The sequence below is a fragment of the Oryx dammah genome, unplaced genomic scaffold (assembly GCF_014754425.2).
Source record: "Oryx dammah isolate SB20612 unplaced genomic scaffold, SCBI_Odam_1.1 HiC_scaffold_5, whole genome shotgun sequence".
Taxonomy (NCBI): Eukaryota; Metazoa; Chordata; class Mammalia; order Artiodactyla; family Bovidae; genus Oryx; species Oryx dammah.
Window position 1 is genome coordinate 47,713,201 of NW_024070189.1, and position 69,799 is coordinate 47,782,999.

Consider the following 69,799-nt stretch of genomic DNA (forward strand, 5'->3'; position numbering starts at 1 on the left):
AAACAATTCACCTAATCCTCTGTCAGACATTTAGAAAAACAGCTGAAGTAGTTTGGAAACAAGATGCAAATAATTGGAGACTCTTCATTGTTTAAAGTAAATTTCAGTGTTCATGAGAAGACTTGGGTTGGGCATTTTAGGAAAAGGCAAATTGGGAATTACAGACAAGAGCAGAACAAAAACTAGACTGGGAGATCCTAATGGGTGAGGGGATGCCTGAGAGCTGCAGTATGAATCAGTCCAAGATTGGAATCTCCCAGTACCCTTCCGAATTGGTTTCACTCAATGGTGCGTTGTTTGGTGTTCACATTCCTCTCTCCCTCCCTCTCTTCAATTTATTTTTGCAATTAAGATGAACTAGAATTAATATTGTTTTGAGAATTTGATAACCCCTTTGAAGTAACTAAAAGCATCATAGGATGTCACAAAGCCTGAGAGTACTTGGGTAGGGGTGTGTGTGTGTGTTTTCACTTACAGTCACAGTTAATTTACAGGGCTTTCCTGTAAAATGAGGGCCTATATGGAATTGGTCCTCAGATCCTTTCCAAGGATGAGGGCCTGTCAATCACTAAATTTTCCACAGTTCCAGTGAAATGGATCTTTCAGAATAAGTTTTTCATAAAGCTATATTACCTCAATTTAAAGAGCTGTTCTTTATTCCTGCTATAAAGCTGTTCTTTATCCAAGTTATTCTTTATTAGGCCTTTCCACTTTTTTTTTTAATTTAATTTTACTTAAAAAAATTTTTTTTTGGCCAGTCAGTGTGTGAGATCTCAATTCCCCTACCAGGGATGGAACCTGTGCCCCCTGCAATGGAAGCTCTGAGTCTCAACCATTGGACTGCCAGGGAAGTCCAGGCCCTTCCACTTTTTGAAATTAAAATTTATCCTCTTTTAAATAAAATGATGAGCTGAAAAAAGCAAGTGTTCCCAACCTTTACCATGTTACTGCTCCTGCCAGGTCTGGGGACTCTCACAACCTGTCTGCATGATCTGACCCAGGTATAGGTAGATGGTAGGAGGTGGGCTCCGGATTTGCCCACTTGGGTTTGAATTTTGGTTCAGCCACTTACTGAGGTCTTCTAATCTCCCCGTCCTTTGTATCTTAATTTATGGTTAAAAATAAAAGTAGGGGCTGCGGATAGAAAACCATCTCACTAGGGTGGCTGAGCAAATTAAATAAAGCTTACCAAATCTGGAGCAGTAAGGGCGCAAAAAACGTCAACTGTGACAATAAGATTCTTTAGGGGTACTTTCAGCTCAGAATTTCCGTGAGCTCTGTATAAGTCTCGGGATCGCCCTGGACCGAGCTTTAGAACCCGGAGCTCTAGCTTTAGCTCAGCTACAAATGCTTACTACCTTTTGGCAAATCCCCTCCCCGCGCTCTGGGCCGCGTGCCCCTCGGCCCAAGGAAGGGGTGGGTGGTCTCTGCGGCTCGTCTCTGCTCTGAAATTCCGGCTTTCGGGGTGGCCCCTTTCTGGCGCCCGGAGTTTCCGCAGCTGGGAGTGCCGCGAGGGGTGGCCCGGAGGCTACCTAGGGGCCGGCCTGCGGGACGGGACTCTTGCGGCCAATCTGCAGACTCTCTCCGGCCCTCTGACCTCCGGTGGCTGCTGTTTACTTCGCTGCGTCCCACCCCGGCGGCTGCAGGCCAGCCCAGACGGCGCCGCGTGATTGGGCAAGCGGCCTGTCAATCGCTGGGGACTTTCCCAGGGGTGGTGCGGCCCGGCCCCCAGCACTTCCTAGTCCCTGGCCAGGTCCTCCAGCCAGGAGCTGGGATTCTGCTGAGTGCTGTGAGGCCAGAGCCTGGCGCGGGCCTCTACCCTGTCCCTGGACTCGGGACTGGACGCGGAGAACGGGGCGCTGTCTCTTAGGGCCCCCACCCTCAGGTAAGCCGGTTGGGCGGAGCGGGAATGGAACGGAAGGGAACCCGAGACTGGGCCGTTCCGAGTCTCGGCAGTGACCGGGCGTGGCGCTGGGAGGTCAGGCCCGGCCTGGTGGCCTGGCTTCTTGGCTCAAGGGCTAGCCTCGAGGCACGCGGCGCCTCCTCGGGTGGTGAGGTCCGGCTGAGTGGGGAATCCCTGACCCGCGCGGAGGGTGGTGGGCGCGCGTGCGCACTGAGTGGGCGAGCGCGTCTGGGACCAGCGTGCAGTCGATGTGCAAGGCGTGCAGACCGGCGGGGTGGGGGTGTGTGTGTGTGTGCGGGCATGGATCTGTTTACAGTATGGGAGACCAGTTTTGGAGGCAGTGTGCACACGTAATGAAGAGGAAAATAGCTTATTGGGCGCTTTCCAAGTGCTGATCTTAACTCGTTACGTGTTTTAAACTCATTTGTCACTCTCATCCTCAAAATGAATTTGATTATTATTATCCGTATTTTTCAGTTTAGGAAACTGAGGCATTTGGAGATTGGGGTCATACAGTTAGAGAGTTGCACAATTAGGATTTGAACTCGGTGCATTTGATTCCAGATTTCGTTCTGTACTTACTGTTTCTGTTGAAAATATTTTGCCCTCTGTTGGAGGCAACATTGGGGTGCATTTGCAGGGCAGCTGTAGTGAGTTTAGGGGAGGAATTTTTGGGTGTGGAGTTTCTACGTGTGTGAGTTTTCCACTGTAGAATATTTATCTGCAGGAGAGCGCGAGGTTGTGTGTACATGAAAGTGATTGTATTATACATTCATTAATTGTATGGGAATTTTGTGGGTGGGAATTTTGTGCGACTGGGTGAGACCGTTTTGGTTGGGGGGGGGACTTTTGTGGGTGATGCAGAAGAATCAGCAATGTTTATCCCCACCCCCTTGCAGAATGACAGTACAGAGAAATCTGTGGATTCCTAATGCATCATTTTTATTTCACAGTATTGTCAAAATGTAATTTAATCAGCTCTTACTCATTTTCCAAACAATGTGGTATGGTAGAGGGGAATTCAGCACCTGATGAGAGATCCGGAAAGAGAACTGTCTCTCTCTTTTTTTTTTTTTTCATTCCTGACAATGGATACTGCATTAGGAGGCTGGAATATTTATTAGCACAGGCTCATAGCAATCCTATGATGTTTTAATATTCTTGTTTTACAGCAGGGAGAACTGAGTTAGTGAAAAACCAATAATGGTAATAGTTACAGCTTATGTTTATCAGCACTTATCATGTGCCAGGCACAGTGCTTTACATTTAGTATCTCTTTTAAACTTTCAACAACCCTAGGAGAGAGTCACTATTAGTAGCCTCAATTTTCAGATGAGGAAACGGAGTACCAAAAAGGTTAAGACTTGCCCAAGACTAGTAAGCCTTGAATCGTGAGCACTATTTCCTTTCCACTATTCTGGCTATGTCCTGGAAAAATAATGTGATCAGGGTCTGGCACTTCACGGAAGCACCTGATCATGTCCCTCTGGAGACAGCAGCCCTGAGTGTCCTGTGTTCTACATACTTAGGTGAATCTGTTTTCCCCCACCCGTGGGCATCCGTGGGTATGGCATGGCACTCCTGCTGAGGGTTGCTGCCTGCCCCTATTCCCACACCAGGGCCTTTGGGGCCCCAGGAAGCCGTGGGGTCTGACTCATACCCTTACCCCCCAGTCCTGCCTGTGACTTGGGCCCGGATGTCCTGGGTTGGGTTGGCCGACCTGATTTGAACACCTCAGAATTGTAAGAGGTTGGCTATTGGCCTCCCTCTCTGGGTACTCCTGGGTTCTGTTTTACTCTCACACTCACTGTGATTTAACCACAGCAGCCTGCTTTTTTCTCCGTGTTCAGTACGGCAAGTTTATTCTTGCTTGAGGCCCTTGTGGATATTGCTTCTGCCTGGAACACCTTTCCCCAGCTCTTACCACGCTGGTTCTTCCTTATCTGTCAGGTCTCAGATCAAATGTCACCTCCTCGGAGGGGCCTTCCCTGACCTTTCTATGCAAAGTAACTCATTTTTTCACTTTCTGTCATATTACTATTATATATATATTTAATACATTCATCATGCCTTGAAATGACCGTGCTTATTTGCAAATGAGAAAGTGTGTGTAGAGATACTGTATATGTCTGGGAAACAGTAATTTTTAGTGTTTGCTTGTTTGTTGTCTTTCTCTTTTCCTGGAGTGAAAGGGTGTGAGCCACGACCTCTTTAGTCTTCACATGTGCATTCCCGTTACTAGATAAGAGTGTCTGGGGTAAGATTGCTGGGTTTGTTCAAACGATGAGTAGAGTAGTAGAAACTAGAATAATGGTGCATTTCACAGATAAGGAAATTGAGACCTAGAGATGGGAAGGCCCTTGTCCCAGAGAATTAGTGGCAGAGTTGGGGTGAGAGCCAGAAGTTGCTTCCCACGACATTATTTTCCCTCCTGATAGTCAGCAAACAGGTCCTGACAGTCCTCTGGCATGGTGCTGTGTGGAGTGGCATCGTTCTCATGGTTCTCCGTCCTCCAGGAACATGTGGTAGACTGGGCAGAAATGTGCCCTGAGTGCTAGCTGGAAGGCATAGTGTGCCAGCAGTTGCCTGGCACTGAGTCTGAGTGGGGTGTGATGCAATTTTAGGGGTGCCAGGTGGTCAGGGGGCTTCTGTAGGGAAGTGACTTCAAGGCCAGGCCCAGCCAAGATGAGGAGGTACAGAGCTAGGCCTGAGCTCCTTCTGGAACTTAGGAAACTGGGCAGAGGATTTGGGGTAAGGCTCTCCTGGGTTGGGGGAGCTGACCAGCTGGGCTAGGAAAAGCCCTAAAGTCTTGACTGCCAGGCAGAGAGGTGTCAGTTTTTCCCTGCTCTGTCGGCAGCACTGGGAAGTGATCAGAGCAGCTGGTTGGTAAACCTGAGCATGCATCAGAATCCCCTGGGTGGCTTGTTAGACAGACTGCAGGGCTGCGTCCCCAGAGTGGCTCAGCCAGCTGGTGGCAGTGGTGCTGGGGCCGCCAGACCAGCTGCTCTTTGAGAACCCGTGGTGTGGCGTGCCTGATTTAGAGTTAGCACACCTGGACGGAGGCTGCGCCTGCTTCCTCATCTGTAAGATTCTGTGACGTATGTGTGCCTCCAGAGGGGCGCCATGAAGGAGACAGTGCCTGTCAAGCACTCAGCGCAGGGCTGGCGTGGGGCTGCTATGGTGTAAGTGACCTGTCGCTGCCGGCTGCTGAACACCATTCAGTCTTATTAACGATGCCAATCTTGAGGATGTTGAAGGGATTTCAGGAGGAGATGATGAGGAAGGTCAGATGTTCCAGGCTTTGGCATAACTTGCCCTTCATCCTCTGCCACCTCTGGACCATTCTGTGTCCTCTGTGGATGGATCGTCCACTGTGGTATCTCAGACGTCCTTCCATTCCTGTTTGGAACAGTGGAAGTATATATGTGGGAGGGCCACAGAGGGCATCTGGCCCAGATTTCCTCAGCAGCACCCAGCACCCCACAGGTGATGAGCCAGCCTCCCCTGGACCCCAGCACAGCATCAGGGAGCACTCTGTGGGCAGCCCTTCCAGTGCTGTTACAGGTGGCTCGCTGTGGTGGGCCCACCTCCTCTCTTGCCCCTTTGTTTACCCCTCTGCTCATGGCTCACTTGACCCCTTGGAGGGAAGGGAGGGAGGGAGGGAGAGGGAGGAGTAGGAGGTATGGTAAAAAGAGTGGACAGCTGGCCAACAGAGGATCTGGGTTCCCTCGCCTCTCTGTCTCCACTGTCCCCTGCAGCCATGGGCGAGTCTCCCTCCCTTGGCCAACTTTGGTGTCCCAGCTGGAGAACGAGGGAACTGCACTGACAGGTGTCTCAGGGCCGTAGCCCAGTGACGGGGCTGCCTTCTCTGCCGGGAGGTTTCTGAGTCTGCTGCTGGGCCAGGCCTTTCTGGGCTCCACCTCCTGGCTTCTTGCTGCTGCCCCCTGCCTGCCCCTCCTTTACCCTGCTCCTCTTTGGAGAGTGTCGGCAGCTCCGTGAAGCGTTGCTGGAAGGAAGGTAGAGCCAGCATGGCCTGGCCGCTGGCAGGAAGTTTTTATCTGTGCCCGCGCTATGACCAGCCCAGGACAGTCAGTCACTCCTCTGATAGGAACGGATGACTGGGCTGAGGAGCGGTGGCTCTTTGTCCAAGGGCTGTCTTGTCTCCCCAGGGACCTCACCCTGAGGCTGTTCCTTGTGTCCTTGAGCACCTGCTGGTGGACAGGCCGGTGGCCCAGGCAGGGGTGTGTGTGGCGGGGATGGGGTAGTGGGGGAGGGCTGGGGATGCTATGGGAGTCATGTCACCAAGGCGTCCTACTCAGCGGTCAGAGCTGGTATTTTTAGGGCGGGTGTGGGGGTGTCCCATGAGTCAGGGGCCCTTGGTTTGGTCTCCACCCACAGTGGAGGAGGCTTACACCACTCTCGGCTGGCCAGCAGACCATGATCTTGGTCAGCTTCATCTCTGTGGTCTGAGGAACCCTGGTCTTGCCACAGCCCCACTTCTGCCTCTGGGGTGTAGCCCCCCCCAATCCCAATCTCTGGGAAGAGGAACAGGGGTCTGAAGATGGCAGCATTAACTTTTAAAAAATGCACAGAAATCTTTCAGACACAGAAAGTAACATGCAGACACTTGGGAGAGCCACCATTCAGCTTAAGAAATAACATATTCTGTTCATTTGAAATTTCTCCCTGATCATCTCCTTCCCCACTCTTCCAGAAGTAACAAGGGTTCTAAATTTAGAGTTTATTCTCTTGTATTTCTCTACAGTTTTATGGATATTATAAATATATACATCCCTAAACAATATGTAATATTGTTTTATATGTTTTAAGATGTTACTTAAATGCTTCCAACTGTGTTCTTCTGCAGCTTGCTTGTTTTACTTTTTATTATGTTTAGAGAGATTCATTTCTGTTTGGATCTCTAGCTCTGGCCTATTTGTTTTTCACAACTATGTAGTATTAATAGGGGCTTCGCTAGTACCTCCGTGGTAAAGAATCTGCCTGTCAAACAGGAGATGTGGATTTGATCCCTGGGTTGGGAAGATACCCAGGAGAAGGAAATGGCGCCCCACTCCATCATTCTTGCCTGAACAGTCTCATGGACAGAGGAGCCTGGAAGACTAGAGTCCATGGGGTCACAAAGAGTCGGACACGACTTAGTGCCTAAACAGCATAGTACCAACATTCGCTGGTATGAAATGGCCCCGGCGTCTTTATTCATTTTCTTCTTCGTTAGCTTATTTCCAGTCTTCACTGTTGAAACAGGACATCTGTGGCTTTTATCTGGTTGGTGGTCCCTGGAAGCTATTCTCTTCCCAGCCACTGTGGCCCCTGTTGGGTTAGCGCTTCAAGGTCTACAGGGAGTCCTGCGGGTCTGTCCTCACAGCATTTCCTTGGGGAGAGGAAACCGGGAAAGTGAGGTCTGCTCAGGGTCACTTGGTGAGGGAGCGGAACCAGGATCTGAGCCCTGGTTTCCCAGAAACCCTCTTTTCACCGTATTTGGAATGAGGGGAATTCTCAAAAGTTGTCATCTTCCCCCATGGAGAAAAGTTACAGGGTTGGAGAAAGCCTTTGTTGGGCATTTTGGGCACAAGTACACAGGAGGACAGTTGAGTCTCCCTTCCCTTTAGGTCCAGGGTTGGCCTAGTGCCCTTTGACCCTATAGCTGATAGGCGAGGGGCTCCTCCTGGGTCAACAGTGCCAGCTGCTGGGTTGGGGGTGGGTGGGTGGGAAAGCCAGGCTTCTAGGCACGGCGGTAGGTGCACCAGTGGATCCCAGGAGCTGTGAGGAGGCGAAGGCTCGCAGGCTGGAGTTGCTTGGGCTGCCTTCTCAGCCCTTCTTAGGGGGCTGTTGGCAGTGGTGAGTACAGGCTGGGGACTGATGATCAAGAGGGGGGCATTCTGCTTGGTCCTTGGGAACTGGGCCACCTTGAGCCCAGCTCTGCACCCGTCTGGACTCGGCTTCCTCTCCAGCAAAGCAGGCATAAGGCCCCATGTGAGGGCCCACGGGCAGTGGATGGGAAGCTTCACCTTTGTTCCTACACCAAAGTCTGGTGCTTTTCTTCCCACCTTTGTTGCCTCTGACCCAGCCTTGACATTCCTGAAGGTAGATCCTTTCTGGAAGGTTCCAGGTTGAAACAATCTACAGTTACCAACTCTCCATTTGCCAAATTCCTTGACTAGAAAACTCGACCCTGGACTTTACCTCTTGATTTTTTTTTTTTAAACATTCTGTTCGCTGCTTTTTAAGTCTTTATATGATAACTAGTCATCTACATTTTTTTCTCTATTAATTTCACTTTGGTCAAATATTTCCCAGAATGAAATTAGAGTACAGGAATTTCCTGCATATATGTAAATTATTTATCATGAAACAATATACATCACAGACTGTTAGAATTGAGAAAGACCATAGAAATATTGATTTTACTAATGAATAAGTTCTTTGGTTCAGGTGATGAAGTCCCTCCTGATTTGTGAACTAGTCCCTATAACCTGTCTGTGCATAGGAGGCAGATTCATAATAAGGAGGCTCTCGTCCCTGCCCTCTGCCAACCAGCCTCATTTGGTGCCAGAACAATAGCCCTTCCTTATTGTTCTGACTTGGTCAAGCAACTTAAAAACAAAGTGAACTCTCCCTTTAGAAGAGTTACAAAATAACATGTGCTCATTGGAGGAAAAAAACTCCCAAAACTCAAGGGATGCTAAAGGTATAAAGTAGAAAATGAAAGTTGTCTTTTTTTCTCCTTCTTCTCTTCTACCTGTTTTTTAAAATCAATTTTAAAAATAGAACAGGCTAGATTTCTCTTGTAAAGAGTTAAAAAATCTAAGTTTTAAAATAAAGGTTTCCTTTGATTCCAGTCCCCTAGCCCAAGTCCTTCTCTAGAGCTGACTACTAGCCGCGGTTTGGTGTGTATCTTTCCAGACCTTTTCTTATGCATATGTAAGATTTTATAGTATATGTATATGTTTATGCACACATACAGGGCTTCCCTTGGTGGCTGAAATGGTGACGCTCTCTGGCTGCGATGCAGGAGACGTGATTTTGATCTCTGGGTCGGGAAGATCCCCCGGAGAAGGGAATAGCTCCACGCCCACTCCATTATTCTTGCCTGGGAAATCCCATAGACAGAGGAGCCTGGTGGGCTACAGTCCATGGGTTTGCAAAGAGTCGGACACGACTGAGCAACTAACACTAACACACACACACACGCATACACGCATACACTCACACACATAGTTGTGTGTGTATGAATGTGTGTAACAGGATAAATAATATCTCATTATACATCAATGCTTTGCTTTTTTCCTTAACAGTATTTTATGGGCACCTTTCTGTCATTGCAAAGCAGTCTGCCCATTCTTTTCGATGTCCATGTACTATTCCATTGAATGAATGCACCACAGTTTATTAAACTAGCCCCCTCTTGATGAACATTCAGGACATTTTTGCTATTAGAAGCCGTGTGTCAGTGTGCATCTTTGTCCAGTCTCTGTACAGTGAGACAGAGATTTCTAGCTTCTTAAATAGGTGGTCACTGAATGACTTACCTCTGGCCCTTTAAATAATTGAAACTTCCTCAAGCATACTTTTTTATAAGATAACTTTCATCTCAGCCATACAAACCTGATTTTTTTTAAAATTAATTTTTATTGAAGTATAGTTGCTTTACCGAGCCTGATTGTTGACATAATTGAGAAAGGACATTGTTTACCGTGGGTGACCCAGGTATAAGAAAAGCAAATGCCCACACAGCTACATCAGTAGAAACATAACACCTAAAAGGTGGGGATGAAAGTTCCTCTGTTTGGTCAGGCAAGCCACATCTGGAGTGTTGTCCATTTTCAAGGTCAGATACAGATAGGGTGGGAGTGGAGGGGACGGGATGTAGAGGGGTCCAGGAGCCTGTCCCTGTGAACAGCGCAGGGAACAAGGGCTAGTCTGCTTCTTGAGTGCTACAGGTTCCGAATCTGCTCAGGGCTGAGATGGAGAAGAGGGGCATCTTGGTCCTTATTCTCAGGGACCCCAGAGGGCAGAGCGGGGGCAGTGGAACCAGAGCTGGGAGTAGCTTCACTGCAGTTAGCACTGGCTGCCCGGGGGTGCTCCTTGGGGAGGAAGTTGGTCTGGGTCACTAAAGATGGTCAACCAGAGTCCCCTGGCTCCCCTGGGGACTGGTTAAGCATGGGTCTGAATCTCCCCTGAGCTTCCTTTCAACATGAGACTCTGAGCCCTGGGGACTGTTGGTAGTCCAGGGCAGACCGACACCTGATCTCATGCAAGGTGAGTGACACATAGAGGCAGCGGCTGGGAACCTGGGGCATTTCAGGCAGTGGAACAACAGAACTGGTGTCCTCCCCCTGAGCTTCAGCCTGTGCCTCTCCACCAGCGCAGGCCAGTGGAAAGGGCACTGGTGTGGAGTCTGATAGAATGAGGCTGGGTTCTTTGTTCTGCCAGCAACCAGCTGTGTTTCCTCAGGCAAGTGACTTGACTTGTCTGAGTCTGCCTCCTCATCTGAAAAATAGAGATGATGCCATCCAGCCAAGAGGATTGGTTTCCTTGCTGGAAAATAGGGATAAGAATGTTCATCTCTGTGTGGTAAGAAGAAAATGAGGGAATACTGTGCATAATGACACAGTGCAGTGCCTGGCATATGGGAGCACAGGGCTGTCAGGGCCCATCCCAGCTTCAGTTAGATGCTCCTTGGTCCTCTTATGCAGAGTTTTCAGCCAACTAATGGCCCGGTCCTCCCCACTGTGCCTAGGCGGGTAGTGTAGAGCTTGGATCTTGGAGGCTAAGTAGGGCCAGTGGGGCTCTCTCTGTGGGTGAATCAGTGGTGTGGGGAGGAAGGACATGGGAGATGCCAGCTGTGCTTGAGAGACATGACACTCAGGCTGACCTGGAGCCTGGATGCAGCCCAGGGAGGACGGCAGGACCCGGGGAAGGGCTGCAGACATCGTCTGGGGGTTTCCAACTGCTCTTGGGAAGGCGACACACCCCTGAGAGCACTGCAGGAGGGTTCATGAGGCAGGACATCCACTTGGGCGTTGGGAGGGATGGGAGCTAGGGTGTGCGTGCTCAGTCATGCCCTACTCTTTGCAACCCCGTGGACTGTAACCCATCAGGCTCCTCTGTCCATGAGATTTTCCGGGCAAGAATACTGAAATGGGTTGCCATTTCCTCCTCCAGGGATCGAATCCCTGTCTCCTGCATCTCTTGCACTCAGGTGAGTTCTTTACCACAGAACCACCTGGGAAGGTTCTGAGCTGGGGAGAGTAGCCTTTTTAAGATCAGAAGATTTTAGAAATGGATGGCAATATATTGCAAGTTTTGGAATGTTAGAACTAGAAAAGGCCTTAAAAATTGTCTAGTCTGCCCCCTTATATTGTATTATTGCTATCATCAACAACTCCTCCTTTTAGAAAACTGAGGCCAGGTGATGGAAAATGTTTGCCATGGTGTATCTAGACTAGAGGGCTTCCCTGGTGGGTCAGTGGTAAAGAATCTGCCTGCCAATGCAGGAGACCTGGGTTCGATCCCTGGGTCGGGAAGATCCGTTGGAGGAGGAAATGACAACCCACTCCAGTATTCTTGCCTGGGAAATCCCATGGACAGAGGAGCCTGGCGGGCTATAGTCCATGGGGTCACAAAGAGTCAGACATGACTTAGCAACTACAACAACAGCCTCCGCTAGATCCCATGATTCCTGAGCCCCGCCCATTCCTCATACTACACTCTGTGCCTGTAGCCTCTTTCTTACTGAATTGTTTGGAAAGACTGATTACATCCTAGGCTTCTCACTAGTCAGATGCCGGGGTGGGCTCCTTGGGTACACACGGTCTAAGGTAGGTGCAGTGTCTCTGCTGACAGTCATCAGAGGACTCCGCACGCTCTCTGATGGATGGACCTGGAGCCACAGTTTCCCTGATTGTGAAATGGGTGGAGTGGTCTGGAGGTCATCGTGAAGTGTGGAAGTGGGAAGATTTTTGTTTTAGCTTGCGAGATGTTTCATAATGCCTCACTTCCCGTCAGCCCCTGGGGGACTTGCAGAATATTCCCATTTACTGTTGAGGAAATTGAGGCTCAGATGATTCCTGATCTTTCCTGAACGTGGCCTTGGTCCAAGGGCTTCTCATAGCTTCAGTTTCACCAGCTGTGGTGTTGTCCCAGCGCTCCTGCTTACAGTTATTTGCAATTCACAGGAACTAAGTGGATGCTACCACCCATCAGCTGGGCTGTTAGGGGCTGCCTCAGCCTCTAGGTAAGAACGTACTAAGTGCCAAGTACTTCGTGAGGTATTATAATTATTATCATTTAGGAAATCTTATTACAAAATGAATACGTTTCGTTATTAAATCAAATAATCGGGAAATAAGTGAGAACTCCCTTCTAGTTGTACACATATTGTTTCATTTAGTTTCTTTAATCTGACATCCATGGCTTCTGTTATTTTCCTCTGTTTTGCAGATGAGGCTCAGAAAAGGTGAGGGGACGATCAGTGTCATCCAGCTTGCAGGGGTGGGCAGAGCTGGGACCAGGGCGAAGCCTTGGGGCAACGTGTGAGGAGGGTTCCGGCTCAGGGTCTCATTGTGCACCTGGGCTCCCCCTTCTTTGCTGCACCCTGCGTGTCCCGTCCGCTTCCGTCTCTGGTCCTGCCCTGTTGGGACCCTTTCTTCCTGATCCAGGAGCATACTATCTTCTGTGTGTGTCCTGGGTCCCCTCGTCTTTCTTGCCCTGTGGCTGGCTCCCAAAGTTTGGGTCTCCATGGATCCTTAGGCCAGCATGAAGACATCACCCAGTTTGTCTCTAGTCCAGGCTCCTCTCTCTGTGCCTATGAGGGAGTTGAGGTACACAGCATGGACAGCTTGCCCATGGCCGTCAGAGTGTGCAGGAGAGTAGATGCCACGACTTACGACTTTCTGTCCTTGCCTTCTTTCTGGAGACCCTTCCCTTCGCCACACTGTCCCCCGCACCCACCAGCTTCCGTGGCAGCCCCTGCCGTTCCCTGGGGAGGTCACTTGTGGCCGCTGTGTCCTCCCAGTTCCCAGTGCCAGAGACCTATTCAGGCTGTCCTCCCCGGGCTAGCGAGAACTTCACTTCCCCCAGAGCCACAGGGTCTGGCTGGCCTCAGGTTGCAGCCAGTGCCCAGTGGCATTAGATCAGGCTAAGCCCCCAAGTGGGCCTTAGTTTCCTCACCTGTGGAACAGATGTCAGCCCTGCCTCCTTCCCACGGCTCTTGTGATAATCCAGTGGAAAAACATGCTTGAGGAATCGTAGCGATTTTGCAAATGTTACTAACTAAGCAAATTCATATCATTTGGGAACCCTGGGAGCCCCTACTGCTAGCAGCAGCACACAGCTAATTGAAAGACAGCCTCTAATGGGCTGAAGTGTCTCAGTGCAGAGGCTTCATTTTGAATCTAGCCTTTTTCAACCTTCGTCTTGGGTGGAGGTTGCGATCTGGGCCCATGCCCCCCCACCTCTCCTCACTGCGCCCCCCACCCCGACTCCTTCCCATCTTCCCATCCCCACCCTCTGACCCCTACCCACCCCCCCTCCTCACCCCACCTCCATCCCCCCAGCTGCTGTCTCCTCCTCCTCTTCTGGCTCCTTCAGTTTCAATAGCATCATCTCCATCTTTACACTGCCTGACTTGCCATCTATCTGGGCCCAAACCAGGCCTTTCTGGTTCCAGTGAGTGCCCCCAGGTTTTTCAGGGTGGGCTGTGGGGAACCCCCTCAACCTTAAACCAGGATCTTGTTTTGGAAGAAGGTCTGAGCTGCCTGTATCTTCACCCCCAGCTGTTTCTGTTTTTGCACAGTGGGTTGGTGTCTCCTGCTGGTGGGTCACCTGATCTGTAGCTGCTAGACCCAGGCCCAGGTGGACACAGAGTTCATGCTGGACTTGGCAAGAACCCGGAGAGGGGGCTCTGCAGTGCAGTGAGTGAGTGCAGGAGCAGAAAGGGAGATGGGGCAGTGGCAGACTGGAGAGAGAGCAGGGGCCCTTCTAGCTCCACCCTGACATTGTGTCTTGGTCTTCATGCTCCGGGGCCTGCCTGCTGCCCTCACACCCTGAGTGAGGGTCAAATGAGCTGGTGTCCCGGGATGCCTAGGGGCTGAGCTCCAGTACTGCCCCCAGCGAGGTATGGGGTGGGGTCAGTACCTCCTTTCCCCGTCCACATCCATCCCTCTGTCTTTGATGGAGGGAAATGTACCGTCAGTGTGGAAGACAGGATGATGACACAGGCCCTCATTCCAGGAGCCTTGGGGCGCCTGGTAATGGACTTGGCCTTGTTGTCCTTGGAAATTCCTGTCCAGCTCTGTCATCCTGGGAATGAGTCCCCTCTCTAGGAAAGATCTCAGAACCACACAGACCAGAAGCAGAGTTCCCATCTGCCCAGAAGTCATCCTGAAACTGCCGCTGACCATCTGGGCATGAGGTCAGCAGGATGTGGAAATTCCCTGTTCCCCTCTTTGTGTTTCTTGCCTCCAGAAGTCCAAGCCGTCCTTTGGGTAGCTCTTCTGGTCTCCAGAGAGGACTTTCTCACAGTAAGCTATTTGGTCTGGGCTCCCTCTGCCTGCAGCCTGTACTCTCCCCCTGCCCCCAGTTCTGCCCACCCAGGCTGGAGTCGAAAGAATAGCCTGCCAGCCCCTCAGCTGCTTCCCCTGAGCCCCCTTCCCTGGAGGCTCCCCAGTGCTGAGGGAGAGCTTGCATGGTTTCGAGAATGGGAAGGTGGGGTTTCAATTCCTGGGTCCTGCATCCTGCTCTGTTGCTTGGTGTGACATCTGGGCATCTCCAAGGGAGCTTAGTTGTGCCAGGCTCAATTCTAGAAGTATATGGCTGTCCCGGTGTCTCTGGTCAGTGGATCACAGTTAGGCTCTCAGGATGTTTGCACATGGCTTCTCAGGAAGCAGGTGTAGGATCAAGGGCTCCTTTGGTCCTTTCTGTCTCTGCTCTAATTAGAGATTTCCTGGGGCTCTGTTTTGGACCACTCTGATGACACCTTGGTAGACCAGATGGACTCGGCACCTGCTTTCCTGGAGCTTCTAATCTATTGGGCAAGCCAGATGTGGAGTAAAGATATTCCCATATTATCACATATTGTCAACTGTGAGTTCCATTTAGGGTGAGTATGGAGTGGTGAGCAGGAACCCAGACGCCTGCTGTCACTTATCACCAGAGGTGCTTAGGGTTCCTTTCAGGTCTCGGTCTTTCCATCTGTGGACTCCATGTAACTGTCAGTCACCTCTCGCTTTCCAAGTGCCAGACCTGCACTGGCACCACAGATGAGGAGAGCATGCTCCTGCCTCCAGGAGATTTTCAGTCAGATACATAAAGACTTACCCAGTCATACACATCCCATTCTGGGCATAAGGGCCTGCTGGAGAGGCACACAGGAGAAAGGGGAGTGCAGAGGTAGGAACCCCCCAACATCTACCAACGTTTGGGGCTCCTTGCTCCATGCCAGTCACTGCCCGGTGCCTCACCCACACTGCCTTCTAACTCAGTGAACACTTCAGAGCTGTCTTTGCTGTGCTGTGTAATGTTGATCTTTTGAGTTAAAAATAAGTCCCCCATAAGCTGGTGACTTTTGTGTTGGGTGTGTGGGCAGCTGTCCTGTGCCCCTGGGGCTCAGTGAGGGTGTGGGTGGCTTGCAAGTGTGTGTTTCTCTTGGCAGTCTTTGGGGGACGGGGGTCTCACTCACCAGAACTTTTTCTTTCTGGCTCATGGCATCCCAGGGTAATGGGGACCCTGTGGCCAAAATCCTTGTTATCTCTTGTGCTATAGGGCAAGGGAAACAGCCCAGAGTGACTGGATGTTATCTTGCAAACAGGCTTGAACTTGCCTGTTGCCCCCTCTGGCCTGAGTCTTGTTGGAGCTGTGTGAGAATAGCAGGCGATCGACTCAGCTTTCTCAGGTGGACCTGGATCTGCATCTTGCCTCGCTTGCTGGCTGTGTAATCCTGGCTGAATTTCCTAACCTCACTGAGCCTCCATTATAAAGTGAGGATAATACTATGTTTTTTCGGGCTGTTGTACAGCTTAACTGAGATAATGCAGCCAAACGATTTAATGCAGTGCCTGGCAAGTAGGTTAATGAATGAGTTATTATTATTAGTCTTTTTTTTTGTACTCTTTTAGCAAAACACTTGTGGGTGCTCAAAGGATCTTTGAGGACTTGTGACTGGAATCATTTTGGCCCTGGCGGTGGTGATCTTGGGAGGGAGGTATCGGGGCTCCAAGTCTTTCTGGAGCCCCTGGTGGTGGAAACCTTTGGAGCTCTTCTGTGGTTGGTAAGCTCTTTGTAGGGCTGGAGGCTGAATCAGTTTTTCAGCCTCAGGGCCTTTGCCCTTACTGTTCTCTCTGCCTGAAATGATATTCCCCCATATATCTGCATGGCTAGTTCCCTTACCTCCTTCAGGTGAGCCCTGAAGGTGAGCCCTCCTTCCCTGTGAGCCCTTTCCTGACACCTTCATTTAAAATTAAGGCCCTACCTCATACTTCCTGCTTAATTTCTGTCCGTAGATATTTCCATTACCCCTAATACTGTGCTCATCTCTCTCGCTGTCTGTCTTCTTCCACCACTACCATGTAAGCTCCAAAAGGATTTTTTTTTGGTCTGTTTTGTTTGCTGATAGTTACCTAGCACCTAGACTAGCATCCAGCACAGAACAGATGCTCAGTCAATAACTGTTGAATGAATGAATGCAAGAAAGAAGCTTCTCTACTAAGTCACAAAAGTTGGAATTCTGAAATCACTTTGCAGAGGGGTTTCAGATGAAAGAAAGCCAGTGAAATTGAACAGAGTAATGCAGAGCACCTGCTGCGCAAGCAGATGGTGCTTTGATGGAAAGTACATCTGTTCATTAGAACTGGAAGGAGGAGGGTGACAGTGTCAATTCGTATATTAAATATTAGTCAGGGGGTTTTCTTTTTCTTCTTTCTTTTAGAAAAGCTAGCGTACATATAAATGGAACTTCGGATTGGATGACTTGCTTATCCCTTTGGGCACAACATTTCACTTTAAAGATCACTGATTTAGTGTAAGACTTTCATTTCCCCTCCGCAGGGAGGGGAAGGGACTGCCCACGATCCCACAGTGAGTTAATAGTTAGACTATTTATTCATTCGATAAGTGTTTGCTGGACATTCCCATCAGAGCTGATACCATGCTGGGCACTAGGGATGCAATGATTCAGGGTCCCGCTTCTTCTGGACCCCATCAGTAGGACATGAAGCTCATGTGTTTTGACTCCCAGGCCAATGCTTTTTCTTATACTCCACATTGCACCTCACAGTTGACTGCTGTTCCAAGTGAACTGGCGGTGCAGCGAGGCTGCTAAAAGAAACTGATGGTGTTCTTAGGTCACATGAATAGAGGCAGAGTGTCCAGATCAAAGGAAGTGACTGTCCTGCCCTGCTGTACCCCTGGCAGACCAGCCTGTGGTGCTGTGTTCTCTTCTGGGCTCTGGGGACTGCCTTCCAGGGCTTTGATTGTTTAGGACGCTTCAGTGGCTCGGCCAGCCCCCTGACCTACTGCTGTTGTCCTTCCAGCCAGGCGGGTACCACGGCAGGGGCTGAGCCACCCTCATGGAAGGGAGAGGACCATACCGGATCTACGACCCTGGGGGCGGCGTGCCTCTGGGAGAGGCATCCTCAGCTTTTGAGCGCCTAGTGGAGGAGAATTCCCGACTGAAGGAAAAAATGCAAGGGATAAAGATGTTAGGTAAAACAGACCCTCCTCTCCCTGCAGAGCTCCTCCCTCAGCCTGCAGTGCTGACTGGCGCATGCTTCTGCCCAGGCCTCCTCTCTCCCTCCCGGCCCAGCATGGGCTCCTGCCTTACAGCTGTGTCTCTGTGCACTCCTCTAGCAAGGTGGCAGTCTTCCCAGCCCTGCGTCCCCAGCACCCCAGCACCCTGATGACCAGACTCAGGACACTGTGAGGGACTGAGAAGGAGGCGTGGGGTGGCGGAGAGGGAGCCAGCAGGCTCAGTTGGCAGACATGGGGAATAGCCATTTATAGGCCGTCTAAAAATGGGGAGAACGGGCATCACCAGGGCAACCACAGTCCAGTCCCCAAGTGTTAGAGCAGGGAGTCCGGCTTGGCTTGAAGCAGGGCAGGAGGAGACTCCTTGATTCCTGGCTCTCACCCAAGCTGTCACCACTGCCCAGGACCAGCCCGCTTCTCTCCACATGGCTGACCAGTCCCCGTCTGTCAGCACCCAGCTCAGATGCTGACTCTTCCTCCATGCGAGGTGTTCACTGATTTCCCCGTGCAGAGGGGACCCTTTCCTCCAGAATCCTAAAGCTCTTCCTTCACCTCACTGCCCCCTTCTCTGGCCTTGGGCTTTGGGAGTTTAGTATAGCTCCCAATTTCCCAAATGCTTTCTCCCTGCTTGGCAGATCTCTCCTAGGAATGGCAGATTGGCGAAGGAGGGATGGTGTTTCCCTGTCTCCACTTATACAAGAAGGCAAACAAGGCCCAGAGGGGTGGCGGGTGGTTGGTGTTATGGAAGGTCTCCTCTCTTCAGGGAGCCCCTGACTGCAGTCTGTAGGCTGTGGGTAGCCCCCCTTGGGACCATGATGGTGGGCCTGAAAGAGCCCCTGGCTTTGTGGAGTCCTCAGTCAGGTGTGGCAGGAATGGGGCAGGAAGAAGGTCCTGGAGGTCAGAAGTTTGTTCCCGATTCCCCTCTGCTCCTTTCCCCCTGGTTGCAGGGCCTCTTCCTTAATCACGCTGTTTCTGGCCATGAGCTGGAATGATATGTGTCCCACTGAGCCCACAAGGTGATGCAGGGAGCGAAGCCCAGGACCTGGAGCACCAAACCCAGGCAGAAGCAGGCATATGGGATCAGGGTGGGAGAGCCAGCATGCTTAACTGAGTAATTTTGCTCCTCCTTCGCCCGTTGTCTCCCCAGGGGAACTTTTGGAAGAGTCCCAGATGGAAGCGTCCAGGCTGCGGCAGAAGGCAGAGGAGCTGGTCAAGGACAGTGAGCCACTGCCACCACCATCTCCCTCTTTGGCCTCCTTCAATGACCTGGCTGAGCTCGCAGGTATGAGGGGAGCCCAGGCGGTCCTCTGCCCATACCCTCACTCTCTAGGCCCTTAACCGAGGACTCCCTTCTAAGTCAGAAATCCACCTCTCCTTCCTTTATCCTTAGGCTGCAGGCTGTCCTCCCAATCATGTTCTGGCTACAGCATCCCCCAGAAGGTCAGATTTGGAAAGGACCTCAAAATAATCTTGTCCAAAAATGGCTGGTGACTCAGCAGTCCTGAGACCCTGGCAGACATTAGAAATGGATTGCAACAATCTGCTCCTTCCAGGATGTGGGCTCAGGATCTTTATCAATATAACTTACTCAGCGCATATTTGATGAGCAGTTACTATATGCCAGGCATCGTGCTCCAGGCAACACGTTCGGGTCACTAGAATTGGCATCTGAGTCAGAAGCTTTCTGGTCTACCTTGCCCCGCTTCCATTTTACGGGTGGAGAGGCTGAGGCAGAGCTGGGTTTGCCTCTCAGCCTGCAGCAGCGCATTTCAGATGTCAGGTCCACAGACCACCTGTTAAGGGAAAGTGCCGACTGTGACTTAGGGTTAAAATCCTGTGTGTGATCACGTGCATTCCTCTGGCATGTCTCTACATCCAGGGCAAGGTCTGAAACTAGGGAAGAAAAGGACTCAGATGGTTCCTGCTGCAGCCCAACCTGTGGCCTCAGCCCAGGCCAGTATGCCAACCTTCCATTCGGCTGCTGGTGACATTTACTGAACGGACACATGGAGGAGATGATGATCTCAGAGTCTGCTGTGCTGCAGGCAGCGGGCATTGCCAGCTTCCACTTGTCCATTCAGTAGTATTTTCTTTTTAAAAAAAATTATGAAAGTATGATAATACATTTACAGGAGACTAGGAAAATACAAAACAAGTTTACATATAATTTTACTGTATTCAGTAGTATTTTCTGAGTCCTGGATGGATGCCAGGCTCACCTCAGGAAGGAACCATGCAGCTACCCTCAAGGGGCTCCTTGAGGGTAGCAAGAGCCCCAGGAATTCAGGGAGGGAGAGCTCAGTTCTGCTGTTGCCAGCAGGGTCAATGGACCTTTCTGTGTCTGTTTTCTTACCTTTAAAATGGGGATACAAAGCTGTCTTAAGAATTGGCCAGGATAATAAATATAAAAACACTTTGTTAATTGTAAATTGTCATCCGTGTCATTATTGAGATAGGTCCAAAGTAGCAAGGAGCAATGATCACCATGGGATTTTCCCAGTGAGAGCAGGGAAGATGGTCTCTGCCCAGGTTCTGCCCTGTTGTTCCAGGGCCATCATCCTGGGACCCCCTCCTATTTCCCCAGACTCGTGGAAGGAACTCTGAGAACTCTCTGTGCCAAGGCCATTCTTAAGGGGGTGGCATCTGGGCTTTTCCTCTTTCTGCTTCTCACACACATTTTCTCAATGCTCCAGGAAAAGACACAGCTGTCCCAGCAACCCCTGCTGACCCGGCACCCCCAAGCGACAAGCCAGAGCCAGTCCCCAAGCCTCCATCCAGTGTAAGTTGCATTTGGAGTTATGACAGAAAGTTGCCTAGATCTCAGGCTCCCACTGGCAGAATAGGAAGGGACATTTGGGGTCAGGAAACTGCTAACTTGCTGGGTGATACTGGCGGGTTGATTTCTCTGGGGCCTTGGTTTCCTCATTTGCAAATGAAGGTCAGAGTTCAGTCTGACCAGGAAAACCCTGATATGCACAAGGAGTTCTTCCCATCTGCCAGGTTGTGTAATGTTAAGCACATATCGACTGCACAGTGCTTGGAAAGTAGGCAGATGTGACAGGCAGCTCACCTTCTCAGCAGGGGCTCCAAAACTGTCTTCTGCAGATTTGCCTTGAGAAGGTCGACTTGGTATCCTAGGACTGGAAGGGACTCAGGGTGGTCATTATCATTTAGAGTCTCTATCCCACAGATGAGACTCAAAGAGAGAAGAATGTTTTCTGAGGTCATATAGGACAGCTGAGAAAGAGTAGAGGGGAAAGGGAAACTTTCTGGGGCAGTGCCAAGGCCTAGAAAGTTGGGGGCCGGGGGGCTCAGCAGAAGCTGAGCACAGAGATCCCTCAATCCCTGCCCTTTCCTGGGACAAGGGAAGGCTGAATTAACCTTTGTTCAGCCAGGTTCAGCAGCAATCCCAGAGCCAGTTGTTGGTCCAGCGGCCCATCGATTGGTTGCACAACCAGTATCTGCTCCTTGGAGTGACTGGGAGACATGGCAAAGTCTGGAGTCCTGGTTCACCCTAGATTTGCGTGTGTCCTGAAAGTCTCTCTAAGTTTGCCAGTTTCTCACTGAGACTTAGCCCAGATCAGTCCACTCCCCTGGGATCTCTGGGACTGGGTTGGCAAGGCAGGTACAGGACCGCTGTGGCCGCGGCCACACTGACTGCTGCCTGTGTTTCCCAGATGACCAGTCGGAGACTCCCGGGTCTGGGACATGGCTCAGGTGCCATCATAGGGATGTTGGATTTGTGGTCCTTGAAATGCAGCCCTACTTTTACATTTATTAGTGAGAGGCCCTCAGTTTCCTCCTCTGTCCAATGGGCATATAACCTTCTGACCACTCACACAGGTTGCTTGGAGAAAAAATGGAGTTCATGAAAACATTTTATTTTTATTCTTTTTTTGGCTGTGCTGCACAGCATGTGGGATGTTAGTTCCCAAGAACCTGTGCCCCCTGCACAGAGTCCTGCCACTGGACCCCCAGGGAAGTCCTCATGAAAACACTTTATAAGTGCAGGGCCGTTAAAAAAAGATAAGATCCTAAAATGCTAAGTACTTTGAAGGTCAGCTAGCCTAGTATCCCTGTTTCACAGATAAGGAAACTGGCCACAGAGGATGTGACCTCGAGTCACACAGTGGGTTGCCCAGCAGACTTGTTGGGATTTATTCCTGCTTCATGTTTGTGAGCTCAGCCTGGGCTGGCTCCTCCCACACGGAGGGGCTGCCCAGAGGATTTGGACGTAAGAAGGGCTTTTTGTCCCTCCATTCTCTGCCCCCTCCATACTCTCAGCTATAGGGTCCATAGAGGAGGGGCAAGGGGTTTTCTCCCAGGCGTCCCCTGACTCCCTTTTTCTGCACAGAACACCTCCTCTGAATTTGAAGTGGTCCCTGCCGAGGGGCCTTCTTCACCGGAGAGCGGCGGCCACACCAGAAATACGATGGTGAGTGGACGGCTGGTCCCTGGGCACATCCCGCATCTCCTCTCTGTTTCAGTCACCTGGCCCCTGGTGAGAGGCACAGGACACGCTCACATCCCCTGGGCACCTCGGAGTCACTTGGGATAGGCTCGAGGGGCCAGCGCCGGGGGGTGTTTCTCGCTCACATATGCAAATCCATGACTGGTGACTTCCCCGTGGGCCACACGAGTACCAGCCATTGTGAAAGTCCAGGCACGTTGCCAGCCCCACTGCCTCCGCCAAGCGCTCAGCACCTCTGCACACTATGACTCAGCCTTTGGGCCTGTGGGCTTGTAGCCCGAGTAGAGTAGAAAGGGTCAGAGGAACCCAGAGCAGCTTGAGGCGGGTGATTGGCATTTTGTGCAGGCTCTTGGGTCCCCCCAGGCTCCCCTTTTGGGCATGTAGGTAGGAGGTTAAACCTTGCGCTCACATACACACAAACATACACAGTCCACCAGCTCTGAGGTGTCTACCTGGTCCCCACTTTACCCTATTTTGCTGCCTTTATTCCAACTATGTCGCCCTGCTCTCTCTTAAAATGGCAGACTTACTGGAGAACCATTGAGGAAGGCATGGAACATTCTTCAGAAATCTTCCACTTCTTACCCTCTCCTCCTTCTCCCTCCCTCCTCCCTTGGAGATTTTTTTTATTGTTATACAGGCAGCAGGTCATCTAACCCTTCACTGATGTCTTATTTTCCACTGTCTTATTTGGGGCACGAATGTTGCTCTTTAAAGTGAAAGGCTTTGGGAAGTGGGAACTGGGGAGTGGAGGGAAGTGAGGCAGAAACTGCTGGTTCCCATTACAAACCTTGGAGGACAATGTGACTCTTAAAGCTATGAGCAGTTGATTAAAATGTTAAAATTTCAACTTAAATGCCGAAAAATACATTAACATATAAAAATTAAAAATATTGAATCAGCAAGGCAAGATACAAAAAGGTTGCTCTTTGGTTCACTGATTATCTCTTGTGTGTGTCAGTCCCCGGGGTAAGGTCTCCATCAGGCTGCCACACTGCTTACACTAGCAAGGACACAGCTTACACTAGCGAGGCTTTGGGGACACAGGGCAGCTCTGGGTATCGGGAAGGTTCTGTGTTTCATCCCCTGGGAATGTCAGCCCCTGGTCCTGTTGTGTCCCTGAGGGTTCTAAGAAGCTGGCCAAGGAGGCACGATTCCCCCCCACACCCCGCCCCCTACTGCCTGCTCTGAAAGCATTTCACTCTGTGACTCTGAACTTCATCTCGTGAGTAGGTTCATCCTTCGCCCCACCGAGAGCTTAGTCTGTGCCGAGCAAAGACAAGACAGCCTCCCTGTCCTCTGGGAGCTTGCAGGCTAGTTGGAGAGGTCTGAGAGATGACACAGGTCACCGGCTGTGAAAAGAGTACCATTGGCCGCCTCAGACCCTGTGTGGAAAGAGGCAGTGTGGGAATGAAGGCAGAATTGAAGCAGCAGCAGCCCCTGTTAGAATGAGGTGCTGACAGTATTAGGGAGCCATTCACTGGACACCGTGCTGTGGCCCTCGGGGCATTTCCACTGCTGCAGAGTTCAGATGAGGGAAGTTACCGCAGATGGAGCCTCGGGAAGCCCAAGGTCTGGCCCTGGCTCTGCCACTGACTCATGGGGCAACTTTGGGCAGCCTTCTTCTCCCCACACTTTGGTTTCTAGACCCGAACCTTGAGGCTTCATGTAGTTCTGACGTCCTGTGACTAGCATCAGTGTGATGGAGGGCTTGTTAGAGCCTCTCACAGGCGGGCAGGGCCAGGAAGGATGAACAGAGGGGACACCAGGGGAATGAAGGCTAAGGAAATGTGGGGCCTAGGGCCTCAGGCAGGGGAAGGTGGGCACTCAGGTGCCTGGCTGGGGAGCTGGGGGATTAAGGCGGTCAGCTGTCAGGTACCCTTGTGGATCCTTGGACATGGTGTTGGCATAGCTAAGGCACTGTCTGTATTCTAGACAGAGGAGAGAGAGTGACAGGTTCCAAATCTGGACTATCTTGCCCATGGTTTGCTTCCTATCTTAATTCTCTACTAGACTGGGTATCTTTGAACTATATAGAGCTGTCATTCTTTCTTTTTTAAATTAATTAATTATTTTTGGCTGTGCTGGGTCTTCATGGCTGCGCACAGGCTTCTCTAGCTGTGGTTAGCAGGAACTAAGTGCTGGTTGTGGTGCACATACTTCTTATTGCTGTAGCTTCTTGTTGCAGAGCATGAGCTCTCAGCATGCAGTCTTCAATAGATGCGGCTCCTGGGTTCTAGAGCGCGGGCTCAGTACTTGTGGAACATGGATTTAGTTGCCCTGCAACATGTGGGATCTTCCCGGACCAGGGACCAAACCTGAGTCCTCTGAATTGGCAGTCGGACTCTTAGCCACTGGACCACCAGGGAAGTTCTAGAGCTATGCTTCTTAGTGTGTTTTGAGTCTCGGGTCCTTTGAGAAGTTGATGACTGCTTGGACCATTCCCCAGAAGACACTGGTACAGATATGACGGACAGCCGCGATGCCTGCTGGCCGAGCCTTGCTGAGTGGCAACAGCAGTGCTGTGGACAGAGTGATATTGTTCCCTGGGCTTGCTGCTTTCATTTGTCAGTCACTTCACCTGCAGGGAACCCTGTGGGGGGGGAGAGAAGAAAGGGGGTGTGTGCGTGCAGGAAATGAGGATTCTGAGGCCCACATAAACACATGACTGACCCAGAGGCCCTCGGCGAGGCCCGGAGTGTGGGAGGAAGGCGGCTCCATTACTGGTGAGACAGCCAGTGGCCCGGGAGTCCTGGGGCCTGCCCTGTGAGTCAGCCCCAGACAGGGAACCTGGGTAACTGGAGAATTTCCCCAGGCTGAGCTGGGATCAGAGGGGGAAACTGAGTCATGAGGAATGGGGAAGCAGAGGGAGAAAGGCTGGAGAGGCCTGCTCAGACCATGGTGAAGAGCGGTCCGCCCCCATCCTGCACCCCCAGCAGCTGGGCCCCCTGCCCCAGGAGGACAGCACCCTGATGCTACACCTGCAGCGCCTGGAGACCACCCTGAGTGTGTGCGCCGAGGAGCCCGACCACAGCCAGCTCTTCACGCACCTGGGCCGCATGGCCCTCGAGTTCAACCGGCTGGCCTCCAAGGTGCACAAGAACGAGCAGCGTACCTCCATCCTACAGGTGAGGCCGGGCCCGGGGCGGGTGTCCCTGGATTGGCCGTGTGGTTCCCCCTCCACTTCCTCCAGCTTTTCTGGGGCATCTAGGGGACCACAGGGACTTCCAAGGGCGTTGCTGGGGACTGGTCTCAGGCTTCTTGTTCAAGGTGGTGAGTGGGGTAAGGAACTTGTGTGAGGGGACGAGGAAGGAAATTGGGAAATGGTGGGGTGGGTGATGCAAATTTCATGGTTGGGGTGACTGTGGAGGAAGTGGATGCGGCAGGCTGGCAGCATCCTTGCCTTTGTTCTTCACATACAGGTGTGGACAGGGAGGGGACAGGCCCCTTGTATGTTACTGCCCTGCCCTCTGAAGCAGGAGCATCATTATCCCCACTTCACAGGGGGGCGCTGCAGCCCTTGAGAGGTGATTTTTTTTTTTGCCTAAGGTCCCCCAGTTAGTAGATGGTGCAGCTAGACTTTGAACCTCTATGTCTTATTCCAAAGTCCATGCTCTTAACTACCGTCCCAGCCTGCCTCCCCAGTGGAGGAGGCTTCCCGTTCATAACCCTCCCTGTGCTGTGAGAATGAAGTTAGATTTCCTTCCTAGGCCAGGCATACAGCAGAGTGATTGTCACACACACAGACACACACATATATTCTTTTTCAGATTTTTTTGGGGCCATGCTGTCAGGATCTTAGTTCCCCGACCAGTTATCGAACCCATGCCCCTGCGTTGGAAGCACAGAGTCTTACTCACTAGGCTTCCAGGAAGTCCCATCCCTTATTTTCCTATCAGATTTCTATTTGTTTCCTTCTTAGTTCTTACCATAGTTTGTAATAATTTTATTAAGTGGTTTCTTTGTATTTGTTTTTTTCCTTATGCTCCCTGCTAGAATGTAGGCCTCACAAAAGGGGCAGGAGCTTGTCTGATATGTCCACCACTGCCAGCATCTGGCACTTCATAGGTACGGAATGCACATTTGGTAAATGAATGAATGAATGAGCAAATGGACTCACACATGAGCTCTCTTAGCCACTTTGATGGAAGATAGTGACCTTTGTGATGACCTCTCTCGATCTGCCTTGTGCCCAGGGTATTTGCCTCTTGCCCAGAAGGATAGCACGTGAAGCCTCGTCCTGACCTCCTCTTAGTGCCCAAAGCAGGACGTTCTGTTCCCTGGAGGCCCCACCCAGGGCCGAGGCATCCTGTGTATTTTCCCAGCATGTGGGTGGAGGTAGATTAATCCGGTCCCTCCTCATTCTTTCATTGATTTGTTTCTTGGTTCCTTTAGCATTTCCAAGGCCAGGCATGGTATGAGGCCTCTGCTGGACATTGCAGTCAGGCATAATGGTTTTCTGCTCCTTCACATCTGATCGCCCTAGAGTGCCAGGCTGTCTCAGGGGGCTGGATTTTGCTGTGGAAACAAGCAGCTCTGAAATCTCCCTGCATTCTGTAAACATTTTCCCTCCTGTTTTGTGTGGCAGGGGCTTGTTTTTGCTTTGTGGCAGAAACAAGGCCCCCACTGTCTTGTGCCCTTTGGAATATGAGGCAGCCAGAGGGAAAAAGAGACCAGAGAATTGTGCATGAGCCAGCCCAGAGGTGACACTTGTCACTTCCACTCAGCTTTCATTGGCTATAACTGGTCATACGATCATGACAAGCCTGGGAAACAGGAGGGAGTGGGTGAAAGGTCCAGTGAATATCACTCACTGTTTCTGCCTCCAGCCCAATTCACAGAGTGCCACCTGCCTTCTCTGCTCTTTCATCACAGGGGAAAGGCACCATTTAGGGTCTGCCAGATGGCGTTTAGTCCCAGTGGTGATTCTTAAGAGCTATGCAACCTTATGCACTTTTTTTTTTAATCTGTACTAGCCTACTACGTTTTGGAGAAAGAAATGGCAACCCACTCTAGTGTTCTTGCCTAGAGAATCCCATGCACAGAAGAGCCTGTCAGGCTTCAGTCCATGGGGTCGCAAGAGTCGGACATGACTTAGGGACTAAAGAGAGAGAATGAGCACCTACATTTGGCTATACCTCTCAACTTGCAGGATTTTAATTCCCCAACCAGGGATTGAGCCTTGGGCCATGGCAGTGGAAGCACCGACTCCTAACCACTGGGCCACCAGGGAATTCCCTGGCCAGCATTTAAAACTGAACTGAATTGTGTAGCTTTGGGAAAGCTGTGAGGCTCCACTGAGGCGGTGAGTGGCAGAGCACCCCACTGTGTATGGGCTACAGGTGGGGTGCTCACTAGATAGCTGTTGAAAGATTGAGTCATTTAGTCCTGACCTGGTGCATCACCGTTACTAGTTAGCCATTCCTTTCCTTCCATCTGTGAGGCCCTGAATCTGGCTCCCCGTCTTCCACGTCCCCCACCTCACGGCACTTCACGCATCCTCAAAGGTTATCGAGGGCCTGGCAGCTGATGAGGCCCTTGTGTTCTCACGGTTTTGTAGGTCCTCATAGCAGCCCTGTAAGGGAGGCAGGAGAGGTATAGTTTTTCCACTTTGTAAGGGAAGGAAATGTGCCTCAAAAGTGAGGGAATCCTGAGCCACACTGGAAATTGGTGAGGTCTTGACCCAATACCCTGTCTTCCCACTTGCCAGCTGACAGCCTCACAACCACCCCTCCTCCGATGCCTCATTCATGCTCCAAATCGCCTAAGCTCTAGGCCTCTTAGGACTCAGGTCTTCACGGTCCTTCATTAATTTGGCAGTTCAGTCATGCGGTTGTATGTTCCTTCAGCGGGATTAAGTGTTGAGCTGTGCTGGACCCTGGGCTAGGTGGGGGTCCTGCAGGGGACGAGAGAGTGGCGAGGGGATCCCAGCCTTCTGGAAGCTTGTGGACTAGTAGGGGTGGGGTGGGTGGACACAAAGAAGGTAATGACACTGATGATTCTGTAGCTGTAATTGCCACAGGTACCGGGAGGGTGAGAGCAGGGGACGTGGGCAAGGATAACGGAGGTGACCTGGCTTACCTGCATGTGGGAGTCAGGGAGGACTTCTCGGAGGAGGTTTGACATTTAGGCCAAGACCAGAAGCAGGAGTAGAAGTCAGCCAGGGGACAGCTGGTGTGGAAGAGCACTTTAGGCGGTGGGAACAGAGGAGGAGCGATGACCTTGGAGGACCAGGAGGCCTTGTGGCTGACTCTTGGTCAGGCCTCCTTATGGCTGGCTCCTGAGGGGGCTGATGCTGAGAGGAGCCTGGGTGGGACTTTGGCTTGAGTCCTGCTGTCCCAGGAGGAATTGGGTGAGGCCATGCAATGGGGATATCGTGTTGGGACGTAGTGTGGTTATAGTGCCTCCCCCACCTCCAGCATCATTCTGCATTTGGAGTGCACTCCTTCCCTTACTTTGCCCCCATCTCCCTCTCTGCCTTGCAGACGCTCTGTGAGCAGCTTCGGAAAGAGAACGAGGCCCTGAAGTCCAAGCTGGATAAGGGCCTGGAACAGCGGGATCAGGCTGCTGAGAGGCTGCGGTAAGTCCAGGCTCCGCCCAGAAGGCGTGAGGAGCCGGCTGGGCAAGAGGCGGGCAGTGGTGTGTGGCACTGATTTCTGGGTTGAGAGCGCCGAGCCCTGTGCCCAGCTCTGCTTTGGGTGTCAGGTCTCTTGGTCCTTCTCCTCAAGTATTTCCTCTCTGGTCCATTTAATGCCGTGAGGAGTGTTTGTGTATAAAGTGCCTTCAGAGCTTCAGAAGGTCTGGACGAAAGTGCACTCCTTCCTTGGCAACCTGCCTGTTAACAACAGCTTGCTGGCTGTTGGAGACGGAGCTCTGGACTTTGCTGCCCTCTGCTGGTCACCATCCTGTCCTGCTCTGTTTCCTGAGAACTGTCAGGGAACGCTCTTCTGGGCTGGCTCCTGGTCCCAGACTTAGTTGTGCATCAGAATCGCCGAGGGTCAGGAAAAGCATTGCAGGTTTGCACTCTGCACCCTCTCTCCTGTGCTGAGATTCTGATTCAGTGGGTCTGGGGTGAGACCTAGGTGTCTGCATTTTCCAGTGGGCCCATAAGCACGTTTTCTGTAGTTACAGTATAAGTAGGTCCACGATCACCCCAGAGAAACACTGGTCTTGACCATCAGAGCTCAGCCCTTTGAGATCACGTGGGCCAAACCCCTCACCCTGCAGAAGGAAACTGAGGCTATTTTCATGTGGAACCCAGCTGGCAAAAGAATATGAAGAAATCCATATTTCAGTCGTACGTGAATCCACATCACCATTTGTCTTGTACCTTTTATCACCTAATTAGTATTTACTTAAGAATTTAATTTGCATCATGTTTTTACTGAAGATTATTATAAAGAAAACTTACACTAGAGTAACTGGAAAACAGCATTACTTGGAATAAATAGAAGATGCCTCCAACAATAAATACAGCAAAAATGGAAAGATGATTAATTCTGGCGAATTGCCCACTGAAGGCTCTGAACCTTGAAGGCTGCTTTCTCAGTCAACGTGGGACACTTGCCAGCACTAGAGAGGCGCTCAGGACCTGTGAGCACCAAACTGAGACTTACCCCGTGCAGGATGTCTGAGGATAATTGGAAAGGGTGGAACTTTCTCAGAGTGTGATCCAGGGTTATTTGTTTATTTGGCTGCACCATGCAGCATGGAGGATCTTAAGTTCCCTGACCAGGAATCAAGCCTGCACCCTGCAGTGGAAGCCTGGAGTCTTAAGCACTAGACCACCAAGACGTCCCAATCCAGGGTTATTTAATGCAGTGTGGATGTATCCTGAAGATCTCACGTATACAGACATCCCATGGTTGGGGATGGATTGTTGGTGAAGATCAGAGAATTCCAGAGAGGTCATGCAGAGTGGCGTGAGGATGCCATTTGTAGCTCCACCTGAGGGCAGGTCTCAGGGACTCCCTTACTCCCCAGGACTCAGCTGCAATTCAGACGAGTAAGATGCCTGAGACCCCCGTCTCCTCTACCCGGGGCCTGCAGTATGACCTTTCTGTTTGCCTCCAACCCAGGGAGGAAAACCTGGAACTTAGGAAGTTGTTGATGAGCAGCAGTAAAGACGGTGCCTCCGGGCGGCCAGGCTCACCAAAGATGGAAGGCACGGGCAAGAAGGGGGCGGCGGCACTGCAGCAGGTATGTGGTCAGAAACTCCTTCCCCAGATCCTGATGGCCAGTGCCCAGCCTCCAGGGCAGTGAGCCAGTCCCACTGCTGGAAGGTTCTGGTTGTTAGACAGCATTTCCTTGGCTTGTTCTGACAGTCCACCTCCCTGGAGCTTCCGCTTCTCAGCGCATGTTCTGCTGCCAGCCACAGGGAGCGTCCCATTCCCTGGAACACACGCTTAGCCTGTGGGGTCCGCATAGCTTCTTCAGGCTGAATAGCTGCAGCTCCTTTAGTCATTGCTCATAAAGGCGGTGTCGAGTCACTTGTGCTGTCTGGGCATCTCCCCTAAACTCATTCCAGTTTGTCAGTCTCTCTTGTAGAGTGGCTCCCAGAATCAGTTTAATGTCTCAGATACTCCTAGTGGAATTAGGATGTTAGCTTGAGAGAGCCCCCAAGGGGACTGTGTTAAGCTCCTGTGGTCGTGCTCCGGGAGCCTCTGACATGCGAAGAGGGTGTGGGCTGACTCAGCAAGGCCTGCAAATGCCCTGGGCCCACTTGCCTCCTCCCCACTGCTGCTCCCAGTGCTGGCTCACTTCCAGTTCCTGCATGGGAGTTGGCTGGCCCCTCGCCTGGTCTGTGTCTTCCTGCAGAGCTGAGTACCAGCTTTTTACTGACATATTTTTCTTCTCTAATGAGGTTTAATGGCTGCACAGCCATCAGTGTCTTTAACAATCCCCACACTTGTGTAATAGCAATAATTATCCTAATAACTTAATTCCTTATTACTATGTGACAAGGTAGAATTTACCCAGGATTTGCCAATTCATTATCTGGTTTGGACTTCCTCTCTACACGTCAGGGAGGCAGGGCAGGGACTTTTACTCCATGAGACTGCCATGGCTGTTTATGGCAGGAGGTTTGGAGAGGCCGTGTGACATCACACTGTCCAGATTCCTGTATCCACCTGCTGCTGTCAGGCAGACATGGGGTAACAGGCCGACATGCTGATGAATGGCCTTCTGATTCACAGCTCGTGAAGCCCCTCTCTTCTTCTGTTTACGCCTCACATCAGGGCCTGCCTTGTCTGCCTTCTTGTGGAAGTGCCTTATGGATTCTCCTGATCTCTGGATTCACGGTGGTGTGTGGGCAGCCCTCTTCGCTTTTGCAAAGCCCTTGACATCACTGGTGTCTAGAAAGGCCAGATGCTCTTACTGCCTTGCCAGGGAGGAAGATCCCATAAGAGGCTTGCATTGCAGGTGATTGTGAAGCCTGTGCCTTGCAGTTACATGTGGGTTAAATGCAGGCTCAACCCACCTCTTGTCCACGCTGCCACCTTGGACAGGTTACATGAACTTTCTGACCTGTTTCCTCTTCTGTGAGATGGAGATAATAGCACTTACCTCAGAGGATGATTGGAGAGTTCAGTGATGTGATGCCTGTGAAGTAGATTTAGCACTTGGCAAATGGTAAACTGAACACTGACTGTCACTTTTAATGACAGATTTGGTCTCTCTTCTCTGTGGACAGGGGCTTCCCTGGTGGCTCAGCTAGTAAAGAATCCACCTGCAATGCTGGAGACCTGGGTTTGATCGCTGGGTTGGGAAGATCCCCTGGAGAAGGGGACCCACACAGTATTCTGGCCTGGAGTCCAGTCCATGGGGTCACAAAGAGTCGGACACGACGGAGCGACTTTCATTCACACTCACTCATTCTCTGTGTAGCTTAAGGGTGCACCTCCAGGAGCAACCCCCTCTTCCTCCTTCCCCAGTAATATTAAGCACAGCTCCCCTCCAGGAGGCATCAGGCTTCTAGGGGCAGGCCCATCTCTCACTTTTCTTAATGGAGGTGGCACCCCTGGAGGACTCCCCTAGCCCTCTCTCCTTACTTCTGGGTATGTGGACAGTGACTCCAGGATAAATGCTGTCAGGCCTACAGGATGTCAGAGGTTGGGCCTGTCCTGTTTGATCTTGTACTGAGAGTGTGGACCTTGGCCTACATCATGCAGGGCCTTAGAGGTAGAACTGCTGTTCGGTTTCTTTTCATTCCTTTTTTTGCTGTTCAGTTTCTGAATTGATGACCTCCTCCTGTTCTTTCACCTCAATGCTTCATATTTAAAAAACATTTTTTTTTAAACTTTTTATTTTGGTATAACTGTAGATGTGCAGAAGAGTAGTGAATAGTACAGAGAGTGCCCATCTCCCAGTCGCCTTGACATCTTACGTAACCATGGTTCAATGATCAACACCAGGAAATGACCATTGCCACAATACTGTTAACTAAACTGCAGACTTGGTTCGGATTTCACCTGTCTCTCATTCGTGCCCCTTTTCTGTGCCAGGATCAAATCCAGGATGCCACATTGCATCTGGTTGTACCATCTCTTTAGTCCCCTCTGCCTGTGTCAGCTCCAGTGATTCTTGAGGCTTTCAGCTATTGTGTAGAATGTCCCTCAATTTGGGTTCCTCTGGTGTTTTCTTATAATTAGATTGATGTTGTGGATTTGGACAAGAAGACCACAGGAGTGACATCTTGTAACACGTCAAGGGTATGAGACGTCAGTATGTCCATTTACACCCAATCTTGATCATTTGGCTAACGGTCTGTCTGTCAGGTTTCTCCATAATAAAGGGACTAATTTTTCTTTTGTAATTAATATTTATTTTCGAGGATATACTTGAGACTGCAGATGTGCTGTTTCTCTTTATACTTATTTTGGTAAACACTGGCAGATCTTGACTGCCATGATTATCACTACAGCCTTCTAATGGTGATTTTGGCTTTCCCTCATTCCTCGTCTGTTTACTAATTGGAATTCTTCTTGTCCCTTCTCCCCCATTTATTTTTTTATTCATCTGTTTCTATTAATATGGACTCAAGGATGTTTTATCCTTTGGCTTATAACCCAACACCGTCGTGATTTATTTTCTTGTTCAAATTCTTCCTGCTTTGGTCATGGGAAGTTCTTCCAAGTTGCCTCCTGTGCCCATTTGACATGCCTTTCTTCTGATGATGATGATTGAACACTTCCTTACTTTCTGTGGTGTCACAAGTTGCTCCATACTCACCTTATATTTTCTCTGCCCCAGCCATGAAATTAACCACTTCTCCAAGGAGTCCTGTTTCTTTTTGTTGGAGAGTGCTATTTAGAAACCAAGATCTGTGCTCACTGTTACCTGAGTGACACTGCTTTAGGCCCTCTCAGAGGCCAGAGCAACGAAATACTTGTACTGGTCACACATGTACACATGTCTTTATTTGTATATTTGTTAATAAAACATTTAGAAAATAAACACTTTATAAAGTATTTTTAAAAATAGTTAACTCTTGCCTTCAGAGGACTTTTGGCTGATGTGTGGAGGAAGGGAGGGCAGCTGGCAGTGCCATAGAGATAGAGCCTGAACAGGGAAAGAAGTGTCTATGGGGAGGGGGTGGGGTAAGAAGGGCCTCAGAGCCACTGAGGATCAGGGAAGGGGAATGATGGTCTGTGTGGATGTAAGAGGCTCAGTTATGGCTGGGACTGGTGGGTGAGAGGTTAGAGAGGCAGGAGACAGGGGCCTGGGTCTTGGGGGTGAGTAGCCTTGGAGGAGCATTGAGTGGGCGAGAGAAGTGCTGTTTGAGGCTCTGCTGCAGGCCCCTCTGTGTTCCTCCTAGGCTGGTGTGACGGCAAGTAAAACTCCAGAGGTGGGGGCCCTAGGTGCGGCTGAGAAGAAGGTGAGGATGCTGGAGCAGCAGCGCACAGAGGTAGGTGGCTGGAGAGGGTGGTGGGGGTCAGGGAAGATCCTTCCCCACTTCCGGGGCCCGCAGGACAAAGGCCCTTCCTGGCCCCTGGCTCTGACTGGTCTCTGTGATGAGCTGTCATGGTGACCACTGAACCATCTGCCAAGGATGAGACACGCTGCCTTGCCCTGGGCTCTTGTCTCCTGATCAGTCCCCTTGCCCATAGGAGTCACTCGAGGACATGGCCTTCAGGGCGTGGCCCATCATTGTTGAGGGGGGTTTAGTTTAGAAAGGCTCCCATGGTGAACCCTGAGTGGTGGCGAGAGGTGGTGATAGGAGGCAAGTGCAGCATCAGGAATGGGGAGCCTGTCACCTGTCACCACGCAGCTGGTTCAGGAAGGGTCTGTCACAGAAGGAGAGACCCCTCACCTGCTTGTAGCACTGCTCCCAATCAGCCGAGAGTCTCCAGAAATTGAGGCTCTTCCCTCGTGTCTCATGCGTATTCCGTCCCTGATGTTTCTGGACCAGAGGTGGGAAGCCTAATCTTCTCCGTTGACTGAGCCGCTCCTCTCCACGCAGCTCAGGCTCTTGTCCAATCCCTGGGCCTCTCTGCCCTCCCTCATCCTCCAGCACATTTGAAAGTTAGGCTCCACTGGTCTTTTGTTTAGGTGCATATTCATTTAGTTTTCTTTCTGTATTGCTGTAAGGTATATATATGTTTTTATTACAAAGATAATATTAAAAAATACTCTTTATGAAAAGATGGAGCATCTCACCTCCTGGAAATGACCACAGTTTATAACAGTTCTTTGCATATTCCTGAATTTTGTCTGTATACCTACTAATGTGTGATGTTTGTAAAAATGATGTCAAAATACCACATTGCAGATTGCTTTTTTCCTTTCTTAAAATTGGCTATATCTTTGAGGGTATTTATTATATTTATATATAAAAGCATACTCTGTGATTCTTTAATTCTGAGTACTTTTTATCATATTTTAATGTTTTTGGAATTGGAAAGGATCCCCTTTCCATTGTTTTATTAATTTAACGATGTTGGGTGGTTTTCCCTCACTGAAGAATTGTTGATATATCAAAACTATGGCAAGTAACTAGTGTCATCTCAGAACACAGGCGATGTGTCAGGCGCCCAGCTTTCTGAGTAGCTGTGCAGTGCTCCAGTTTCTGTTTAATTCTATCATTTCCGTAACCTACTTCCGATGCTCAGGTTTGCCTCGATCCTTTTTTTTGCAATATAAACGTTGTTGAGATGATCACTAATACACATATTTTTTACACACTTGTGCAAGTGCTTCTTTTGGCTACATCTTTCAGAGTGGAATTATTTGGTTAAAGAGAACTTGAAGTCAATACCTAGTCCCGAATTGCCCTCTGCATGCATGTGGGTCCCATAATTCTATACCAGAATTATGTACGGTTTCTGTGTCTTGGTGTTAGTCTTGCTTTCCTGGTGAGGGTAAAAGGTGGCAGTTGATAAAGCTGACTCACTCTGAGGAAAGGTTGTGAGAAGCTCGGGATCAAGGCAGCGTGTGGACCCACCACCCACACATGCTGCATGACATACCCATGAAGCTGGTGGTGGTGGCGTTGGCTCTCTTTGGTCCTCCTCTGCGTGTCTCCTGCTAACCCCAGTCTCTCCCCCGCAGCTGCTGGAAGTGAACAAGCAATGGGACCAGCATTTCCGGTCCATGAAGCAGCAGTACGAGCAGAAGGTATTGTGAGGGTGATGGGAACTCCAGGCCGTGCCCCTGCTTCTCTGCTAGGCTCTCAGGGCATCCTCAGCGCTGTGCATGCTGCTTCTCTCACTGTAGCGTTGGACTGTGGGGGTCCACCCCGGCCCTCACACGCTCCCTCTCCCTGCCTCTGCTCCCAGATCACGGAGCTGCGACAGAAGCTGGCAGACCTGCAGAAGCAGGTGACCGACCTGGAGGCCGAGCGGGAGCAGAAGCAGCGTGACTTTGACCGCAAGCTGCTCCTGGCCAAGTCCAAGATAGAAATGGAGGAGGTAAGTATGACTGTGGGTCTCGCAAACTCAGCTCCAGAGGCCTGCTCTCTTCTCCCCATCAGCCAGGAGCTGGGGGTGGGAGTCGGGAGACCCGGTTCCCTCTCTGACTCCGGTACTCAAGGGCTGTGTGGCCTGAGGCAAAAGCGCTTTCCTGAGCTCTCCCTCAGTTTCCCACCTGAAAATCGAGATTGGATTAGGTATGTTTTTCATTTTTTTCTTTTTTCATACGGAGAGCTTTTTGTTAAAGTCTCAGGGTCTAGGGAACTGTACAGGGAAGCACAGAATGTGACAAGATTCCCCAGGCCTGCTGCAGTACACCTGATGGGGGTGGGAGCTGTGGAACCTGCACAGTGGTGATGGCTGCTGTCGGGGAGGGGCTCCAGCATTAGAGCTTCCTCTCGTCCTTCATCCGGTCACTGTTCAACAGCGACGCACCAGGCACAGCGCGGGGTACACGGAGTCAGCAGTGAACGGCCAACCCCGCCCCTGGGGGAAGAGACATAGAACGTCTCATTACAGAAGTAAATGAGTAGATGTGTGTTAAGTACATCACAGAAGGTACAAGGGGAGAACGTGAAGGGAGATCAGGTTCATTCTGAGGGTGTGTGTGGAGGGGAGCAGGGACAGGTCCCCTGAAGAAGGAGCATCTGACCAGCGTGTGTGTGACTGACACCAGCCACGGCCCTGATCCTGGGGCAGCTTCAGGAGGAGAGGCCATTTGACCCCCAGGTTCCCTGGAGATTTTATATCACCATGTTTTCACCTTCATGAGAACTAGGCAGAGGCTGCTTTTGCCTGACTTAGAAATGGCCATTTCCAACATGGTTTGCATTTCAGAGTTCCCTCCCGTCAGCAGGGGCCTTCTCCAAGCAGTCAGCCTGCCCTGGTGACTGCCCCATCCCTGGGGATGTGTGTTACGGGGGACACTGCCAGTCTTTTCTCGTGAGAGCACAGTCACAGCTGGGGCAGGCAGCCTGGTCCTGGCTCCCGTCAGTGGGTGGGCTAGGTTCCTGGCATCTGACACTCTTCCCAGTCAGCTGGGGGAAAGGTGGAATTTTCAGAACAAAGCTTCTGTGGCCCTGTGGATAGGGACATGGGGCCATAGAGGCCGTGCGGACCCAGAACCTCTTACACGAGAGCCTGTAACAATTCCCACAAGATCCAGCCAAGGCTGCTCTCTGTCATCGCCGGCTGAAAGCATCTCACCAGCTAGTTTGTAGAATATTGACATGTTCACACAACAGTTACAGTTGGGAGCTTCCCCAGACCATCTCTCCTTACCACCCCACCCCCCAGTTCCAGGCCCTCCCCTGTGGTCATCACTGTTTCCATTTGGATGTATTTTTTCCAGGCCTCCAGCACACATAAACACACAGAAATAGTTTCATGTGGGTATGCCTGGCCTTTGCACCATACTGCCCTCTTCTATTTTAAACCCTCCCCTTGGCTTGCAAGAGGACAAAAAACACCAGAATTAGGAGACCTGGATTCTTGTTTAGCTCTAGCTCACTGTGTAGTCTTGGATAAGTCACCTCTGGATAGTCCTATAAAGGGGCTAGGACTTGATGCTTTCTGAGGGCCTTTCCAGCTGTGACAGTTTGTGGTAAAGAACCTGGATTGTTCCATAGTATGTATGGAAGCAGGGTTCCACCTTAAAGCCTTCCCTGGTTTCTTTCTGGTTTCGGCAGGAGTGTTCTTTCTTTAACCTCACAGAACTTTTATTTCTCTGTGGAGGACCCCTTTCCGCCTCATGCTGTGTTTATCTCTTTGAGGGTCTTTTCTCTGCTAGACTTAGAGACTGTAAGAGCTGAGAGGTCCTTTGGAGACTGTCAATCACATCACTTTCTGTGCATCGTAGCAGACCCCTGTGTGAGCCTGGTAGAAACTGTGGCTTTTCTCTCTATAAATTGCAGTCAAAATTTTGCACTCGGTGTGGGGGCTCACGGACCTCCTGAAGCCCATCTGTGACTCCTGTTACGAACCCCTTATCCATGATGGACAGATGAGCTTAGACCAGAGAAGGCTCTGTCAGTGCCGAGGGCTCACCTCGCTGTTGGAGGAGGTGGCGATGGAACCTGGGGCCTTCCACTCAGCTGGGCTGCCCTATCCTTGAGGGCAGGACCATGTGGACATTACTACTCTCACGGGGATGCCTTGCACAGGGCCTTGTGCTTGAGCATCATGGGGCTGTGGAGTGAGAGCGAGGGAGGGCGGTGCGGTCACCCGGGGACGAGGCAGGCGGTCAGGGGGTCCAGCTCCCTGCTCACCAGCCCTGTGTCCACTGCAGACCGACAGGGAGCATCTGACAGCAGAGGCCAAGGAGCTGCGCCAGAAGGTCAAGTATCTACAGGACCAGCTGAGCCCACTCACCCGGCAGCGGGAGTACCAGGAGAAGGAGATCCAGCGGCTCAACAAGGTGGGTGCAGTCAAGGTCTGGGGTGGGCGGGGCTTCCCGGAGCCCTGCGGCAGAGCCCACCCCATGGCCTGTGCCCTCACCCTCAGCTCAGGAGGGGTGACTCCTGGGTCAGGGTCAGGGTGCTGAGGGCCTGGGTGCTGCCCCAGGGTTTCTACTGCCTCTGCCCTGCTCCCCGCACGCTGAGTGCCCGGCTGGATGAGCTGGGAAGGCCCTGGGATGTGCTGTCTGCTCACGCAGTGCCACCCACTCATCGTTCAGGTTTAGCTCTAACACCGTTTCCCAGGAAGGCCTTCCCGAGTCTCCTTCGAGTTTCCCTGTTCTATAGCTAAAGCACCAGCAGCTTCTTTCAAACCCTTCTGGCATTTTCTTGTGATTACTTACTGACAGCCATCCTCCCATCCAATGTTGGAAGGTGTGCGTCTTCACCAGGGCACATACCCCCAGCGCCTGGCACCAAGCATGTGTTCAGGAAAAACTGAAGGGAATGGATGAGCTCTGGCCTGAGTTCCTACCCTCGAGAAGGGGGATCCAGGGAAACATGGCCTGGGGCAGGGGTGGAGCTAGGGCTAGGGGAGCCCAGGTAAAGGGATCCCTCTGCTCTGAGCCAATGTGAGGGGCAGTGGGCTGGGCTGGGGGATGGTTCTAGTCCCAGTTATAGCCCCTGTAACCTATCCGGGTCTCAGTTTTGCCACCTGAACCCTGGCTGGAACCATGCTAGCCCTGCCCACCTTGTAGTGCAGGGGTTAAAGGAGTGAGCTGATGGAGAGGCTTTGAAAGGAATCTTTCTTGAAGGCTCAGATTTTCTTCCTCTTTTGTCTGCTTGCTCTTTCTGCTCACAGCAAACTCTGTTGTGAGTTTGTATTCACTGGGTCCCAGCCCTGCTGGGGTGACTCTGCTTGGTTTTGGTGTTGGATAAGCATTGATGATGCCAAGTGTGGGGCTTTGGGACTTGTTCTCATTGAAAAGAATGATCTATCCCAAGCTAGGGGACTTGGGGCTCTAAATCCAGGCAGAATGTTCTGTGTACTGCTGGTTGTAGAGATGACCCAGGCAGGATCACTGCCCTCCAGGTTTCTGCGCTGTAGCTGGGGACAGAAACTTGTAAGGATGACTAATGCAAGGCTCTCCCTGTCCCTGGACCTCAGTCTGCTCATCAGAAAAATGGGACAGATGGAGGGGGAGGTGCAGTCATAGCCTTCCCTCGAGCATTCTGAATTTACGCTTTAAATATATGTACATAAATTTGATTTTCTTTGCCTGCACCATGTCTTAGTTGCAGCATGCAGGATCTGTAGTTGTGGCATATGAACTCTGAGTTGCAGCATGTGGGATCTAGTTTCCTGACTAGGGATCGAACCCAGGCCCCCTGCACTGGGAGCGTGGAGTCTTAGCTGATGGACCAGGAAAGCCCCTTGAATTCACTCTCAGCCCTGCAGTCTCCTCTTGTTTCTGGGGGAGTCCAGGAGACAAGGAGGGGCCTGAGTCCCAGCTGGGCAAGGTTTCCCCAGGGTCCAGGGAGGCACTGTGAGCAGTGCTGTCACAGGGCCAGCAGACGCCCTGCCGCCCAGGTTCTGATGAGGATGGCCAGTCTTGAGGGGTGTTCCAAAGTTCTCAAGCAACATGTTAACAGGGTGCAAGGAGAAAACCAGCTAATGAATAACTTTCAAGAGAATGTGAGCACACTATTTATTCAAGGAAAAGTATTCTGTGAAGGTAGTAAAACAGAGCTTTTACAAAAAATCTCAAAATATTATTTGGTGATGTTTCAGCCCATTTTCAGGGTTGGAAAGGTAAAAATTAATTACATCAAAATTAAAATCCAGGCTAATCTAACTACAGAAGATCTGGGGTTGGAGAGGTTGGCTTGGTGGGAATGGGTTATGGAAGCTGGAGAATCTCTGGGCAGGTCCAGGAGATTTAGCTTCTTCCTCCAAAGGACTTCATATTCTTTCTAGGTCTGGGTGCTAAGAATTGAGCCACTTATCCTCAGGGAAGGGAGATTTCTCCCTTCTACATAGAGACCACAGTTTAGGCTGCTGGTTAAGAGCACGTACTGGCTTTGAATACCTGCTTTGCCACTTACTAGCTGTCTGACTTTGGACAAATCCCTTCAGGTCTCTGAACCTCAGTTTTCACATCCATGAAATGAGTGAAGGTCATAGTTTTTCTTCATAGGACTATGGAGAGGATTCAGTAAACTGATATGCATATAGTGTTCATCTATAAGATGGCATTTATTAAATAGTGGTGGTTATTATTATTATCCTTATCATGATCGGGGTCTTTCAGTGGGCCTGACCCTTTCAATGGGACCTGACTTCCCAGGGCTTCTGCTGACAGGCCCATCTCCTTTCTTCCTGATTCTAGGCCCTGGAGGAAGCACTGAGCATTCAGGCCTCCCCGTCCTCTCCAACAGCATTCGGGAGCCCAGAAGGAGCTGGAGGCCTGCTAAGGAAACAGGAGCTGCTCACGCAGAACGAATTGCTGAAACAGCAGGTGAGTTTGAGGGGAACGGGTTAGGTAGGTGGTGCCCAGTGGGAGTTGGAGCAACCCTGAGGGCCTAGGACGGACCGTGAGTCATGCAAGCTGTAATCTGCAGTCCACTGGCCATCGGCCAGGACTCCTGTCTGGTATAGGTTTATCCTTGCCAGCAGTATGTCCCTATCTAGGTCATTCCTCTACCACTGTCATGGTTTAAACATTTCTATGCCCCAGCTCTGCTATTATTTCCCTAATATTTCAAAAGCAAAATTTTTTAAATTTATGTTTTAAAAATGAACTGTTACTGGAGTTTATTTGATTTACTATGTCCTGTTAATTTCTGTTGTACGGAAAAGTGAATCAGTTATACATATACATATATCCACTCTTTTTTAGGCTCTTTTCCCATATAGGTCATTGTGTAGTATTGTGTAGAGTTCCCTGTGCTATATAGTAGATCCTTATTAGTTATCTATATGTTTAAATAAACTCAATAAATATATTTAAAAGGGAACTTTAGATTTCTCCTGCAAATGGGAAAACCATTTATTATTTGTCATAATTAGAAAGTAACTATAAGCAATAAATACAGTAAAGGCAAAACTGTGTTGTTAAAGTCTAGCTAGATACTTCTGCCTGATCATGGCTTTGTGCTTGAGTCCTCTGTCCCTTTATTTAAGGGAAATTAAATACTAAAGAGGTGCTTAAACAGTAGCATAAAATGCAGACCTTCTCGTTGAGTGGCACAGAGTGAAGAAAGTTGAGAAGGCTTTGGTTCTCGCACGTGCTTCCGTGCTATTTGCTCCCGTGCTTCGGATCCTTCTAAATCGTCCCGAGCCTGGTCAGCTTCTCACTGATCTGCAGTGAGGATGTGAAACTGCAGACAGGGCCCCGCCCGCCCCTTCCCTGCCAGGGCACCAGCCCCCACTCCAGAGCCTCGGGCAGAGTTTTGTAGGCCCCCTGCTCTTGGCACCAGGAGGCCTGAACTCCAGTCCTCCACTCAGACTGTTTCTGTGGCCTCCACCTCTCTGTGGGTCTTGGCAGAATGGAAGAATGGGACTAGTTTTGATGGCTGTTGACCAGTTTTGTGTTTTTTAGTCATGGATCCTTTTTTCCAATAAAGCCCTAGGTTGAAGCCCAAAATATAAGATCAAAGGACCAGAACTACTCTGTTTGTAGTTGGGGTTGGGGCCAGAGGTACACCTATTCCTCTCCCCATGGGCATTTTCAAGACAGGGTAAAACCAGCTCTGCTGTCTGACTCCTATCAGAGGCCCAAGATTCTGGGTCTGAGCAGGTCTGAGCCCCCACTCAGAGCTGTCCCTCCTCCCTCACCCCCTTCTCCCTTCCCCTCCACCTCCCCTTTAGGTGAAGATCTTTGAGGAGGACTTCCAGAGGGAGCGTAGCGACCGGGAGCGCATGAATGAAGAGAAGGAAGAGCTGAAGAAGCAGGTGGAGAAACTGCAAGCCCAGGTCACCCTGTCCCACGCCCAGGTGAGAAGAGCAGGACCCAGGAGCGGGCAGCTGGCTGTGCCCAGGGGGAGGGCGCATGAGTTGGAGGGCCCTGGCGACACTGGCTGGCAGGACACTCACCGATTCTCCTTCCAGCTCTGCTGATACATTTCTGTGGCCCTCAGAAAGTCCTCTCCCTTCTCTACTTCTCCTAGCCCTGCTTTTCCACAATCAGTTTTGATGCCTTTAAAGAGCATAAGTAGGAATTAGCTCTGAGCCATCCGCTCTTTTCCACACTGAAGCTAAAAGGTATGAATGCTGAAGCACGGCGTCAGTGAGGCTCCTGCAGCCGTCCTGACCTGTGTTCAGACTGCCCATGGTGAGCAGGCCTTACCCGCAGTCCCCGGCCTGGGCCGTGCTCTGCCCCCTAGGGCCCTTTCCCACCGCTGGGCCAGGCAGGACAGCCCAGAGTGGTGGCCTCGTGCGTTGGCCAGTCCACCCTGCTTAGGCCCTGGATCCAGGCCTGGCCAGGAAGTGCCTCTGCTGACAGACTTCTCTCCCTCCCTCTTCCTCTCAGCTAAAAGCCTTCAAAGATGAGGAAAAGGCGAAAGATGCTCTGAGGCAGCAGAAGAGGAAAGCAAAGGTGAGGCGGCTTGAGGGAGGAGGCAGTACTTACTGCATTTTACCTCCTCCAGGGAGCCGCAGTCTGATGCCGGAGGCACTGGTTGCTCAGGTGTCCAGCTAACTAGTGAGGCCCCAGGTGGCACAGTAGGGAAGAATCCGGCTGCCAGTGCAGGAGACACAAGAGACTCGGGTTCGATCCCTGGGTCGGGAAGATCCCCTGGAGAAGGAAATGGCAACCTGATCCAGTATTCTTGCCTGGAAAATTCCATGGACAGAGGAGCCTGGGCCACAGTCCACGGGGTCACAAAGAGTTGGACACGATTGAGTGACTGAACACACACACGCCCAGCAGATGACAGAATGAATTATGAGCTTGACTACACGTCAGGCCCTCTGTCCCTTTATTCAAGGTGTGATGCTAAGTGCTTGACAGACAAAACAAAAAGCACAGCTGGAGCATTTAGAACACTACATGGTAAAGAACCAGCGCCCAAGGCATACCAGCTGTCCTCATAGTTGGTATTCTGGGCCCATGTGCAGCCTTCCATGGCCACTGCCAGCCTTCGGAGAACTGAGGCTCTAAGAGGAGAATGGGAGACGGGATGAATGTCACTGGGGTGGCCCATGCAGCCTGTCACAGACCAGAGCCAGATGCCGCCTTTCTTGCAGACCTCGGCAGACCGCTACCACCTGGAGCCCCACCCGGAGCACCTCTGCGGGGCCTGCCCCTACGCCTACCCGCCCATGCCCCCCATTGGGCCGCACCCCGGCTTTGAGGACTGGTCCCAGATCCGCTACCCCCCACCCCCCACGGCCATGGAGCACCCGCCCCCACTTCCCAACTCACGCCTCTTCCGTCTGGTGAGTCCATGCCCCCTCCCTCACTCCAGGACATACACACAGGCCAGCCAGACACATGCCAAGGGCAAGGTCAACGGAGAGAGTCAGAAGCTGCATCCTTGGCCCCTTGGGAACAGACTGGTGTGCAGCTTGCCATCCCCGGGGCAGGACCTTCCAGCTCAGGGCTGCTCAAGGGCCCTGGTATGGGACAGAAAAGGCTGGGTAAGGGAGCAGGGCCAGTAGGAGGGCTCTCTCCGGCCAGCCAGGCCAGGAGTTTGACCTTTTTCATGACCTCCGCATGTCACCAGGTATAAGGTCTTCACCATGCATTCTCTCCCTTTGCTTTTTCTTCTCTTTTCCTTCTCAGTTTCCTTTTTCTGTTTTCCTACCCTTTTTTCCTTATCATTCTGTCTCCAGAGTTTCTGACCCCTTTCTCATTCTCTTCAGTGCCCCTGCCACAGCCCCTCAGGCATCTCTCAACCTGGTCAGTGCCAGCTGCTCCCCATCCCGTCCGCTTCTCCCCCATCTTCTCCCCCATAACCATTCCTTACATGCATCTTTAAACCCTGGGGTGTACTGTGGGACTATAGTGCCTTGGATTCAAATCAAAGCTTGACCACTTGCCAAGCTGGATGATCTTTGACAAGTTACTCCATCCCCTTGGAGCCTCAGTTTGCCAACCTGTAAAATGGGGTTGGTAACCTGGGTTGTTGTAAGGATTCAGTTATAGTTGATTAATATGAACTTAATACTGTTCTGGCACAGTAGCTGCTACTATGGTTATTGATTACTAAACACCAGTTTTGTTGCAGCCAGAATACACCTGGCGGATGCCCTTTGGAGGGGTACGTAATCAGAGCTCCCAAGTGATGGACTTACCTACGGCCAGGCCTACAGAACCAGGTGAGTGTGACCCCTGGTAATGGGCCTTGGTTTATAAAAAGATAATTTTTTAATCTGCCAGGATTGTCCCAGTTTGGGGGCAGTCTTGCTACCTTCTGATCTCAGTGGAGGAGAGGCGCAGGTTTCTCAAATAGTGTTGAGAAGAAAGGGATGGTGACTGCATCATGAAGGAGTTGAAACCATTCCTTCCACTGATTATAGTTTGATGTTCTAAGTGCCATGCTCTGTGTAAGATGCTGGGGAGGAGGCCAAGACAAGTGCAAAGGTCTTGGTGGGAGGGAGTGAAGAACAATGGCTGACTTGAGGATCGACAGAAGTCTGGCTTGGCTGGAGCCAGGAACAAGATGGAGAAGGAAGGCAGGCAAGGCAAGGTCAGAGAGGTTGGTAGGTCCCACCACAAGGGCCTTGTAAGCCCCAGCAGGAGGGCTGGTCTTTATCCTAAGGATAGCCTGCAGGCCTTGGACATTTTAAAATGGTCTGTTTGCTGGTTGCGAAAGGACTCTGGGCCCTTAGTCTCTCCCTTGCTTTCTGTGAGGCTTTTATGGGGCCTTGCCTGTGGGGGCTTCTGGAAACAGAATTGCAACTAGTGGGAGCCATGGGGAGGCCAAGTCCGTCTCAGCACGAAGAGGAGTTTTCTAAAGGTTGCAGCTGTGCAGAAATGGAGCCTGCCATGCCTGGTGGTCGAGGGCCCCTCTGTAATAGTGTGGGCAGAGGCTGCAGGGCAACTCGGAGGGGGTGTGGTTTGGAGGATCTCGTGGTTGGGAGGAGGAGGCATTGAGCTGGTCAGGCACTTTCTCGTGTTTCCCCGTGGAGCCCTAAGGGTTCTGTGGAGCCATAGGAATCTGCTTTGATGAGGGCAGAGGGTGGCCTAATGGGCAGGACTGTCCCTTCTCCCAGAACTACTCCATTTCTGGAATCTGGAACCAGACTGACTGGGTGCCAACACTTCTAGACCTGGGACCTTGAGCAAGTTTTTAAAAACTCCCCTGTGCCCCATTTCTCTCCCCCATAAAGTGGTAATAATCTGCCTGCTTCCTAGGTTTGGGCAAGGATTGAATGACAAATGTACCTAAGGTGCTTCGACCAGGGCCTGGCACTCATTAACACCCAACAACCCTGGTTTTTCCCCCCACTCTTACTGTATTTGTTTCCATAGGACTTTGAAAGCTACTGTACCACCTCATCTTTAAGTCCTAAATTTGTTTATTTAGAGTCCACCAAAAATGACCGTGAAGGACCTCAGTGAAACCAGTCCCCTGCTCCACCTTCGTCTCATAGAGCCAGCTGACTTCAGATTACTGGCAACTGGAGGCCACAGGCTCTGTGTGGCCAGAGCTGCAGCCACTCGGGATGCTGAGATGGATGGCCAGCTTGGGCCCTGGCCCCAACCTGGACGGTCTGCAGACTGGAGAGGCTCCATCCAGAAGGCGTCCATCTGGGCCTCTCCTTTGGAGTGACTGGGAAAAGCCTACCACTGTGCCCCCGAGTGGAGAGAGGTGCCGTCGGCCTGGACCTGCTGTTCTCTGTGGACACTGCTGGCGGATGCTGATCTCCAGTCGAGAGACCCCCGTTGGCCGAGGGGCCCCAGCCTGGAGCCGCCAGGCCCTCAGCTGGAGCCTTGTGGTGTGGAGGCCTAGACTCGGGTGGTTCTTGATCCCTGGACAGCTGTTTGCACAAATCTTGGACATAAATCCAAGCTGAAAATGAGCATTTTGTGACCGGATTTCTTTTATGCCCTGGCTAATGTGCTCCTTGTCAACCAGCGTGCTGCTTTCCTGGCCCCCCTTCCCTCTGTGCCCTTTTCCTCCCAGATGCATCCCCCCATCCACCCCCATAAGAGCACCACCCTTACTCTTGGCAGGCATCCCCTGGGATCCTGCTCAGAGCTTCTGTGAGGGTGGAGCATCCAGGGGCTGGGGGTCAGGCGACCTGAGTTTACACTCCAGTCCTGCCCCTCACTTGTCAGGAGACATTGGGCAAGGTCTGGCCCTTCTGTGAGCCTTAGTTTCCTCATCTGTCAAATCTAGCTACCTGAGAGAGAACTGTGGGGTGACAGTAGATGTGAGCTGGTTTTATAGACTCCAAATGCTGAGTGAGGAAGCAGAGCGGGCCTAGGTGGAAACCAAAAAGCAAGGCCCTGAAGCCCTCCGTTCATTCCTTCCCGCCACCTCCAGCTTTCCTGCCCCCGCGCTGGGGCAGCCCCATGGAAGAAGCACGACAGTAGGCTCAGCTGCTGCAGAAAGGCCTTTACTAGGCAGACAGGGGTGAGCCTCATGCCAGCAGGTCAGGGTGAGGGGAGAGGACACACCCCCCGAAGGAGTGGGGTGGCATCCCTGGCCGGGGGCCTCAGCCTGAATGCACTAAAGGCTGGCCCCTCAGACAGGCTCAAGGGAGGTCCGCCCATGCGGGCTTCGGGCCCCTCCTTCATGGCGATGCCGCCCCCTGACACGGGGAGCGTGGCCCCTGCTCTCACATCTGCCTTGGTGACTCTCAGGGAACGCTGTGGGGGTGGTGGGGTGGGGGGCGGGGGAGGGCCCTCAGGAAGGAGCGAGGCTGTGTGGTGGAGAAGGAGGGGGTCAGGCAGTGCGGCAGACCCAGAAACTTCCGGGCATTTCTGGGTGGTGTTTGGAGGCAGTGAGAGATGCCAGCCCGGTAGGGTGAGGTCCTGGTTAAAGAACAATTGAATCTAGAGCTGGGTTTTCAGTTTGGACTCAGCTGAAAGTGGATGGTTATCACTGGAACAGAGAACTGGAAGGAAAGGGAAGTTCCTCTCTGGCATTCTTCACGGCACACAGCTGTTGCCACGTGTGCACTTGTGCAGGTTGACACATGTGGCCCTGTACTCGTGTGTGCACACGCCTTTAGGCATGTGTGCAAACGCCCATGTGCAGAGCAATACAGACACAACGTTCATCTCAGGCTGGGGCCTTGTGTAACAGTAAAGGGTCTAGCATGGGAGTGTGGCATAGTTGGAGAAGTGGGTTCCTTCCTGAACAGAGCCCTCCCTAGCCCGTGTGGTGGACATGGGGGCGGGGGTGGGCCTCAGTTACTTCCCCTTGGCCTCCAGGATTGCCCGCCGCCGCATGTAGGTCAGGATGTCCATCTTGACAGAGTTGACCGTGGTGCGATGGTACCAGCGCATGATGGGGATGCCATCTGGGCCCACCAGGAACTTCTCAAAGTTCCACCGGATGTCATGGACCTTCATGGGTTCCCAGAAAAGGCGGCCAGGTGAGCCCAGGAGCTCCGAGGTAGGAGGACAGGAGTTCTGGAGCAGAGACGAGAGAAGTGTTAACTCTGCTTGGGGCCCTTCCCACTCTGTAATCCCTCCTCCTTCCCAGGACTTTTCAGGGGAAGGAGAATAGCCCGGCATTGAGAAAAGAGTACCAGGTTGGGAGTTAGAAAACTGAATCCCAGCACCAGCTTTGGTTCTAGCAGATTGTGAGACCCTAAGCTTGTCCCTTCTGGGGCCTATCTGTAAAATGAGTTGATGAGCCCCTAGGGTCTACAAAGCCCTCTAGTTGGAATAATAATCAGATGCCAGGAAACTCCCCAAGAGCCCAGGAACAAAGGAGGGTGGCACAGGCCTTGTCTACTTGGCCTGGGGCCAGGAGCAGCTGCAGCCCCGTCCAGAGCCAGCATCAGCCAGGCAGAGAGGCTCTTCAGCAATGTGGCTTGGCTGTGTACTCACCTTCAGGAATGTGTAGAACTTCTGCTCTTTCTCCCCGTTCACATCGCCTTTCTCAAACAGCTGGAAGTTGGGGGTGAAGCCCCCACCTGGTCGAACATACCTAAGAGGAATATTTTTGTGTGGATCCCAGGGACATGGGCTCAGAAATAAGAGGAGGGGACAGAACTGGGGAAGGGGGGTTGGGAATCTGGATTTTATGCTATAATGGGCAGTGGCAGCCAGTGACTGTTAAATGGGCACAGGTATAATGTGGGTCAGCAGTCTTCCTTCAATTTGGTAACTGCTCAATAACCCCTGCCCTCAACCTGTCCTCCTTTCCCCAACGTGGCTGACCGCCATCATCCCTGACCCTGTCTCTCCTGGTACCTCTTCCACTTGTTCCACTAAACAAAGTTCCTGGAAGGAGAGAGTAGTTCTTGGTGGCTGATAAATATCTCTTGTGAGTAGGGGCCAGCATAAAAGTTGACTGGAGCCTGGGCCGGGGCGCGGTGGGAGGGACGTGCTGGAGGAGCTTTCTCAGGACACTGAGTCAGCACTCACTTGAGGGTGGCTAGGATCTCCGAGTTCTCTCCTGGTTCTTGTTTTCCAAATTGGTTGCAGGGGAAGCCCAGAATGACCAGACCAAATGGTTCAAGCTCTTCCTGCAGTGCATTCAGTTCTGGAATGGAGAGAGCAGAGATGGGGATAGCCTGGTGAGGAGTCCCACCTCCTGTGTACCATCCACCTGCCCATCCCATTGTATAGCTGAAATCACTGAGGCCTGGTGGGAAGGGACTTGCCCAAGATAATCCATTGAGTGTGGCATTGCTGGCATTCAAGCCCCATCCTATGGAGTCCAACCTGGATGGGTTGGAGGTCTGGGGGAGAAGACAGCAATGTGCTTCCTCAAATTAATAATCAGATACCCACTGCCTAAACCCACCACCTGGGCCTGTAGGCTGCAGGCTCCTTCAGGACAATCAGGACTGAGTGTCCTGGAATGAGAACCATCCATCCCTGGGCAGAAGGCAGATGACATCCTTGGGGTGGGATGGACCCCTCACACCCCTCCTATACTTTGGGTATTCAGGGGCCCAGGGGAGAGCCTGGCCCAGCTCTCACCCCGCTCAGTGCTTCCTGGCCTCTTGTGCAGCATCCATGGTCAGCCCACCTCTTGCCCAAATGCACTCTGCTCTATTCCAAGGGCTACATGGAAGCATTCTAGACAGAGCGCTCACTACCCACTGGGCCATCCAGTTCACTGTCATTGTACTTCCAGGAATCTGCCCATGACTCTCAGGCAGAACATTCTAAGTTAGATTGCCCTTGCCTCCCTCCCATACCCCCAAAGCATTTTCTGGTGGGTGCTGTCAGATGCCTTTGGCTTGCCTGTCCCCTGGCTTTTGACTCTGACCCAGCTAAGGAGAGAGAAGTAGGGGGTACCAGGGATCATGAAACCTGGTTCTGTCACTAACACACAAACTCTGGGAACTCAGGCCAGGGGCCAAGAGAAGCACTGAGGCAGATGGGCTGAGGACAGGGGAGAATTTCTCAGCAAGAGGAAGCTACTGTTCTTACTTCAATGAAAGGAAGTTCCAGGCACAAACCCAATTCCTCCATCCTTCTTTTAGGGCAATTGAGATACTCAGGGATGAAGGATAACTGAGAATCTTCTAGAACATATTTGTAGGGGATCAGACCTCAGGTTATATAATTATTTTCACAGAACCACGGAACACAGTAGGATTCAGGTACAGGGTTTAAAATGTCATGATGACCATCACCCCCATTCTCCTTGCACCAGAAAAGCTCCTGTGATTGGAATGTGCCCAACTAGCAGAAGCAGCCCCAAACACAGCAGGGGAAGAGCAAGTGGCTCTTACCAACATACTGGCCTGTCAGGCCTCAGTAGCTGGCCACGTTGACGAAGAGGATGTATTTGCCAGCATACCGCTTAAAGGGGATGTACTCCTCCCCATCGATGGTGAGGGCCCCATACTCATAGATGGTGCCGCCCACACCAGCATGGCAGTCCATCTGCAAGAGAACACCAGCACCAGGGAGCGGTTAGAGCCTGAAGGGAACTCGGACACCACCATTTTCAAGATACCAGGAGTGGCGGAACACTTTTGCCCACGTGGTCTTGACTTGCTCAGGAATTCAAACTGGACTAGAACTGAAGTCTCCTAATTCATTGTACAAGATAATATTAAAAGCATTGAATAAGCTGGTGAGTGCTATGGAAACTTGGAGAAATAACTATGGCCATTACTTCTGCATCACTTGTCAGTTTAGACAGCCACCAGGCAGGCTGTGAGGGAGACTGCCCCCATGCCGGTGTCACTGGATGGGCTGGTGGAGACTGGAAGCTGTTAGAATAACGCAGGCAAGTGGTGATGAGAGCCCGAAGTAGATCGCGTGAAGGAAGAGCTGCACAGAAATGAGGAAACATCAGTGTGGAAAATGGTGATTCCGACGTTTCCAATCTGGAGAACTGGAAAGCTAAGGCTGTTGTTCAGAAATAGGGAAGTAGGATGGGGGCCAGGAATGGGGCCAGGCCTGCTGGGAGGATTAAATGGGATGGTCATATAAAGCCCAGTGCCTGGCACAGATCCGATGTTCCCTGCGTTGAGCAGTGTGGCAATGACCTTAAGGCCTTACTCTTTGCCCAGTTGCCTCTCCACAGTCCGCCTCCAGACTAGCAGAGTCAGTGAGCAACGGGCTGTGAGTTGGGGAATCAGCTCTGCCTCTAACTCCCTGTGTGGTCTTGGATTTGCCCTTTTTCTTCTCTGGGCCTCAGTTTCCTCATTTATAAAGTGAGAACCTTGAACTGGACCAGCTGTTCTGAATCACAGTGGCTTGACAGCATTGCTTTCGGTGGGAGAAGAGGGAAAGGATTCCTGCCAGCAAGTGGGATGCTGAATTTACATCCACCCCACCCCCTACCCTATCCTCATCTCATCTCTACCATTTTTTGATGCAGAATACACAAATCTGGGTTTACTCTTGAGAGAGCATCATGGCAATACTACCACAATCAGCAGGTGGGCTGGCAGCCCTGGCCTGGACATCTGAGGAGAGGCGGGAAGACAATAGAACTGAATGCAAGCTAGCATTATAGACCAGAGACAGGTGGTTGGAGTTAAGAGAAGCAAATTCATGCACTCTGTTCTGGCCAGTCCTGGAAGACTGGCTGTTAAGGTGAGGTGCACCTGGGCCCAACCTAGTGAAGACAGCCATCTGGGCTGGTAGGGTGTAGCCCTGGGCGGGTGTAAGAAAGCCACTCTGTTTTGGAGACTCCGTAGGGCTGCTGAGCTGGGGGAGCTGGACTCCTTCCACATGGCCATTCCCTGACTGCTGCAAGCGATCTTCTTGGCTCGGGTACGAATTCCCTGCTTTAGGTGAGTCTAATATTCCATGCCCCGTGACTTCTGGTGGGTGCCAGAGGCAGGCCTGAGACCTAAGCTTGACATTCCTCCAGCCCCTGGGCCTCTTGGGCCCCAGCTGGGGTCAGTTCCAGCTCCAAATGTAAACAGCCAGGACACAACAAACACACCCTAGCCAGGCCTCCTGCCTGCCTCTCCACTCTGCCCTGGCCCAAAAACACACTGTGAAATGGGGAGGGAAAAAAAAAAAGCCAAGAAGTTGTCCAAATAAGAGAAGCTTGAAAACAGCGGGAGGATCAGCCTTTAAGCCCATTTTCAGGGTGGGGTGGGGCAAGGGGAATCTCCTCTCATTAGAGTTGAGTCTTGCTGGCTGTGTGTCCCTGAGCAAGTCACTTTCAATCTGAGTTTCCATCTGTTGATGGGTGTGGGAAAAACCACCTGTCTCCCCAAATGGCTGTGGGAATTTGCTAGTAGATTAAAACCATCTTGAAAGCCTCTTGGAAAGAAACCCAGCCCCCGTCCCCTCATCAAGCGGTAGGGTAAAGGGTCCTGACGTTGCTGTGTTACTGTGAAGAAGACTTGGGTGTTCCCCAGTCGGTATGAGGAAGCTGATGCACTGGGCAGAGTATTTCCAGGAAACGGGACCTGTGACAAAGCCTCCTGCTTTCTACTGGGCCTGCAATGCTGGTACTGTGGGTTCAGACCGAGAGGGGTCGGAGAGTGACAATGGTAGGGGAAAGAGTTACAGCCCGCTCTCAGTACTGAGCATGCGCCCCACCTCCTTATAGGCCCCGCCCCTCCTCTGTGGGTCCCTGGAGTCCCAGAACCCTGCACCTTAACCAGGAGGTCAGAGGAGATGGAGGTGGGGGTGGGGAGGTTACCTCAATCCTCCCACTATTGCATAAGACAGGAGAGTTCAGACGGCTTGAGAGTGGGAGGGGAGACCCTGCCAGGACCCCGGCTGGCTTGCATTGCTGGTCTTGTGTCTCTCTCCTCACTCATCTTACCACTCCCAACAGTGTGAAGGTATGAGAGGAGAGCTGGACTCGGGGCAGGAGACCTGAGTTCTAGGCCTGGCCGGGCCTCCCATGCGACTACATGTGACTACTCCTGTCCCTTCTCTGGGGCTCTGGCTCCTTGATTATGAGATGGGGTCAGATTCAAGGCTGTCTAGAGGGCTCTTCAGCTCTGACTGTCAGCCAGTGGTTCCTTCATTCTATCTGCCTGATTTAGTCACCTAGAAACCAGCGGTTACTAGGAGCCCACACACGTCAGCAGCTGTTATTCTCTTTAGCCTCTGTGAAGTCCTTTTGTAGGGGAAGGACAGGGAGCCTGGGCAGCCTTAAGATGGACTGGAGAGGGGACAGAGAGGAAAGGCTTTGTTCCCCAGCCCCTCCCTTTGAAATGGGTGGAGGCAAATATTCCTGTGGGGCTGTTGCCTTTTGTCCATCCTTTCCTCCACTTGCCCCTGGGCCCCTGCCTTGGCCCTGGAGCTGTGGGTAAGATAAGTAGTGACTGAGTCCTAGAAATGGAGGCTATGAGATTTCAACCCTTTCAAGACCTGGGAGGAAAGATGGGGCAGGACCAGATTGTCATTGGCTAGCAAATCCTAGCTGGTTGCATCTGATATGATCACACCCCACTCTAAGGCTTTTCTAGCCCATACCCATCCTGTTTTCTCTGAATCCATCTATTCCTCCCCAGAGTTCTACAGAGAACACATGACTATGATGAGCTATTCATAGGATCCCTGTTCTTACCTCCACCTTCTTGAAACAGGGCCCCATCTTCCCGTCTCTGCTTCTCCCCAAACTGAGGTTATAGGACTGACTCCATGATGCTGCCCTACCCATGGCCTGCCCTCACTTCAGTTCCACACCCTAATGTCGAAACTCAGACCCATCTCTGCCCAGGAAAATACCTTCTGAATTGGAGATTATGAACAAGACTGGATACAAAGCCAGAGGCTAGGAGGAAGTGGCCCCATAACCATCCAGTCTCTAGGCTGACTCCCAGGAGAGGCAGACCAATTAGAATTTAGGCTGAGGACAGGACGAGATAGAAACAAGCAGAAGTAACCTTGCATTTTTAATGGGCTTCCTGAACAATAGATAGGATTCTGGAAATAGAATTGTGGAGTCATAAGATCTTAGAATGGAAGATTTGAGAAACAACAGAAGCACAAAGCTTCTTCATTTTATACAGGTGAGGGGTGTGTGTCGGTGTGTGTGTGTGTCGGTGCGTGTGTGTGTGTTGGTGTGTCTATGTATTGGGAGGCTGGAAACAAAAATCTCTCTCTTTGGGTCTATGCCTGGCTCCTGACTCCCCACCCTGGGGAAGAGGAGAGGTCTAAGCATGTCAGGTCACCCCTGCTCCTGACCTCAGCATCCCCACTCTAGCTAAGGACCACACGCTCTACTGAGGGTAGACTCAGGCTCAAGAGAATTCTGCCTCTCCTATGGAGCTGGCAGGCCAATAGGGCTGTGGCTGGTGGGTACTGAGGTTGCCCCCAAATAGGAAACCCTTCAGAGAATGATGTGTGGATTTTTCAGCTTCTCCAAGCTTTGCAGCTTCTCCTCTGAAGTCATCAGCCTCTTTGTGCCCTGTGCTCTCACCTCTAGCAGATAGAGAAACTGAGGTCCACAAAGGATGAGAGGTCTAGTCAGTGTCCTGGGCATTCTTTGCTGCCAGCCCAGAGCTCGTTCTGTCAGCCTCTTTTACCAGTATCCCAGAATCCTACCTGCATTTGTTTGGGCTATTTGGGCACCACACATTGCCTGCCATTCTCCCTGGGAACTCTGCAGCCACCCAGACCCCGAGTCTCCAGGCCATTTTCTGGGCCCCCTACCCTCTTCAGGGTCCGCTGGAAGGGAAGGGTCTCAGAAACAGACTGTGGTTTGGATGTAGCAAGGCGGCTCGGAGGTAGTGGTGGGGAAGAAAGTGTGAACTCTGGAGAGACAAACCTTCCTCCCTCATTCATTCCGCCCACCAGGAGCACCCAGGTCTCCAGCAGATGAAACTGCAAAGAGTCTAACGACAGTCTGAGTGCGCCAAAGACGGAGGCAACGGGAGTTAAGGGCGTCTCTCGCACCTAGGTGTCACCCTTCTAGAGCGAAGCCCTCACCGAGAGATGGTGACACCTGCGGGCTGTATTCTTTCCCCTGGCCCCCCACCCCCGAGGCTCACTCACCTTCGACTTCTCCTGTCCCTGGCTCGGGGGAATGAAGCCGGCCAGGAGCAGGGAGAGAAGGCAGGATGCCCGGAGGAGCCGGGCCATGATGGGCTGGGGACGCGTCTCGGCTCGCCGCAGACGCTGTCTGATCCCGGGCCACGGTCCGTCTGAGGTGTCATCTGCTCTCATCCACCTTTCAAGCCCTCAGCAATGACCAATCCGCTGCCGGGCCGGAGTCTCTGTAGCCAATTGCAAGGCGCCTGGCATTTCAGGGGCGGGCATGACTTCCCCTCCGCTTCCCCCGCTGGGCGACAGTGACATAAGCAAGTGTGGGCCGAGAGATGGGCGCCAGGTGCTTGGGAACCCGTGAGGCAGCCCCCTCTTCTTTCTACTCCAAAGTGCTGGAAGTGGCAAGCGCCGTGTCCTCAGCCCAGCCAGAGAAGGGGCTTAAAAAGCACCGAAGAACTGATGGAACTTCCCCTGGTGGTCTGTTTCCTCCTGCCTCCAATCTGGTAGAAGGGATATCAAAGACTTAAGATGTCAGCAAGATCTGGAGTGAGACCTCCAGGAATATTTACTCTATGTAGTCTTAGTGCTTAAAAAGCAACGAGTTGACTGCTCTAGAATTTTTTAATGCAGCCCCGTTCCCTAGAAGAACACTGGGATTCCTCAGCTGGTTTGAGAGCAGAAAATACATTTACTCCCTGGGTAGTCTTGAACATATTGCTTTCCCTCTCTGGGTCTCAGTTTCCTAAACTGCATGATGGGAATAGTTGATGCTGTCTAAGGCCCTCTGGTTCTGGCTAGATGACTTGCTTCTAAAAATAAGTGACAGACCTAGACCAGGAGTCCCTTAAGAGTAGGGACCATAATCACCAGCTGGCACAGGGCCTAGGACACATCAGGTGCTTAGTATTTGTGGTATTAGTCAGGCAACGGATTTGGGGCTTTCCCTATAGTTCAGTGGTTTAAGGCTTCCTTGGTGGCTCAGATGGTAAAGAATCAGCCTGCAATTGGAGACCCAGGTTCAATCCTGGGTTGGGAAGATCCCCTGGAGAAGGAAATGGCAACCCACTCCAATATTTTGACCTGGAAAATTCCATGAACAGAGGAGCCTGGCGGGCCACAGGGCATGGGGTTGCAAAGAGTCGGACATGACTGACTACAGTTTCTTTTTCAGTGGTTTATACTCTGTATGTCCAGTGCAGGGGGCGCAGGTTCAATCCCTGGTCAGAGAACTAAGATCCCACATGCAAAAAAAGAAAAAAAAAATCAATTTGTTTCTTTGCTTTGAGATGCTGTTGACCAGGTCAGGCAGTTCGAGGTCCATGCATGATTCTATCCACAGACAGCAATATGTGTTGGAGTCAGTGCTTCACAAATCAGACTAAAAGAGTAATCTGAGAAGCTTTTCATACAGATAACTAGGTCCCCCTTCAGAATCACTGCATTACGATCTCTAGGGGCAAAGGCTGAGACTCCACCTTCAGCCATGTTCCAGAGCTGACTCTGAGGCAGGTGATTCTGTGTCTTCTGATGGACAAGTGCCTTGAGATACCATGCCTTTATCATGATTTAAGATGGTATGATCCCCGTGGGAATTTGGAAGGGCTGTCTTGATCTCACATTCTCTGTGATGCCTTCCTTACCTCAAACCACAGCCTATTGAAGTGAAGAGAGTCTTGAAGGCCTTTAACTTTAAATGAGTTAAAGCACAAAAGCATTTGAACAGTGTCTGACACAGAGTATGTAGTCAACAAATATTATTTATTCAATTGCCTCATTTTGCTGAAGCCTAGAGATGGGGAACAATTCACCCACAGCAAATTGGTGGCTGAGAGCGGACCAGAATCCAGGCCTAGAGTACATTCTTGGGCCCTCTGGACTTTGTTCTGTTGTATCTTGAAGGTCATATTTACCCAAAGATACAAACATCTGTATACATAGTTTGTCAGAAATGCAGTGTTCATTTGCATCAGTAGGCATCTAGGATTCCTCATAAAATGTGCCTAGCACCTTGTCAACACCATGAAAGAGGGGACTTCCCTGGTGGTCCAGTGGTTAAGACTTTACCTTCTAATGTAGAAGGCATGGGTTCGATCCCTGGTCAGGGAGCTAAGATCCCATGTGCCTCACAGCCACAAACCAGAACATAAACAACAGAAGCAGTACTGTAACAAGTTCAATAAAGACTTTAAAAATGGTCCACATCAAAACAAAAAATGTTAAGCAAACAAAAACCATGAAAGATGCCAGAGAGTTTTCTGGAAGTTACAACCCCCGCCTTCAAAGAGTCCAACAGAGCCAGGACTAGGGTGAGGCGAGTGCAGTGATGGCACCCGTGAGTGAGTGCCTGAATTGCCTTACCCTAATCCTAGCCCTTGTGTTCAATTTCTTTGGGGAAAACAAGGAATCAGAGCCTTAGGCTTGCAGTAGGGCCACAGACAAATGACTTTCCTTCTGGTCCTTCTGTTAAACAAGGGTCCTTGACAATCTCTCCGTGGTGGGCTTTGCAGCTCCAAGGGTCTAAGGAAAACCTGGGCTGAACCAGACTTGGGAGTACTGATCTCATGAACAGTGGGTGGGAGGTTAAGGAGGATAGCCTGCCATTGGATTGGGCCTTCGTGTTGTGTACTACTTTCAAAGGCAGTTCGAGCCTCAGTACAAAGATCATGAAGACAAGGATGAATATCATACTTGCTAACTTTTTCACCATCAGCCTTTTTAGCACATTTGGTTGATTTGTTCCCTGGAATCCTGTTTTGAAAGATGTTATTCTGCACCAGGCTGTTTCCCCTGGCCTTCAGGTTAAAGTCCAAATTCCTTAGCCCTGGGACAATATCCTCCAAATCTGGCTGCTTCCTTGTCTCTCGCCACACTCCTCTTGCTCTCTACCCAGCTGTACTGGACTGTTCTCCAGTTGTTCCAACAGGCCATTCTCTCTCACCTCCAGCTATGTTGTTGCCTCTGCCTAGAACTCTCTCTGTTCTCTTTTACTGGTTCTCTCCTACCATTTTCAGGTCTCAGTGCAGATGTCATTTTTTAAGGAAAGAGTTTCGTTCAGGTCCCCTTGATTTATTATACCTCCTAGAGCATTTGACATTTTATACATTAACCTTTTGTTTACCATTTGCTTTACCATTATTTCATATTTGTCCCCTTTTCACACTAAATCATAAGGTCCACGAAGGTCTCATTCTCACCGCTTTCCAGAGGGCTTAATACACAGTAGGTGCTCAGTATATATTAAATAAATGAATGCCAAATAAACACTATTTGGCAAATGGAATAAGTAGAATTTTAGTCTAGCTCTGAGCCCACAAAACTGGTCTGATTCCAGCTGCTGGGAAGATTTGAGACACATGAGTTATGCTGAGTGAGCTTGTCAGAGGAGAGTAGATAATTTGCATTTGGGTTTCAGGAAAGGAAGGGTGGAGACAGATGTGCAGGGGAATCATAAGCCAGTTTTGTTTCCAGCCTGAGAAGCTGTTCTACTGCATCTCAGATAAGTGAGCACCAAGTCCCTCTTCACTGTCTCTTTTTTAGGCACATTCACTACCAACCTGCTTAGTGGGTGAAGAGGGACTGTAGATGATCAAAAGGAGGTTTAAAAAAAAAGTGCTGATGCTCTGTGTCTTAGAGGGAGATAGAACATAAGTTAATAAACAAGAAGGGGAGTGAAAAGGGAAAACAAAGGAAGCCAACCCTATCAGTGCTGAGTAATAGCTGGACCCAGTGATGAGGTCAGCCAGCTCAACCCAGATGGGGAGGTAGCAGCGGGGAGGTAGCAGTAGGGAGGCCCAGGCCCCACCACTTCGTGCCAGCTGCAATGGTGGCCCTTTTTTTATAATCAAGAAGGGATGGCAGAATCCAGGCAGGGCCCCGAAGCTGCTGGATTCCTAAATAATTGGCAGATGCAGTCTTTAGAGCTAGCCAGGGGACAGGAAAAGAGGTGGCTGGAGCCTCTGCTTTTGAAATCAGTGCCTTCCAAACTCTGGGCCTCAGTTTCTTTATCTATGGAATGAGGAGTTGAGCAAATTAATCTCAAAGGCCAACCTTTTGGATGATAAGAGTAACAGCATTCACCCAACATCCTATGCATACTTAGGCACCCAGTTAAGTCGCTCAGTCGTGTCCAACTCTTTGCGACCCCATACTTTTGGAATTCCTGTAACTTCATGAGGTAGCTAACATTATTATCCCCATTATAGAGAAGAAACTAATAGGTTAGTTAAAGGACTTTGCTTAAGGCCATCCAGTTGGTAGGTGGCAAAACCAAGATTCTGACAAGATGTTGATCTCTGGAGTCCTTGTAATTAATCTCTAACTGTGTACTATTCCACTTGTCAGCCATTAGCTGGGTGTGCCTAGTGAGCACTTGGAATGTGGCTAGTCCAATGGAGATGTGCTACGAGTATAAAGTACACATTGGTTTTTGAAGACTTAGTAAGGAAAGAAAAGAATTAAAATATCTCAGTAAAATTTTATATCATTACATGGTAACATTTAATATTTTTATATTTGAGTTAGAGAAATTATATTGAAATTGATTTCATTTGTGTCTTTTTACTTTGTAAAATGTGACTGATAGAAAATTTTGAATTACACATGCAACTGATACTATATTTCTGTTGGATAGTGCTAGTTTTAAACTGTATATTCCTAAAAGATTGCTAGGATTATAGTTGTTTCTGTGAAACCTAGACTTGCCCCCTGTCTGAGGTTCCCAAGACCACCTACCAGTTCAATGATTTGCTATCAGGACTCACAGAACTCAGCATATAATCATACTCACACTCTGATTTATTACAGCAAAAGATTACAGAATAAATCAGCAAAAGGAAAAGGTGCATGGGAAAAAGACTCAGGGAAACCTGACACAAACTTCCGAGAGGCCTCTCCAGTTGAATCACGCAGGATGCACTTAACTCTCTAGCAGCAGACTGTGACAATACCCGTAAAGGGTCCTCTGAGGAGCCCCATTAGACTCGGTGATCGGTTTTATGTATTCATTTTTGGGTCTTGGTTGCTGTGCCCGGGCTTTCTCTAGCTGCGGTGAGCAGGGGCTTCTCTCGAGGTGCAGTGCATGGGCTGCTCATTGCAGCGGCTTTCTGGTTGCAGAGCATGGGCTCTAGGTGCCGAGCTTCAGTAGTCGCAGCTCGTGGGCTCTAGAGTGCCGGCTCAATAGTTGGGGCGTGTGGGCTCAGTTGCCCCTCATCATGGGCAATCCTCCGAGACTAGGGATTGAACTCATGTTCTCTGCATTAGCAGGCAGATACCCAACCACTGGGCCACCAGGGAAGTCCAGAGCTCAGTTTTTACTGGGGGCTGGCCTTGTAGGCATCCTCTGCCTAGCATGTACCAAAATGCCAGACTCCCAGAAGAAAAACAGGTGTTCAGCACAAGCCACATTGTTTGTCCAAATAGTCTAGGCTTAAGTGAGCCACCGTTATCAGTTCTGGGAATTGTGGAAGTCCTTTGACATCAAAGTTCCAGAATGTCAACCCAGGGCGAATTGTGCAAACAGATCTTTCTAAGGATAGCAGTCTCAGGCCTGCTGTGTTAACTCTATTCCTCAGATCTCCCAATTAAACTTCAACAGGACCTGGCCTGACAAATACTAGGTTTATTGAGTTTTTCTGAAATGGAGTTACTGACTCTCACTTCCTCTAAAACTCACTTCATCTGTGGGGAGAGTTATGGAAAAGAGTCCCTAAAAACCATCTTATTCAACCCTCTCATTTAAGAGGCTGAGGTTCTGAAAGGCCGAATGATTTGTCCAGTATCCCACAGTAAATAGAGTCACGCCTGGGCTGGATACAGTCTGAAACTTTCAAAATGTTGCTTCCCTTCTCTGGGAAGTTCTTATATGTTGGTGGAACCTAACACATATAGCCTTTTCCCTGATTCTTAGTAGCAGGGAGCCCTACCTATGTTATCTCCTGGCCTCATCCCTCCTGCCCTCCGTCCTCTTTGTTAGTGTTTGGCTGGGAGACTATTGCCTGGAAGAATAATGATCTTCATAAACAGTCACTAAACGGTGGACAACCCATATTCTACTTCCTCTGGTTAACTGACAACACATAAAACCAATGAGGACTACTGGGGAATAAATAAGCTCTAGAGTAGGACAAACTGGATGGGGTGGGTATCCCATCATCCCTCCTGCCTCTCTTTCCCCACCATGACCACAGCTAACAAATGGCTAGACCAGGTCCACAGCATCGTCACCCTTTTCCCAACACAGAAGGTCATGTCAAGGGGACACTTGAGAAAGTTTTGGACCAAGAGTCTGGACTCCTGATCCTACATTTATCCATGCCAGAGACTACTCACGTCTCTCTGAGCCCTGACTCTCCCAACTCTGAAATGAGGAAGTTAGAATTTTGAGGTTTTCTCCATCCTAGTCAGTCGATGAGTATACAGTGTCTCATGAACTGACCCCAGGGAGGAGTCCCTAAGGACAAATGGAGTGGTGGCCTGGAGAACCTGCCTAGTCGGAGTTGCATTACAGAGTGAGGGTAGACTGTGGGCCAATCACGTTGTCTCCTCCTTTGTGGCACCCGCCATTGCCACCCTGAAGCAGTAATTTTGAGTTTTAGATGAGCCAGGACACTTAGTTTGGAGTCAGTCTATGAGTACCTCCATCCACATTCCCTCCATGATGCAGAGATCGGGTGTGATGTCTCTGGGGCACCAACCTTATCCAGATACACTCTACCACCACCTGGCTGAGTAACTTCTGATGAAGTACATTCACCCTTCTTGGACGTGACCTTCCCTAGCTGTTAAGTAGGTAGGGTCAATAATTTCTGTCCTGCCTGCTTGGTCAGCCTTTTAGGAGTCTCTAGTAAAGTATTGGAGCTGAAAGATGCTGGAATATGAACTCAAGAAAGGACTGAGGAATTGTTATATTTTTTCCCAATTAATTCTTTGTCTCCAAAGCCATGCTTCATCGATGCCTTTTCATTGTATTGCTGAGCTTTTAAACATTTTAAGGACCCAGTGGTAAAGAATCCTGCTGCCGATACAGAAGATCTGGGTTCAGTTCCTGGGTCAGAAAGATCCCCTGGCAAAGGAAATGGCAATCCATTCCAGTATTCTTGCCTGGGAAATCCCATGGACAGAGGAGCCTGTTAGCTATAGTCCACAGGGTCACAAAAGAGTCAGACACGACTTAGCAACTAAACAACAATAACAAGATGTACTAAACGAAGTGTCAATTAATTCAACAGATGTCTCTTAAGCATCTGCTATGTACTGTGCACTGTGCCAACTGTTGAGGCTTCTATGATGCAGGGAGAGCAAAATATGATTCCTGCCCTCTAGGAGCTCAGTCTGGTGTGGAGAAAGCAGCAAACTGGCTGCAGAGGATGATGGATGCTCTTGAAGGAGAAAGTGCAGCACAGAGAGAGGCACTGCTCCTGGATTCTGGGAGCAGGACCAGCTTCCAGCTGGAAGTAGCTTGTAAGCTGAGAAGGAGCAGGAGTTAGCTGGCTGAGAGACATGAGAGAGGCAGTGAAAAGAGAGTGTTTGAAGCTAAAAGATCTACCAGATCAGGGGCTAGTTGGCCCCTTGATACACAGGTTCTTCATGGCTGAAACAGCTCAAGATGAAAAGAGACAAGAGGTAAAAGGCTAGAGAGGTAAACAGGGGCAGATAGAGATGGGCTTTCCAGCCTTGGACTTTATTTTGAGGACAGTAGCCAGAAGAAAGCTCCCCGCGGCATCATGTTTTGCTATTCTTTTATTCCTTTTCACAATTTTAAATGCTCTCACTGGTTTATTTGTCTACCTACTTATGGTCGATCCCATTCTTCTTCCACCTAGAATGTAAACAGCATGATGTCAGAGATTATGTCTTATTCCCTACTATAACTTTAGCCCTAGAAAAGTACCAGGCACACACAGGGGGTGTTTAATTAATAATTGTTTAAGAGTGAATGAACGAATGAGTGAATGAACAAATGAGAAAAAGGAAAGGGGAGACATAGATTTGGGAGTGTCCCTTGTACTTTGCCTTTATTTAGGGAAGGCCTCCCCTCCGCACTCTCCACGGGGAGAGGTGCAGCTCAACAAGTTTTGTCTTTTCAGGAAGTGAAGTGCAGGTGAGGGTGAGAAAAAGGCTAGGGAGAAGGAGCAGGGTGAGCTGACCCAGAAACGGAAAGCCTACCTGAGGTCTGGACATCAAGTTCCTTTTCCTTAAGGCTCTGTGATCCATGGGAAATAACCTGGCCTTCACACTGAACTCCAAAAGATTTTAGGGCATCTGGGACAGAATCAGGTGTTGTCCTATTTCCCAAGCTTTGATCGCTCAACCTCATGAGACTATCAGATCAGAAGGGTCCTTGGGGATCACCTAGTTCCTTGGACTCCAAGTGTCTTAGGTCCTTAGACTCTACTAACAGACATTCCCACTGCCACATACCCTGCTCTTGTGCTTCTTAATGTTAAATTGACAAATTCATGTCAGCTACTGTATAGACTTTGTTTTTGAGAGGTAGAAGTTCTTTTTCAGGCTACTCCCTGCCTGCTGCTTCTCCCACTTTCCATCTGTTTGTAATCCTGCCCTGGATGAAGCCTGGGAAAGTCAGGTCCTGATGCTTCACTCCATGTTCTAAGCCCTATTTTCTCACCTCTTCCAAAACCAGCTACTGCTTCTCCCCCAAGTCTAGACAGCAAGACCATACCCATCATGTTCAAGGATGTCAAGCCTGGTATGCAGCAGAAACTTCCTAGAGAAGAGCTCTTTCTCCTGCAAATGTCCAAGAAATGTGGGAGACTTGTGATTGAGTTTGAAGTGATCTGCCCTCAAAATTCTTCAGCATCAGGAACCTTACTTGAGCAGGGTTTTCCTCTATAGCTACCTGTGTTCCCTCAGGACCAACCAGGGACCTTTCCAGAGCTCAAGAATTTCTGAATCATTCCATCAGTGATGGACCTATGATAGGGTAGGAGGGCTCAGGGAGGACTTTTGTACTGCTGAATGTTTTCTGGAGAATATATTATAATCTTTCAAAGTTGTAAAAAAAATTAGTGGGAACAGATAGCATCAAGGCAGGGCCCATGAAAGAAAGGATCCACCTCTCTCACACAGGGTTTGGGCTCTCTTGTGGCTTGTGGATCAGGGGCTGAAAAGATGGCTGGTAGTCCAGGCTCATCCACTCTTGTTATTTGCTTGGCCAGCTCTGTCAGACAAGTCAAAGATCTTGTGTTTGGGAGCTGTGGGTTCAAGCTCCCAGTTAGGCACTGGGAAGCATAGAAGAGTCTTGCTGACTTGGGCATCAGAGAAATGCATATTCAAACCCCAGATCTGCCCTTTTCTAGCTATTTGAGAAAGACATCTCTCCTCATTTGTGAAATGGAGATTTTATGTGGATGAGAGAATACATGAGAAAACATTTGGTGCAGGGTGTGGGATCTATGCCCATGGTATTCGTTATTATTAAAGATGCCAGTGATGACCCCAAGTATCCCAGCCATGCAGTGCATACCTGAACCAAGCATTCTTGAGGGCATGGAGGCTGGCGCTCTGACCCTCAGCATCTGACCGCCCCATTCCCCCCTCAAATCACCATCCACAGTTCTACAGCTCAGCACTGCTCTGTGATCTCAGACCAGTCCCTGAAGTCTCTCTGGTCTTCTCTGCCCTTTCTGAACCTTTAGAAGCTGGACCACATGATCTCTAAGGGCGCCATCTGGCTTTGAAATTCTTCGTCCAATTTCCTAGGATCTCTCTGGGACAGTTAAGTACTTTGTGTACAAGCTCCTGAAATGTTCTTATCCAGAGGTCAACATGGAGGTGGACTATGGGGTTTCAGGACTTTGGAATACCCTGAGAGGGTGTCCTGTTCTTCCCATGTGCACACACCCCTGCTTTACTTCCCCATTTATACAGAATCGCTGAGCTAAGATTAACTGAGTGCCTTCTATGGGCTAGGCTCTGTTCTAAGTGTTTTAAACAGAGTAACTTATTTAATCCTTATAACAACCCTATACAACACATATAATATAAATTCCATTTTAAAAACGAGGAAAGTGGGGGATAGAGAGGTTAGTAACCCAAGCCAGCAAGTGGTGGAGACAAGGGTCCAGCTCAGACAATCTGGCTCCAGGGCCTGATACTCTTCTCTTTTATCCCAACACTGCACTGAGTCCAGAGAGTGGGAAATTCAAAGTCACACAGCAGCTTATTCAATGATCTCTGACCATTAAGCCACTGGAAGAGTCATACAGAGGGCAATAAATAATAAGTCGAAGAGGAAAATATCTTGGCCTCTCCCTTTCTACATCCTCCTTCCACCCCCGAATCCTGTGGGCTATTTACTAAAAGTAGAGAAGCTACAAGGGTGTGGTCTTGTGGTAAGTGCCAAGGCTGGCCTGGCCAGACTGGCCCCACAGTGGTCAGCCCTCCTCAGGGCTAAGGTTGGCTGCCTCTCTCATCCACCCAGAAGCACAGTCAGAGGGGGTGGAAGTGCCTGGGGTGGAGGTGAGGGTAGGACTGAATCAGGAAAATATATTAGAAAGGGAAAAGGGCAGGGGCCAGGATTAGGGGAAGGATGGGGCGCAGGGGGAAAAATACCCACTGTGTGTGCCAGACACAGGGCTAGGGACCTTCCCATACCTCTTGCATGGAGGGTCCTGTCATCACCCTCATATTATAAGGGAGGAAATTGGGACGCAGAGGGATGGATTACCTGCCCCAAGTTATGGGTGCATCTACAGTGAAAATGAATCCTCTCTCCATTACAGAAGACAGGAAAGAGGAAGAGAGGGGGGAGAAAGGAGGAGGGAGGGAGGTGTGGGGACGTCGGTGCTCTGCAAGGGCCATGAGCCCAGAGCTGTTCTTGCACCTCAGAAGGCTCACTGGGAGAATGTTTATCAGAATCCTCCACATTGAGCCGGACCGTGACCTCCCAGCCTGTCTGTGCCTGCCCCGTGACTGCCTCTAGATATAAACAGCCTATTTATTAACCCCAGGAAACTGGCTCTTCTGCCACTTAGCCTTATCTCCTGGGATGGGCGGGCTTGGAGAGCAGAGGCTGCCTGGCCAAGAGCTTCCAGACTGGGAGGAGCGGCTGCTAGAAACCCTGATGATCAGTGAAGAGCCATGCCAAAAGAAGCCACGGAGAACCCCCATTCGGTCTGCATCCACCCCCTTGCAGACTCACTCAAGGCAGCATGACGGGTTAATAAGCCCCCAAAGCCTTTGACCCAATGATTGCCACTTTAAGGGAATTAAAGCTTGACTCATTATTTTCCTTAATGAGTCCCATCATTAGATCACTGTGGTGACACCAAATGAAATCATGGCTATAAAGGCACTTGGTAAACTGAACTCCCTCCAACTCCCACTCCAGCACCTAAGAAGTTATCCCCTCATCCAGTCCCTTCCACTCCAGTCCCCCAAACTCTATGCCCCCCATTCAACGAATGTCTTAACACTCACCCACCACATGCTTACTACCACACACTAAGGAATGAAGGTTGTAATTGTATATATCTACTAGATTGTTGGAGGAATTAAATGATATACTTCCTATGAAGTTTAGCACCTCTATATGTTCAGTCAGCTTCATCTATCACCAGGTGACACTTAGTTCCACAAAAGGCCTCCCACAGTGTTCATATAAGTAACCAGGATTGTGAATATTTTTGAATGGGAGACCAGAGATGAGGCAAGAATTGGCCAGAATCAGAAGGGGAGGAAGTAGATTTTACGGGCAGCTTGAAGGACTGGAATGACACCACCAAGAATGCTGGAATTTCTGGGAAAGGGAGGGCATGTACAAACACAAGAACTGGATGAAAAGTCATAGGATATTTACAACTCCGGAAAGAACAGAACAAACACCATCTCATTCCAAGGCTAGTGGTGGGACATGGTGACCTTTCAGGGACACAGGAGCTTGTGGTTATAATTGCGAGGTGTTAAAAACTCTCTGAGCTCACAGGTCTCATCCTGCTGGTTGCCTCTGCAGAGTCAGTGAGAATCGTGATCCCCTCTCCACTTTGCACTTTCAGAAACTTCTCCCAGTGTTTCCAATAATATTGCCTTATCCAGAGCCTTGGACTACATCCCTGTTTCTTCCATTCTCTCTTATCCCCATTGAATCTATATATATATTGTTTTCATAGTATGGGTATTCTTATTCATGTAATTATAATTGCATTCTTCTTGTAAAATTAAAACTTGGCAACTAAGGCTGAAAATCCCATTTCACTCCTTTTGCTCTTCATTTTTGTCATGACTCTTCCCCTACAGCTTAATTAACAGTATGTTTATCCTTCCAGAATTTTCTCTGTGTGCACACACACCCTCACACACCATTTAAAATATATGACAACATTTTTTGATTTGGCTTCTTTTCTTCTTTTTTTCATAAGTAGTATTGCACATTATTACTGTGCTACAACTTGCTTTTCTCACCCACTATATGTTCTAGAGATCTGTCCATGTTTGCATTTTTTATCTACTTAATTTTTAACCACTGCACAATGTGGCTATTTTATGGCTTATTTATTAATTCCTCCCCTCATTCCACATTTCACTGCTACAAGCAATGATGCTGTGAACATCCTTCATACACTTTCTTGTGCACATGTGATTTTATTTCTCTATGGCATAAATCTGACAGTAGAAATGCAGGTTATCAGGGTATGAACATCCCCTGCTGAATCTTAAGTATGGATTTTCCCTGGCCACTGCCAGTCATTTCTTTTGATCCATGGGTATCACATTTAAATCACCAGTGTCCTGCTCCTAACTCCCCTCTACCCAGAGGTCCCTCAGGTTCCTTAAACCTATACAGGAAGAGACCTTCCCTCCCCACAGCCCCTGCTGGTGTACACGCTACATGCTCCCAGTTGCCCAAGGGTGGAAACTGTGTTCATGGTTCTCTCCTTTCTCCCCAGTGTCTAATAAGAGGTCAGATCTTGTGGAGTTATCTCAGTAATGTCTTCTGGTTCTCAATTCTCTTCTAGTTACCTTTGGCCACGATTATTTAAAAATCCCCTAAAAGTCTTCTTGTTCCCTTATGCAATACACCATATGAATCTTAATAAAGCACAGTTGATGTCATTCTCTTTTGGTTGGTTCCCCCCAGTATAAAACACAGTAGGATCTCCTTGGTTTGCTCTTCATGGACTTCTCCAACATGGCTGTTTTCTCCCTCTAATTTTTGTCTCTTCAGATCCCTCCTCTTTCACACTCTAGACACACCAATCCTTTTGCATTCCCAAATGTGCTTATATTTCTTGCCTCCAAGACTTGGTTTCTCTGTTTCCTCTCCTAGAAGTCTCTTTCCTAGCTCTGGCTATTAAGGGTCTATCAATCCTTCTAGGTAGGTCCTGCCAAATAAACATTAAGGATTTGGGTTGCAGGGGTCTGGCACAAGTAGCCAATTTCTTAACCTCTCTAATCATCCATTTTCTTCCCTATAAACAGAATGTTAATGCTGTCCAGGTCCATGGGGAACTTTTAGTTAGATGATACATATGAAGCTCTAAGCACAGTGCATCCTAGAGTAAATAGTAAATAAACCTTAGCTCTTATTGGCATCACACTCTTTCTACAAAGCTGTGCTTGGTCTCACTATCAAATGGATTTTCCCACCTTCCCGGGCTCTCCCTATTCTAGTGAACATTTAGCCATTCCTCTTCTAAGTCTGTCTTCACACTTGATAATGACCTCCTGAGGGTCAGGGATCCTCTAATTCATTTCTGCATGCCTCAGAGTGTCCCCAGCACAGTGCCTAGAACTGAACTGAATGTAAGGGGAATAACACACTGTTCCCCATTTGGAGGTGCTGAGAAGGAAAGAGAGCCACTTATACGGAATTAGAAGACAGCTTTGGATTCCACCTTGGCACTCACTGGTTGGTGAGAATCCATACACATCCCCCAGTTTCCTTATCTATAAAATGAGGAAAATACTACTACCAGCCTCATAAGGTTGGGGTGAGCTTCTGTGTGCCACATAACCACATACCAAAAGCAAAATAGTCAGAACTTTCTAGTTGTTTTTTTTCAATCTTAGTTTGCCTTCTCACAGTAGCTGGCCTCCCCCTTGTGGAAAAAATTCAGATTGCATTCTGTGAGTCTATAAATAATCTGGGAGCCAGAGTTTATCTCAGCATTGTTTATATCGTTGAAAAACTGAAAACCAACCAGGCCTTCCAATAGGAGGTGCCACTAGTGGTAAAGAACCTGCCTGCCAATGCGAGAGATGTAAGAGACCCAGGTTTGACCCCTGGGTCGGGAAGGTCACACGGAGAAGGACATGGCAACCCACCCCAGTATTCTTGCCTGGAGAATCCCATAGACAGAGGAGCCTGGCAGGCTACAGTCCATGGGGCTGTACAGAGTTGGACACGACTGAAGCAACTTAGCACGCACGCACACCATACGAAGGGAAATAATCGAGCCATTTGAATATAATGAAATAGATGTCTAGGGGTTACTTCTAAGTAAAACTCTAATTATTAACATATAAACTTTGTACAATTTTGTAAGTGTCTACACACATACATTAAATGTTAATAGTGCTTATGTTGGATAGTGAAATTCAGTTGTTTTTCACTTGGGGTCCACTTGGAGTCAACCCCAAGTATGTGAATCCCGTTGAGAGGCAGTGAAAGTCCAAATCCTACGACCCCATGGACTATACAGTCCATGGAATTCTCCCATGGAATACTGGAGTGAGTAGCCAATCCCTTCTCCAGGGGATCTTCTCAACCAAGGGATCAAACCAGGTCTCCCACATTGCAAGCAGATTCTTTACCAGCTGAGCTACCAGAGAATGCCATT

The 69,799-nt window shown here is 50.2% G+C and overlaps 2 protein-coding genes and 1 long non-coding RNA gene across 7 annotated transcripts; 1 reads left to right on the forward strand and 2 right to left on the reverse strand.

Moving 5' to 3' along the window:
• The first annotated feature begins 1,699 nt into the window (after positions 1–1,699).
• On the forward strand, positions 1,700–46,496 carry TNIP1 (TNFAIP3 interacting protein 1). 5 transcript variants are annotated; one of them, XM_040239563.1, is made up of 18 exons: positions 1,700–1,885; positions 17,455–17,626; positions 18,816–18,950; positions 20,362–20,447; positions 22,023–22,103; positions 25,076–25,267; positions 28,625–28,719; positions 30,218–30,338; positions 33,958–34,047; positions 35,691–35,756; positions 35,918–36,049; positions 38,337–38,465; positions 40,833–40,961; positions 42,314–42,439; positions 42,975–43,040; positions 43,691–43,882; positions 44,674–44,764; positions 45,976–46,496. In XM_040239563.1, exons 2-18 carry the CDS (start codon positions 17,491–17,493, stop codon positions 46,008–46,010), a joined length of 1,902 nt encoding a protein of 633 aa, XP_040095497.1. In that variant the 5' UTR covers positions 1,700–1,885; positions 17,455–17,490; the 3' UTR covers positions 46,011–46,496. The 5 variants fall into 5 exon arrangements, with proteins under 5 accessions (XP_040095497.1, XP_040095499.1, XP_040095498.1 ...); XM_040239565.1 differs by having other exon boundaries at positions 44,678–44,764; XM_040239564.1 differs by having other exon boundaries at positions 1,717–1,885; positions 17,459–17,626; positions 45,976–46,440.
• LOC120863397 lies at positions 41,462–43,214 on the reverse strand. The gene is made up of 2 exons (XR_005720983.1): positions 43,084–43,214; positions 41,462–42,641 (listed from the first exon to the last, which is right to left on the reverse strand). It is a non-coding gene; the product is annotated as an uncharacterized LOC120863397 (long non-coding RNA).
• Positions 46,497–46,995: 499 nt separating the features above from the next.
• GPX3 (glutathione peroxidase 3) lies at positions 46,996–55,196 on the reverse strand. Its single transcript, XM_040239568.1, has 5 exons — positions 55,011–55,196; positions 50,318–50,471; positions 48,996–49,113; positions 48,456–48,555; positions 46,996–48,032 (listed from the first exon to the last, which is right to left on the reverse strand). The coding sequence occupies exons 1-5, from the start codon at positions 55,179–55,181 to the stop codon at positions 47,811–47,813; spliced, it is 765 nt and encodes a 254-aa protein (XP_040095502.1). The 5' UTR covers positions 55,182–55,196; the 3' UTR covers positions 46,996–47,810.
• Positions 55,197–69,799: the final 14,603 nt, after the last annotated feature.

Coding starts and splice junctions, on each gene's coding strand:
- TNIP1 (XM_040239563.1), top strand. CDS start 17,491: ATGGAAGGGAGAGGACCATACCGGATCTACGACCCTGGGGGCGGCGTG. Junction 25,268..28,624: donor AGCGTACCTCCATCCTACAG/GTGAGGCCGGGC, acceptor TCTGCCTTGCAG/ACGCTCTGTGAGCAGCTTCG. Junction 35,757..35,917: donor AGCAGCAGTACGAGCAGAAG/GTATTGTGAGGG, acceptor CTCTGCTCCCAG/ATCACGGAGCTGCGACAGAA.